The 72,089-nt window shown below is 43.3% G+C and overlaps 1 protein-coding gene across 3 annotated transcripts; it reads right to left on the minus strand.

Annotated features, from left to right (window-relative positions):
* Positions 1-25,493: 25,493 nt before the first annotated feature.
* Positions 25,494-55,726, minus strand: FOXL3 (forkhead box L3). Of its 3 annotated transcripts, none has more exons than XM_083413749.1 (4): positions 55,689-55,726; positions 38,868-38,996; positions 36,064-36,232; positions 25,494-30,122 (listed from the first exon to the last, which is right to left on the minus strand). In XM_083413749.1, the coding sequence occupies exons 2-4, from the start codon at positions 38,972-38,974 to the stop codon at positions 29,646-29,648; spliced, it is 753 nt and encodes a 250-aa protein (XP_083269875.1). In that variant the 5' UTR covers positions 38,975-38,996; positions 55,689-55,726; the 3' UTR covers positions 25,494-29,645. The 3 variants fall into 3 exon arrangements, with proteins under 3 accessions (XP_083269875.1, XP_083269876.1, XP_083269874.1); XM_083413750.1 differs by lacking the exon at positions 55,689-55,726 and adding an exon at positions 50,727-50,748; XM_083413748.1 differs by lacking the exon at positions 55,689-55,726 and adding an exon at positions 39,267-39,499.
* Between the last annotated feature and the right edge of the window lie 16,363 nt (positions 55,727-72,089).

Consider the following 72,089-nt stretch of genomic DNA (forward strand, 5'->3'; position numbering starts at 1 on the left):
TCGTACATCAATGAAATACTGTTTTGCAATGTCTCTGGGTCTCGGGGACAATCTCTAGTGTCAAAGTAGGAGCATAAATGAGATGGTGAGTTTACTGCCCCCTCTGGGTTGCTCAATGTGTTTCGATTGCCATGAACTGACACTTGAAGCCACTTCTCCCTTCCTTAACCAAACACACAAACAAATAAATACTGGATGTACCGACAGGAATTTTACCTGCCCCTTGAAAATGCTTATGCCTTTACGTGAAGTTCATCTCACAGTTTAGGAGAATATGGCTCTGCACTTTCAGAGAGTGGCTTCTGATGTGGTATCTGAAGAGAATAGGTCTTACTCTCTCCCCCCCCACTCCTTTCTTTAGTTTGGGCAACATAAAATTTGGAATGCATTCATTGCCAGGCTCAACAATATTGTGTGGTTCCCACCCATCCAATTTGGTGAGCTGTGTCCCTCTACAAAGAAGTTGAACATGGCTGTCCCAAATCTCCCTGAGAGATAGAGACAGAGAGAAACAGCTTGTAATGCTTGTTGAGCAGTCACTGGGATCTTTTCCCTGTCATTTCTAAGCTTCCAGAAAAATCGTTCCCCCTAAACCTTTAATTCTACTGCCACCTCGTGGGAAAAATAGGGCCTCCCTGTTGGCTTTTTTTAACTTCATCACCTGGATAATGTTCGTGTCTGTCAGGTTGAACTGGGTTTTTTTTTAAACTCTAAATTGTTCATGTCTGTTTTGGGGGCTCTGTAGTCTAACAGCTTTAGGGTAGAAATGGTAGGAAAAAAGTGTTCTGTACAGTAGTTCCATAATGGTTAAGATGAAGCGAGTCTATATTAAGGTTACGCAAACAAATGACTTCTTTTTTTTAATAGCCTGGGAAAGGGGAACCCTTTTGCATTCCTGAGGAAGTTTCCAGCCTCTTAGTCAATGTCTCAAGCTGTTGGTAATCCCAGTGAAATGAGATACGCCATGGGGCAGAGTTTTCCGCTAAGTTGGGGTGATGTGTGGCGGAATTCCCCTCAGCCGATCCGCCAGGAAATCCAGATGGACACACAAGTCCACTTTGTCTCTCAACCCACAACACTCCTTCTGTGTAATTTCAACGTATTTGCTTTCACTAGAGACACAGCAGCTCAGCAAAACTTTGGATGACGTTGCCGAATCTGTCTGCTCCCATCTCGTCCAATGGATACAGAGCCAGCCCAAGACATTTGGGCACCTGAGGAGAATGACAAAATGGCGCCCCCTCCCCACCAGGGAAGAAGGGGTTAGGTGAATATCTACCTCAGGGACAATTTGGGGAGAGGGGATAAAGATCTGCATCGGAACCTGCTGCCCCTGTCGATCCTGCCACCTGAGGCAATTGCCTCACCTTGTCTCATGAGTGTGCCAGCTCTGCATGGATCCATTTTGGATCAAACTCTAGACCATTTGAAATCAGGGCCTAGCCCCCCAAAACAAATCTAGATCAGGCTTTTAGAGGTCTGCAGATTTTGGCAATGATGTGGTTAGGTAATTGTAGGCTCTGGCCTGAATAATATTTCAACCTCCCTGCTCCTATTTAGATGGCACTGTGTATCACCTTTCTTGCTTCCCAGTGCAGCAAGCCAGTTCTGCTGTGTTGGAGTCCCCTTTTGCTGAGAGGAGCCCTGTGTTTCCACCCCCAAAGTCCTACCCTGACAGCTTAACTGTGTCCTGAAGGATAAAAAGCAGTGGGTGGAAGGCAGAGAGGCCAGCAGTAGGTGGCGCCAGAGCCAACGGCAGGCAGACTCAGAGCTGATGAGAGGCAAGGTCTTTTATTAGACAGCTTGATGGTGTTCAATAAAAAAATTAAATGCCTTTGAATGTGCTAATGAAATATGGAACCCAGTAGCTTGCTTTTGTCACTTGGTTAAGACCCATTTGAATGACCAGGTCCCGTAAAGAGGGTACTATTCTGCCTATTGCATGCCTATTTTATCTGAAAGAAAGGTGCCTTTTATGTGGAGTGGAATATCAGAAGCTGCCTTACACAGAATCAGACCAGTGGTCCTACCAGCTCAGTATTGTCTACACTGACTGACAGGGTCTCTCCAGAATTTCAGACAAGGCACCTTTCTCACCTCTACCTGGAGATAAACTGGGGCCTCCTGCATGCAGAATTGATGCTCTGCCACTGAACTACATCCCTTCCCAAACATATACATTCTAACTTTTATAAAGGGCTATCTAAGGTATCCAAGGGACGCGGGTGACGCTGTGGGTTAAACCACAGAGCCTAGGACTTGCTGATCAGAAGGTTGGCGGTTCGAATCCCCGCCACAGGGTGAGCTCCCATTGCTTGATCCCTGCTCCTGCCAACCTAGCAATTTGAAAGCACATCAAAAGTGCAAGTAGATAAATAGGTACCACTCTGGCGGGAAGGTAAACGGTGTTTCTGTGCGCTGCTCTGGTTTGCCAGAAGTGGCTTAGTCCTGCTGGCCACATGACCCGGAAGCTGTCTGCGGACAAATGCCGGCTCCTTCGGCCAATAAAGCGAGATGAGCGCCACAACCCCAGAGTCGGTCACGACTGGACCTAATGGTCAGGGGTCCCTTTACCTAAGGTATCTAACTGTTGGAGATGCAATAGGGATAATGCTTCTCTAAATCATGTTTTTTCATTATCCTATATTGAAAGATTTTTGGCAGAAGGTAACTGAAACTATCAACAGAACTGCACGGAACAACCTTACATTTACAGAGCAAGATATCCTCTTGAATTCTATACCCAGCACATGGAACCTTACAAAAGGACAATATGAGTGGACTCGCTGTGCACTTACTGCAGCAAAAAGACTTGATACTGATGAATTGGAAAAATAAAAATGCAGCTCCCTCCTACAAACTCGCAACATATGAACAACTTGCATATAAACGCAGACTTGATATTGGCAAATTCAATGATATTTGGAATCCATTGTTACAAATACTGTAATAGGTGAAGTACAATAACAACCTTGTAAAGTTAAAAAAGAAAAGGATTGCTTCACAAAGCAACCATTTCCCCCTTTTGAATGAAGGAAATGTTGGTGCCCAATAAAATAATAATAACAATAACAACAACAACAACAACAACAACAACAACAACTTTAGCATTTTTAAATACCTGTATCAAACAAAATTATATATGTGTGTGTGTGTATGTCTGTATCCAAATCTATCTCTATCTATCTACCATCTATCTATCATCTATCTAATCTGCCTGTTTACTGAGGTTCTTGCGGCAGCCTTCAATGTATTGAAATGCAATAAAAATAAGCTTGATTCTAGAGTCCCTTTAGGAGTTCAACTCATCTGGCATGCTGCTGCTATCTGGTTTGTTTGTTTGTTTGTTCCTGCCATCTAGTGGCATATGAAAGTTGGGATGTGAGGGAGAGGCGAAGAGGATTTTGTTAAATTCTTTTCAAAAGCTGTTTGAGGACTGAAATAGATGTGCTGTGGTATAAAGCCCTGTACAATTTGGGACAAGGATTTATAAAAATCTGAATTTTGCAGAAGCTGAATCTGTGTCTGGCAGAATCACATCATGTGGCTTCTTAGTGGATTGTACCACTTCAGATTGCAGACGGTGGTATCACATGTACAGTTTCTCACACAAACTAACCACGAATTAAGTTCTTAACCCGAGGTACCACTGTACAATATAGGAATCAGGCCTTTAGTGTTGTGGCACTTAGCTTTTGGAATCCCCTCACATTTGTTAGGAGAGCTTGCATCTTGGGGGAATTAGATGGAAACAATCACTTACAGTTTCTGGAGTTCAAAGGTTTTATTCATGCAGGAATGGATATTCAGTGGTACTTCGGGTTACAAACTTAATTTGTTCCGGAGGTCCATTCTTAACCCGAAACTGTTTTTAACCTGAGGCGCGCTTTCACTAATGGGGCTTCCTGCTGCCGCTGTGCCACCAGCATGCGATTTCCGTCTCATCCTGGGGCACAGTTCTCAATCCGAGGTACTACTTCCAGGTTAGTCGAGTTTGTAACCCGAGGTACCACTGTATATCTTGGTAAGAACTATTTACAGGATGAATAGAAATGAAGGAGAGAAATAGCAGACATCTTGTCTCAATAAGTACAAAGAGTAAGCGCGAGAAATGGCACAGTTTTTAGGGTTGGGGTTAATGCTATTCTAGGTTGCATCAACAGAAGTATAGTGTCAGGATCAATGGAAGTAATAGTCTTACTCTATTCTGCCTTGGTCAGATTACACCTGGAGTACTGTGTCCAGTTCTGGGCACCACAATTGAAGAAGGATATTGACAAGCTGGAATATGTGCAGAAGAGGGAAATTGATGATCAAAGGTCTGGGAAACAAGCCTTATGAGGAACAGTTGAGGGAGTTTGGGTATGTTTGGCCTAGATGAGAGGAGGTATGATAACTATCTTCAAATGTCTCAAGGGCTGTCTCATGGAAGATGGAGCAAGCTTGTTTTCTCTTGCTCCGGAGGCTAGGACTTGAACCAATTGTTTCAAGTTACAAGAAAGGAGTTTCCAACTAAACATGGCCACCTATCATGGATGTTTTAGTTGAGTTTACTGCCTTGCAAGGGGGGGGGGTCCCTTCCAACTCTACAATTCTTTGACCCATGTGCCTAATCCACAGTGGGCCTCTCAGGCCTGCATGATATATTTAACCCATTGTTCTGATTTACAGTTGCATGAGTGACATTAACTCTGTTTTGTCTCTTGTCTAGTGATTATCAGCACCCCTGTCTTGTGGCTGTGAATTATGTAAGTTAAATAGGCTTCATTGAAAGAAGCTCTTTATCTTGTCTGTCCTACAAAAGTGGGTGCCCCCTGAGACTGATCAGTATGAAAGAGAAATAAATATTTTCTTGCATGGAAACAGGTTGCTGGTGTGACCTGAACCCTTTACTAACATCATTCTGCCTAAAACAGGATGGTCCATTAAAGGGAGGGAGGTAAACATAGAGATTAGACAATGTTGTCATCTGCTGCCCCCTTGCTTCCAAAGGTGGCTACTATATCTAGTTTGTGTTGGATTCTTTCCCTAGGCATTGATTTTTAAGGTTGTTGGAACTGCTAGAACTGCTTTTACATAGTGGTTGCTGAACTGATATGCAAGAGCCACACCCCCTTTCTTGAATCTCTTCCTAGGTACCACAGTTTCCATGCTAGTGCTGAACGTTCCAAAGAACAGCTGACACTGACATGAAATTCCTATGTAGGGTTTGTATTCTCAATTTACAAGCTGTCTGCGGCCACCAAGTGGAACCATTGCCACGTGAAAGTATTCTCTAGAGTGCTTCCTGACTGAAACTGACATGGCTGTATTTGGACCAGGAAAATTGCACCATAAAGGAGAAGGAAGGCATTTTGGGGCAGTAAAATCTCACAAGTACCTCTTCCTATCACTGGAAGTAGACTAGAGCAGAAGATGGCTCTGCTGGATCAGGCCAAGGGCCCATTTAGTCCAGCATCCTGTTCTCACAGTGGACAACTGAATGCCTGTGGTGCATGCTCTAGTTATCTCCCGCTTGGACCACTGCAATGTGCTCTGTGTGGGGCAACCTTTGAAGGTGACCCGGAAACTGCAATTAATCCAGAATGCGGCAGCTAGACTGGTGACTGGGAGTGGCCACCGAGCCCACATAACACCGGTCCTGAGAGATCTGCATTGGCTCCCAGTACGTTTCCGAGCACAATTCAAAGTGTTGGTGCTGACCTTTAAAGCCCTAAGTGGCCTCGGCCCAGTATACCCGAAGGAGCATCTCCACCCCCATCATTCAGCCTGGACACTGAGATCCAGCGCTGAGGGCCTTCTGGTGGTTCCCTCATTGCGAGAAGTGAGGTTACAGGGAACCAGACAGAGGATCTTCTCGGTAGTTGCACCCACCCTGTGGAACGCCCCCCCCCCCATCAGATGGCAAGGAAATAAGCAGCTACCCTAATTTTAAAAGACATCTGAAGGCAGCTTTTAATATTTAATGCTGTATTGTTTTTAACACTCAATTGGGAGCCACTCAGATTGGCTGTGGAAACTCAGCCAGATGGGCGGGGTATAAATAATAAATTATTATTATTATTATTATTATTATTATTATTATTATTATTAACCAGCAAGCACAAGAGCACCCTTTCCTCCCATGGTTTCCAGCAGAAGCAGACATGCAGAAGCATTGCTGCCTCTGGCCCTTGAGGAAGAGCCCATTGGTGGCCTTCTCCTCCATGAATTTGTCCAATCCTCTTTTAAAGCTGTCCAAGTTGATGGTCATCACTGCCTCCTGTGGGAAAGAGTTCTGTAGTTTAACTATGCCCTGTGTGAAGAAGTACTTTATTTCATCTGTCCCGAATATTCCAAGATCCAGTTTCTTTGCATCTCTATAGAATTGTAGAGTTGGAAGGGACCCTGAGGATCATCTAGTCCAACTCCCTGCAATGCAGGAATACGCAGCTGTCCCATATGGGGATCAAACCTGCTACCTTGGTGTTATCAGCACAATGCTCTAACCAGGGTTATAATAGAATGAGAAAAACTTTTCTCTGTTGACTTTCTCTATGTCGTGCAGAATTTTATAAACTTCTATCACATCATTTCTTATTCACCTTTTCTCTGAGCTAAAAAGTCCATTGATATTATTGTATTAACACTCAGTGAAGATAATGGTAATGATAACAACAACAACAATTTATTATTTATATCCTGCACATATGGCTGGGCAGCTTCCAACACCTATAATAATAATAATAATAATAAGAAGAAGAAGAAGAAGAAGAAGAAGAAGAAGAAGAAGAAGAAGAGACATCAAAAATTAATAGTAACAGTCTGATCCAATATAAAAAGTCACAATAACTTTAAAATAAACAACTTATATCAAATAAAGCAATATTCAACAATCCATTAGAATCCAATAGTAAACAATAGAATTAAACATCAGCAAATAATAAACAGTTTATACTTATCAATTACAATAAAGAATTACCAATCTATAATCAATTAAGATAACAGCAAATCTCAATCCATAAAATACCACAAAACATATAAAACCACGTAAAAGGATCAAATTGAGAACCAAGGACACACAACTTGTAATTTTTTTAAAAAAAAAAATCCCTGAACTTCAAGGTGCCACCCCTGCCCCCATGCCAACTTCCTGTTCCCCCTCAAGGCTTGTCTCAGCCTGGCAAGACCCTGGGACTCATGGCAGCCTTTGCCCCTAATATAATGCATTTCTGCATGTTATTTTCACAAATATATGCATTTCTATCCACACTTTACCCGAATGTATGCATTATTGTATTGTGCATTACCCAGCAGGATATTGCAAAATTCGGAAAAATGCAAACTTTGAAGGGTGGTTGTGTTTTGCTTCTTGCATTGTTCCAGAAAGTGTAAAATGGTAAAGGTAAAGGACCCCTGACAGTTAAGTCCAGTCGCGAACGACTCTGGGGTTGCGTGCTCATCTCTCTCTATAGGCCGAGGCAGCCGGCGTTTGTCCGCAGACAGTTTTTCTGGGTCATGTGGCCAGTATGACTAAGCCGCTTCTGGTGAAATCAGAGCAGTGCACAGAAACACCATTTACCTTCCTGCCGGAGTGGTACCTATTTATCTACTTGCACTTTGACGTGCTTTTGAACTTCTAGGTTGGCAGGAGCAGGGACCGAGTAACGGGAGCTCACCCTGTCACAGGGATTCAAACTGCCGACCTTCTGATCGGCAAGCCCTAGGCTCTGTGGTTTAACCCACAGCGCCACCCGTGTCCCAGATGGACGGGGTATAAATAATAAATTATTATTACTATTATTATTATTATCTTCCCTGTTCAGTCAGCAGGCTCAATGGTGAGGAATGACAAGAGCTGTAGTTCAAAATATCTGGAGAGTATCTGGTCATATACACATTGGAGCACAGATATTCTGTGTGTGTTTGTGTGCAATGCTTTTGCTATATCATCCCAAGGGTCTGCTCTGCCCTAAGATCCCCTTCTGAATTCTGGATCAATGCAGATAATTTTTTAAAAAAATAATAATAATTAATTCTGGCTATGCAGCTTGTTGCAGCTGATTTGCATCTTTCTCCCCTCTATGGTACGAACCTGCATTGAGAACACATTGTTATAAAAGGAGGAATGGACACATCTGTCAATTTTGGTGCTCCAAGGTTCTCATTTTTCCAATCTTAAACTGCTAGGTTGGCAGGAGCTGGGACTGAGCAACGGGAGCTCAACCCATCACGGTGATTCGAACCGCCGACCTTCCGATCGGCAAGCCCAAGAGGCTCTGTGGTTTAGACCACAGCACCACCCGCGTCCCCTCCAGAAAGTGTAGGTAGGTTCAAATCTAAATGTAACTCTAATCTAAATGTAAATGTACACTTTCTGGTTCAAATCTAAATGTAAAGTCATCGCCCCCCCCCCCCCCGGTCCCATCTATGCCATTTTCTGGAACTGCAGCAGTACCTTCTGTTATGCCTGACCCTGCCATCAGGCAGAGTGAAGGGTTTCCAGTTAGAAGAAGAAGAAAATTGGAGACGAGGCAAGCTAGGCTGAACAAGCATAAGGGGACAATCAAGGCCAGTCCTACCATTAGACATCAGGTGGCTGATGGTGGGTGTTGTGAAAGGGCAGTACATAATAAAGGCCCTGGGAGCCTTTATAGGAGAGCTGCTCTGCTCCAGAGGAAGAACTGAGGGGAGAGAGGCTTTCTGCTGGTCATCAGGCAATGGCTTTCCCACCTGCCTTGTCCCACCTTCCAGCTCTGGGAGCCTTCCCCAGACCTTGACTTTGAGAACAGCAGAAGCAGCTGGGAATACCTTCAAACTGGCTTGGCGGCTGATAAGCAGCCAGTGCAGATCTCTTAGCCATAGTATCATATATGTCTGGTAAGAAGGACCATTCGCCACCTGGGCTGTAGTATTCTGCAGAAACTTCAGGTGTAAGGACAGCCTCATAGAGAGAATATTACGGGAGTCTATCTGTGAGATATAGCCAGGCTCTTTCTGTACACACTCTCCCGCTCAGTTTTTTTTATAAAAAAAGTCTACAATATTATAACATTTAAAATAGAAAATAAGCATGCATTTGACGAAATGATATTTAAAGTAAATTAATGGAAACTCAACGCAATGCGGCATTCCATGTCTGCCAGCCATCAGGAGCTGAACAGACAGCTGTAAATATTCATTTCTTTTTAAATGCGCAATCCATGGAAAGCAAAATGGAACAAGGTGATCAATCTTGATGTGGTTATATAAACAAAACAAATGACTTAATTTGTTTCAGGTTACAAAGACCTGGGCTCCTAAACAGGAGAGGATTTGCGAATTTATATAACAAACACATTGCGACCGACACCAAATTACATCTCAATCAATGTTAAAAGGCAACTGACATTTTCCTTTTGATTTATGGATTAACCTTTACATCTAATACAGTCTTAACATTTATTTTCTTTTCATCAGTTTCGCAGCAACCCAAGAGTTTATTGTAAGGAACTGACTAAATTAATAGCTTTCCCCCGCCATGGTAAAACGGCTAATGAAAAGTCTGTTTTGTGCAGTTGATGGATGCTCATATTTACACAAATAAACGGAGCCATTATATGACAAATATCACGGAGATCCTGGGGTCTTTCTCTGGGAAGTTAGCATTCTGCACACGGATGGCGATAATCCTTCTGAATGCAAATGGGACATTCATCTGTGCAAAAGTTACATCGATAGCCTTTTGGAGGAGGATTTAGAGCACTCGGGTCTAACATCTTGAGAACTCTGTTGAACCAGGAACATAGGGAGCTGCCTTATTACTGAGTCAGAGAATTGGTCCATCTATTTTTTATTTTTTATAATCTTTTTATTTGATTTTCAAAAATATAAACATACAACATAAAACAGTACAAAATCCAAATATCGAAAGCACTCAATCTCCTGACCTCACCCCATTCCTTCCATGTGTCGTTTTGATTCTATTTTCAACTGCATATCAATACTTCTCCAATTTTTCATCTTCCTAAGTTATCTATATGTTCTGTTACATTACAAGTGTAACTAGAATCCTGCTAATGTTTTGACCTGTTTACAATGATTTCGTATATACATTATAAACATTTCCCATTCTTTTTTAAATTTATTCCAGAGCTTCCAAGTTAGTTTTGCCATTTTGGCATAGTCCATCAACTTGATTTGCCATTTTTCTCTGGCCGGGGCTGTCTCTTCCTTCCATCTCTGGGCTAGTAACATCCAGGCGGCCATTGTAGCATACATGAACAGTTTCCTCTGGTCCTTTGGGATCTCGGTACCTATAATTCCTAACAAAAACGCTTCTGTTTTTTTAAAAACAAAAGTTATTTTGAAATTCTTTTTCATTTCATTATATATCATTTCCCAGAATTTTTTTAGTTATATTACAGGTCCACCACATATGATAGAAGGTACCTTCTTTTTCTTTACATTTCCAGCATATATTGGTACTTGTTCTATACATTTTTTGCTAGTTTTACCGGGGTCAAATACCACCGGCACATCATTTTCATATAACTTTCTTTCAATAAAGAACATGCCCGTAAATTTCAGATCTATTTTCCATAGCCTCTCCAAGTCTGTCATTTGTATACTTCTTTCGCCCATTGTATCTTCACAGATTTTACCTGTTCATGTTTGTTATCCCATTCCAGGAGCAAATTATACATTTTTGACAGGTAATTGGTCCATCTAGTTCAGTATAGTCCACCCTGACTGGCAGCAGGTTGGAAGTCTCTTCCAACCTTACCTGGAGGATTGAACCTGGTACCCTCTGTATGCAAAGCAGATGCTCTACCACTAGCTACAGCCCTTACTCAAAGGAACATGGGCATGATCTATGGGTCAGGATCTATGGGTCATCCTGAAAGGATGCGAAAGGTCACTTGGTCACCTAAAGGCTTGCCAATTTTTCAGGGAAACCTTTTCCTACTGTTTCTTCCAGGCATCCCTGCATGAAGGACACTTGCTTTGGCACAGTTCAAGAAGCACGTGGGAAGCTGGTGGTCCTTCAGATGTTCTGAAGAAGAAGAGTTTAGATTTGATATCCTGCTTTATCACTACCCTAAGGAGTCTCAAAGTGGCTAATAATCTCTTTTCCCTTTCTCCCCCACCAACAAACACTCTGTGAGGTGAGTGGGGCTGAGAGACTTCAGAGAAGTGTGACTAGCCCAAGGTCACCCAGCAGCTGCATGTGGAGGAGCAGGGATGCGAACCCAGTTCACCACATTACGAGACTACCGCTCTTAACCACTACACCACACTGGCTCTCATCTCATCTCATCTCTCATTACACTGGGAATTGGAGTCCAACAACTTAAGGGGGCTATGGGTTACCCCTTATTTGTATGCCACCCTTAATTCGTAGATCTCAGGGCGGTTCACAACATAAAAGGACAAGATAAAAACACGTCTACCATGTATTTAGGCAAGACTTTTCTGCATACAAGGTGTCAGAATTTTACCTGCCCCCTGAAAGTTGCCAAAAACACCAAAATCATCAATTGGAAGTGGATTCAGATTATTTTCTGGCATAATTTGACTCTGAAGTCCTATTATTATTGTCAGGTATACCCAGAGGCACAAACTGTGCTCACATTCTTCTTCTTCTTTTTAAGCCACTGTATGAAAGTAAACAAGTTTGTTCCATTTTCAGAAATATGTTTAATTTCTCAAATACATCTACTATAGAGAAAACAGAATGTTTACATACCACTTTTGTTCAAACTTCCTTTCTTTGTCATGCCGGGGATTAAAATAATTTCACGTGCAATTTTGCCAAGTTCCTAGCTAATGTAAACACACCAGAAAGGCTGGAATAATTTCTAACTCGTTTGGCTGCCGGTGGGAGAAAATCGCCAACCAAACAGGCTGTTCCTAGCCTGAATCAAAACGGATGTAAAGTCTAGGCAGAGAAAATAAGTTATTCAAAGTATGTCATTCAGTAAATTTATATAATTGTACACATTCATTCCCCCCTCCACTTGATTGGCAAGCTCTGTTCGGTATTCCTGTATGAACTTGTGTGTCTCTTAAGATTATCAATGGAAACTTTTCATTGAGCTTCCCTGACTGGGTGAGTTGCAGCTGTGGCTGCACCCTGGTTATGAAATATTTCCCACAAAGGCATTTAACTTGGTCCCAAACTTACAGTGTTTCAGCCACCAGGTTAAAAAGTTTTGCATAGAAAGTATGGGGTATAAATACTGAAAACCAATCAAATAATGATTTTAGGATACAGAGTATCAGTCCACATGTAGCCAAATGCAAATGGTGGTGGTATCAGCAGACCTGGGGGGAAATCCAAGTTTTATAGTAGCACAGTGAACCTTCTGGGGAAAACCCAGCATTCCACAGATATAGGCTTTGACTCGTGCAGCAGGGCTTCTTCATCATTGCCTCCCCTTCTGGAGTAGATTTTTGGGACACATAAGGGGCTACGGAGTAGGCAAGAGGAAAGGAAGGAGCCATTCTGCAAGAGGAGATTGGATCTGCTCCAGCACAAATATGACTCTCAGGGGCAGGGGAGGAAAAGCAGGTCAGTGAGGACTGAGCATGTTCAGTGGTAATGGAATGCTGGCTAGCTATGATGGGGGCAGGGGCAGAAAACTGCGTGGAAGGTGGAATGGAATGGAGTATCCTGGAAAGAGGCAGGGCTGTGCAGAAAGACCCCACCTTGCAATATTTTGTTGTAGAAGACAGTGGTACCTCGGGTTACAGACGCTTCAGGCTACAGACTCTGCTAACCCAGAAATAGTACCTCAGGTTAAGAACTTTGCTTCAGGATGAGAACAGAAATTGTGCGGCGGTGGCACGGTGGCAGCGGGAGGCCCCATTAGCTAAAGTGGTACCTCAGGTTAAGAACAGTTTCAGGTTAAGTACGGACCTCCGGAACGAATTAAGTTCTTAACCCGAGGTACCACTGTAATAAGGGACATGGGTGGCGCTGTGGGTTAAACCACAGAGCCTATGACTTGCCGATCAGAAGGTCGGCGGTTCGAATCCCCGCGACGGGGTGAGCTCCCGTTGCTCAGTTCCTGCTCCTGCCAACCTAGCAGTTCGGAAGCACATCTAAGTGCAAGTAGATAAATAGATACCACTCTGACGGAAAGGTAAACGGCGTTTTCATGCACTGCTCTGGTTCGCCAGAAGCAGCTTGGTCATGCTGGCCACATGACCCGGAAGCCGTACACCAGCTCCCTCGGCCAATAAAGCGAGATGAGCGCCGCAACCCCAGAATCGGCCATGACTGGACCTAATGGTCAGGGGTCCCTTTACCTTTACCTTTTGAGGAAAAGTAGGGCATTACAGGATCAAATCAGAAATTGGGACAGCTTCTGTAAATCCGGGACTTTTTACCACTGTAATACAAATAGTAATAGGAATAAATAGAAAAAATAGAATTAGTAGTAGAAGTAATAATAAGTATAGGAGGAGGAGTAGTAAAGTAGTAATTTCATAAAGTAATAGTAGCAGTAGCAGTAGCAGTAATGATAAAAATAATTACAGCAATAATAGTAATGATAGTAATAACATGGTAGGAACAATAATACTAATAGTGGTTGAAGTTCTAATAATGAAAATAAGTTTATTTTTAATGCCATGAATGAATTTGACTGCTGTGAGATATTTATGGCAATATTGATGTTGTTTCCTGCTGCTGTGTGTGTGTTTGTGTGTTCATATGACCTTGCTGAATGTCCTTCCTTCTCTGAGCTCTTAATACACCCCCCCCCACCTCTGAACACCGCTATTTGAGCTGTTGAACAAAGGTGAGAAAATGTAACATTTGATGCTTTTTCAAACACGCTTATATAATTCCCACTGGTGTTCTCATCATGTTCTGGCTAAAATGAATACAATACTGATTCTTCTTCTTTAATAGCCTCTAGCTGCAGCTCTGTGTTTGCCGGATTTCAATTTCCTTACAGGGTCCATCAGTATAACTAGCTCACAGCCCAGGAGACCGGCAGCCTGATTATCAATCTTAACAGCTTGTCCATTCATTTTGTATTGTGGGCAGCCAAAGAACCGACCATTTTTGAAGCGCTGCCCATTCATTGCAATCAAAATTAAAAATCTGTGAAAATAATTAGAAGCAAGCTTTTCAGAGTTCCAGCTAAGTTTAGACATTTTGCACAAGGGAAATGGGCAACGGCAAATGTTGCAGACCTAGCAGCTGTGAATTTAAGTTATTTTAGACTCTGGACTCTGTGGTCTTACTGGATGGGTGACCCTCTCTAGATGGTAATGTGCATTACTCTGCTTACTTACATTAGGAGTTTGGGGGGCATGGTAGGGACCACTGGAGGCTGGACAGGGAGGAAATGGACAGACCCTCTCTCCTAACACTAGAACTCATGAACATCCATAAAAGCTGAATGTTGGAAGACTCAGAACTGATGAAAGAAAGTGCTTCTTCACACACAGTCAAACTATGGAACCAGCTTCCCCCAGGAAGTAGTGATAGCCACCAACTTGGATGGTTTTAAACTTGGACAAATTCTTTTATATATATAATTTTTATTAATTTCAACATACCAGTTATTATACATTCCACAGAAGTTCACATCTTATACAATATTTTTGGACTTCCATCAACACCTCTGATGATCCACCATTTTTATAATTTCTTCTGCATTTCTTAAATTCCTATTGCCTTTAATTATCTTAACTCACAATCCACTTCTTTAGAAGAAGAAGAAGAACAAGAGTTTGGATTTTATATCCCGCCTTTCACTCCCTTTTTAAGGAGTCTCAAAGCGGCTAACATTCTCCTTTCCCTTCCTCCCCCACAACAAACACTCTGGGGGTGAGTGGGGCTGAGAGACTTCAAAGAAGTGTGACTGGCCCAAGGTCACCCAGCAGCTGCATGTGGAGGAGCAGAGACACGAACCCGGTTCCCCAGATTAGGAGTCTACCGCTCTTAACCACTACACCACACTGGCTTTAACCATTTTTGCAATAATTCAAATAATTTACCTCGCAAAACTTCTTGCAAACCTACAAACGTAATCTGGTCATCACAATTACTTTTCAAATAGTCCGTAAATTTACACCAGTCTTCTGTGAATCTCTGGTCCCGCAGGTTTCGAATTCTTCCGGTTAGTTTATCCAATTCTGCATAGTCCATCAATTTCATCCTCCATTCTTCTTTTGTCGGTTATTCTAAACTTGGACAAATTCATAGGGGGACAGGGCTGTCAATGACTACAAGCCATGATGGCTTTGATCTCCCCCTACAACTGAAGGCAGAAATGCTTCCAAATACTGGAAATGCTGGAAACCATGGGAGCTAGAAAAATGCAACCTGTGCTGCTGATAGAAGCTGATAGAAGTAGTATGACTCATGCAACACGTTAATGGATGTTAATGAAGTTGTAGACACGCTTTGCACCTGTTTCGCCCTGGCAGTCCAAGTAATCAAGAGGCCTCTGTTCGCCCCCAATGGGGCCCTTTTACTGGGGCTTGCAGGTAGCACACTCCCAAGGTAGTTTTCCGGGCTTCTTCAGTGATCTAATCTCAAAGCCTTGATACGTATATTGATATTCAATTTCACAGAGAATACTATTTCTTGGCTTAAGTTTAAGAGCTTAAGAGACTGATTTGCTTACCTTGGGAGTGTGCCTGTCTACAACTTCGTTAACATCCATCTACAACTTCACTAGCATCTCTCGGTATTGTGAACAACACCGAACTTACCTTTTCTTGGTATCTTCATGAACTTACCTAAAAAGATAAAGAAAAACAAGAGTTAAGCATTTGAAAAATCTATTGAAATCAGACATTATAAGTTCATCTTAGACTGGGTAGTTTGCAAGTTTCTGTGGCTTTGCACAAGGTTTTGGTATTTTTCTCAGAAGATTGATAAAGAATGTATAATTATTTTGGAAACCATGGGAGGGCAGAGGGCTTGTGTGGTCATGTTCTGCTCCCTGGTTTCCTACGGTCATCTGGTTGGCCACTGTGAGGACAGGATGCTGGACCAGAGGGGCCATTAGCCTGACCCAGCAGGTTCATCAAATGTATGTAACCCCTGTCTGCCCTCAGCTGGTCCCCACCTCCCTGTCTTCTTGTTCACAGCTAGTTCAGAGGATTGTCCTGGCTGTTAGCGTCCTCTTCCTTTGTTGTCTTTGTAGACAATGAAGCTCTAGCTCTGGCTCCACCTACTGTTGGTCTTCCTGCCTCACGGAGCTACAATTCCCAGAATTCCCTGGAAGAGGGATTAACTCTTGGAATTGTAAGTCTGTGGAGGGAATGGGGTTCTCCTAAGAATCCTCAGCACCCTTAACATACTACAGTCCTCAGAATTATTTGGGGGAAGCCATTACTGTTTAAAGTGGTAGGACAGAATGGCCCATGTTCCACAAACCCAGTTGCTTAGCTACAAACGACACCATTTCTATCTGGCAATGGGCTCTGTTAGCCCAGATTAGTCATATAACATGGGGCATTAATTAAAAACTCAATCTTGATCTTAGATATTTCTAGAGGAACAAAAGTAGGCCTTTGGTCAACGAAAAAAATTGTTTCTTTTGCTGGGGTGCGTGTGGGAGCCCTCTAATTTTTTCTTTTCATGGCACAGTAACCTGACCTACCTTTGTTTACTATTAGTCTCATGCCACAAGTTTCAGTTCAGCGACTTCACAGTTTACTTTAATTTTCATTTTATTTATTTATTTTCTGCTCTCCCGAAGTTAGCCTAAAGCTTACGGAGGAGGTAATTGCATGAGGAAGAAGGGGCAGGGGGGCAGCGTATGAGAACCGCTAATTTATAAGCCACAGTATCGCTGCACAACAGGCATTTCATTTGGTTCAAAGGAAATAGTTACTTAGAACAACAAAGCCACTGATGTTTCCGTAATTTACATGAAACGCATCGGGCGTTTGTAGGGATGTAAAAATATGTCATTTTGCAAATATTTGCCTTCATTTAATTTCATCTGTAGCAAAACACAGCTGTAGGTAATACACCATGGCTTCTTTCTTTAAAGAACAACAACAACAACCCACACTTACTCTAACAAACCACCCCTGCCTTGTGTCTTTTTAAATAGATTGTTCAATTTAATGCTTGGAATGAAATAAAGATGATGAACAGAAACCTAAAACTGTTTCTGGTGTAAACTTCTGAAGAGTTCATCCATGTGAAAAGTTGAGGTAACTATGAATAAAACAGGATGTTGCCCTATTCCTATTCTTGCAACACTTTTATTGCATTGCATTACATTGTATTGTATTAGATTACTTCCCTTCCCTTTCTCACTGAGTCCCAAGGCAATAAACGAATAAAAACAAAAATAATAATAATACAAATATAAAGCAAGAAATGGGAAAAACCCTATCAACTGAAAATAGTTCCATACATAAAATAATTAAAAACTATTCCCTGTATCAATACAATACAAACATTTTGAAACACTTCCATGTATAAAAAGTATTGGAAATTGTTTCAATACAGATGCAAACTGGGTTAATAAAGATCTCCACTTTGAAGACTGGTTGAAAGAGGAAGATCTTCAGTGGGCACCAAAAAGACAATGGAGATGACAGCTGTTTAATATTCAATGGAAGGGAATTCCAAAGGGTATTTGCCACCACACTAAAGGTCAAATTCCTGTCTTGTATGGAATGGACCTTCTGATGAAATGGACTCTGCAAAATGGCCTGTCTTGCAGAGTGAAGTGATCCACTGGTTATTCTTTTAGGTATTGCAGTCCAAGCTGTATAGGCTAAACATACCCAACTCCCTCAACTGTTCCTCATAAGGGTTGTTTTCCAGACCTTGGTTGCCCTCTTGGTTGCCCTCTTCTGCACACCTTCCAGCTTGTCAATAAATTGTGGCACCAAGAACTGGACACAGGACTCCAGGTATGGTCCGACCAAGGCTGAATAGAGTGGTACCATTACTTCCAGTAAACTGGACACTATACAGCAGTACCTCGGGTTAAGAACTTAATTTGTTCTGGAGGTCCGTTCTTAACCTGAAACTGTTCTTAACCTGAGGGACCACATTAGCTAATGGGGCCTCCCGCTGCCACCGCACAATTTCTGTTCTCATCCTGAAGCAAAGTTCTTAACCCAAAGTACTATTTCTGGGTTAGCAGAGTCTGTAACCTGAAGCGTCTGTAACCTGAGATACCACTGTACTTCCATTGATGCAGCCTAGACTCATGTTAAGCATGTGGTCTACTAAGACCCCTAGATCCTTTTCACATGTACTGCTAGTAAGCCAGGTGTCCCCCATCCTATATTTGTGCATCTGGTTCTTCCTGTCTAAGAGCAGAACCTGACATCTGCCCCTATTGAAAATCATTTTGTTTGTTTGCGCCCAGTTCTCCAATCTGTTAAGGTCATTTTGAATCCTGATTCTGTCTTCTATGGAATTAGCTACCTCTCCGAGTTTGGTATCATCAGCCAATTTTATTAGCATTCCCTCAATTCCTTCATCCAAGTCATTTATACAGATGTTGAGCAACAACAGGCCCAGGACAGAACCCTGCAGCACATCACTTGTCCCCTTCTTCCAGGATGACGAGGAACCATTAATGAATACTCTTTGGATTCAGCCAGTCAACAAATCCACCTAACAGTTACCTCGTTCAGTCCACATTTTACCACCTTCCTTGCAAGAATATCATGGGGGACTTTGTCAAAAGCCTCACTGAAGTCAAGATACACTATGTCCACAGCACTCCCCTGATCCACCAAGCTTGTAACTCCATAAAAAAAGATATTTGTCCATTGAGATGCATCAAGTTGTCCCTTATTTTGTCATTGTCAGTGTCTGGTTTTTTTTAATTTGCATGTGTATTATCTGGCTTTGTTGCTCAGAAATATACTTTTAAAAAAGAAACAGAAGCAGAAGAGATGTTCTCCTATTCCAGGCAAAGCCTGGAAGTTTCCTCTCCTTCCCCATTTCTCATGAAGAGGTAATTTACGTAAATTTACCCAGGACTGGTGTGTGGTAGTACCTTGCAACTTTGTTAATGGAAACCTGATGATCCGTAAACACTTGAGCGGGGAGGCATTTGCTCAGGGGCAATGCCATATTAATGTTAATATCAGTGATTGATCAAAAGGATTTGCAAGAAAGGCATAAAGTATTTAATTATAATTATGTTGGGAATGGCTTTGTAATGGCAACGACATTTGAATAAGGTCACATCTAGCCCTAACCTCTCTTATGTTGTCCTATATTAAATGCCATTCATTTTAAGGGCTGGAAACCTTTTGGAAGTCGTCAGACTACAATACACCAGGTAAATTGAAAAAATGTCCCTGGGTTTTTAGGAAGATGATTGATATCCCTGGCAAACCAAACACCAGGAGAACAGCAGTACACAAATGCCTTTGATTAAGCATCAGGGACACTGAGAGCTTTATCCTGCTGCTGGAATCTAATGTGGACCAAGATAATAGGTCTATATCAGCGTGTATTACATTAATTTTCCTTGCTGTCGATTGATGTCAGCGTCCCATGCTAACCTTTACAGGCAAATGGAACAGTTTGTATTCGTTTTGTTGACCTGCTTTACCAAAAGTCGGGGACGAATCTGACTTGGCAAGCTCTTGAGGACCACAGTTGGTGATTTAGGACCTGCAGTGTTGGGAATGGTCACATGATTCCAGAATCTTCAACTTTTGAAGAGAGTCAGAAGTCCCAGATATTTGGGGTTATCCCAAACTAGAATCCCCTGTTCTGGATACACGTGATCAAGCAAGACAACAACATTGCTGTATTCATTTGATAGAGATGCAAAGTTATAGCTGTTTGGTATCCCAGTTCTTCACACACACAAAAATTTATGAAGGTTTTTCATAATACAATACATTTAAAAATAAACTATTCTAAATGAAAACAGAAAAAGAATGAAAAATGCAGAGTCCTCTCTCAAATGCAGCTCTTAACACTTATCTCACACAGGGAGGGGTGGAGCCTCCCAGCTCTCATCTGGAGCTTTCTTTTCTTCTCCCAGTCACTGACCCTGGGAGATCTTCCCTGCCTTGCCTCTCACCCAGGGTCCTTCACCAACCACCCATCACTTTCATGGTTTTTGGTGCTTTGGGGCAAACAACAGGTAGGGTTATAGCTTATTCCTGTAGGTTGTGCAGAGATGTCCTATAAAGTCTCAGACATCTGTGGAATGAGTGTACAGTGGTCTACTGACAGCTCAGACTCTGGAGCATCATTACTCCTCATGACCTACCTTAAAACAGTCCCCCCCCCCCCAGGTATAACTGTTTCAGACTCCATACTCAACATCAGACCTGGAGTACACGATCTCCTCCCATGGTTGTCTGCAATCAGTTGAAGGTATCTGAAACGCAACAGGCAGGCAGTAGTGCTCTCTTGACCAGACAAGGTCAGGCCTCTACTTCTGATACCAGGTCTGGCCAAGTCGGATGCTTAACTCTACCTGTCAGCTGCAGTGGCCGATGTGGCGCTCCTCTGTTCCCTTCTGAGTCTGAAGAGGTTGCTGTGGGCTGAACACCAAATGTCCCACATCACAAGGCTGGGGCTCCTGACCATGCATTTGCATTTGGCATGCCTCTAAAAGCACAACAACAACAACAACAACAACAACAACAATTTATTATTTATAACCCGCCCATCTGGCTAGGTTTCCCCAGCCACTCTGGGCAGCTTCCAACAGAATACTAAAATACAATAATCTATTAAACAATAAAAGCTTCCCTAAACAGGGCTGCCTTCAGATGTCTTCTAAAAGTCTGGTAGTTGGTTTTCTCTTTGACATCCAGTGGGAGGGTGTTCCACAGGGCGGGTGCCACTACCGAGAACGCCCTCTGCCTGGTTCCCCGCATGACAAGTGCATTTAGATTTACATGAAGACATCTGCATTGTGTTCAGTGTCACTCTTTTTGCACTGCATTGCAATCAGTACCATTCCTCTGCGCTGTATTGTGTTCAGTGCCATCCTTTGGCACTGTGCTGATTTCAATGTCAGGTGCATATTTCAATGTCTGCCCAGCGCACAGGAGCTTCAGTCTTATTGTCTCAGCAATGGAGGCATGTTCCCTCTACTTCACCCTGGTTCCTGGTGGGACCAGCTGCATTTTACAGGAAATGGCACAACTTTACAGGATATTTGTTGCGATGGTGCATCACTGGGGAGGCAGAGGGTGAGCACACAGCTGACAGTAATATATATTACTCCATGCATAGTGTGGTAATTTACGAGAAGGGCCATAACTCTGCGGCAGAGCATCTGCTTTGCATGCAGAAGGTTCCAGGTTCAATCCTTGGCATCTCCAGATACCAATGGAAGAGACCCCCGTCTGAAGAGCTGCTATCAGTCAAGGTATACAATACAGATGCGGGTGGTGCTGTGGTCTAAACCACTAAGCCTCTTGGGCTTGCCATTCAGAAGGTCGGCGGTTCGAATCCCCATGACTGGGTGAGCTCCCGTTGCTCTATCCCAGCTCCTGCCAACCTAGCAGTTTGAAAGCACACCAGTGCAAGTAGATAAATAGGTACCCCTGTGGTGGGAAGGTAAACGGGGTTTCCGTGCGCTCTGGTTTCCATCACGGTGTTCCACTGTGCCAGAAGCAGCTTAGTCATGCTGGCCACATGACCTGGAAAGCTGTCTGTGGACAAACACTGGCTCCCTCTACCTGAAGCGAGATGAGCGCTGCAACCCCATAGTTGCCTTTGTCTGGACTTAACCATCCAGGGGTCCTTTACCTTTTTACCTTTTACAATACTGAAGTAGATGGGCCAATGGTCTGACTCGGGCAGCTTCCTGTGTGCCTACTTTTTAAATGCTTGCCCATATTTACTGCAACTTTACTATTGATGAAAATTCAGAAAGGCAATGAAAAGATCCTGATGCATAAATACCTACTCAGATTCCCCCCCCCTTTAATATTACACTTCGTTAATAACCCAATTACCTTTAAGCAGAGTTGTACTCCGGGCAGACTTGATCTCATTTTCTTTGGTAAAGGCCAGCAACCCAGTAAGTGTAAACACAATGTTGCCAGAGGGTATGTTTATCAGCAGAACACACACAGAGAGAGTGTAGAGTTACCATGCATTAAACAGAATAGCCGCTCTCCTGATAACTCTGAATAGACCAGGGTTGCATCTAAGAAAATAAGAGAAGAGTTCAAGTCTAGATGTTCACACATACAGGTCCAGGTGCATGAATTTGCAACTGCATCAAATGGTTTAGATTGGATTCTGGTAGTTGCTGCACATGAAACCTTAAAAAGAAGAAGAATGGGTTGCTTGAAGATGGAGATGCATGTTAAAGAGAAAATCTGCAGAGTGCCAAGTTCTTTGCTTCTGCTGTAATGCATAACTCGACTTCTGCTGATAGCATTACGAGGGCCAGATCCACACCATACATTCAAAGCACTCTCAGACCACTTTGACTGCCCTGCATCCCCCAAAGAACCTGGGAACTGTAGGCTGTTAAGGGCGCTGACCTCACAGAATGACAATTCTCAGCACCCTTAGCAAACTACCATTTCTCGGGGATTCTCCGTGACCATTGAAGTGGTATAAGATTTAAATGCATGGTGTGGATGTAACCACCGATTATTGCCCTGGCCCATCCCCAGCCAAGGCTGAGGAAAAGCTTAGCATAACCACATGGCATAAATTGACATTGCAAAGGTGGCAATTCAACACAGGCCCCTCTTATATTAGTTTTTTATGTGTACACTTTTGTAAAAAAAATTAAATCAATCAGTAGGTGCATGCCTAGAGCAAGTTGTAGCCAACACCACACCCTCCAGATAATAATAGTAGTAGTAGTAGTAGTAGTAGAAGAAGAAGAAGAAGAAGAAGAAGAAGAAGAAGAGTTTGGATTTGATATCCCGCCTTTCACTCCCTTTAAGGAGTCTCGAAGCGGCTAAAAATCTCCTTTTCCCTTCCTCCCCCACAACTAAACATTAGGAAGAACTTCCTGACAGTAAGAGCTGTTCGACAGTGGAATTTGCTGCCAAGGAGTGTGGTGGAGTCTCCTTCTTTGGAGGTCTTTAAGCAGAGGCTTGACAACCATATCTCAGGAGTGCTCTGATGGTGTTTCCTGCTTGGCAGGGGGTTGGACTCGATGGCCCTTGTGGTCTCTTCCAACTCTATGATTCTATGATTCTATGAAACACTCTGTGAGGTGAGTGAGGCTGAGAGACTTCAGAGAAGTGTGACTGGCCCAAGGTCACCCAGCAGCTGCATGTGGAGGAGCGGAGACGCGAACCCGGTTCCCCAGATTACGTGACTACCGCTCTTAACCACTACACCATACTGGCTCTCAGTAATAGTAGCAGTATTTATACCCTTCCCATCTGGGCAGCTTACATCATATCTAAAAACATAATAAAAACATCATTAAAAACCTCCTTCAGATGCCTTCAGATAACTTCTAAAAGTGGTATAATTCTTTATCTCCTTGACATCTGAAAGGAGAGTGTTCTATAGGGAGGACGCCACTACCAAGAAGGCCCTCTGCTGCTGGACTCCCATTAGTCCCAGCTGGCATGGCCAATGGTGACAGATGGCAGGTGCTATAGATGGGCACCCTGTTGGTTACCAGTACTCCAGGTCAGGGGTAGAGAATCTCAGGCTGGGGGCAGGGAGCGGCCCTCCAGATTTCTCTCTGGCTTTCAGAACTCCCTGAAGGCTACATTCCTTCCTAGATCACCCCCCCCCCTCACCTTATGCCTTTGCCTGGCTGGGATCTTGCCTTGAATAAGATGCTACCTCTTGCTTGCCCAGATGGAGGATGGAGAGAGAGGTGTGTGTCTGTGTGTGTGTGTGTAAGACTGGAATATAGCCTACCGTCAAAGAGCAGGTCACATCCTTTGCTCTGCCCACTTTTGCCTGCTCGTATAATGAAGCTTTCATGTCGAAGAGTGTCTCCTACACCTGTTCAAGGTAACCTTCAATACCGTTTCAAATGCCTTCATTGGTCTTGAGCTGATGCTACAAAGAGGTGTTTTCTTTTAATAGAATTGTAGAGTTGGACGGGACCCTGAGGATCATCTAGTCCAGCCCCCTGCAATGCAGGAATATGCAGCTGTCCCATTTGGGGATCGAACCTGCAACCTTGGCATTATCAGTACCACGCTCTAACCAACTGAGCTCTCCACTGTTAAAGTAAAAATCTGGAGCTAATATTAAATCCCTTGAGAATGTCCTTTTTCAGGCGCTTCCCACAAACTGACAGAATTTCACTCCCCCAGAAGGGTATTTGACGATATGCCCCCAATTTCTCCACTCACAAAAAGCTTGGAAAACATTCGGGTACAACTGTGAATCCGCCCTGGTATACTTTCATATCGCTGAAGGAAGCAATGTGCTTGGCTTTCACAATTCCCAGTCCCCCTCTCTTTTGTCGGAGCTTTCCTTCACCCAACACTATGAATCTGCACTATAGTTTTATTCAGCATCAATTGAAGCAAAATTTATCAGAAGAGGAATTTCTTTTTCGCCCCTCCAAACTGTTGGAGAATATTGTCACTCGTTAAATCTTCCCCTCCATATAATCACCCACAAACAGGGTGAAGATCCCCCCCCCTCCTGCTCAGCTATAGAAAAAAATATGTTATCCAGCTACCATGTCCCAGAAGTGCAAGGATTTCTGCTTGTGCAATAGGACTTTCTCCCCTCTCCTCCTTCCATGTCTGCCCTGCACTCTTTCCAAATCTGTTCTAGAGGCTTGTGGGAACCTCTAGAACAGATTTAGGGATGGGGGGGTAGGGTGAAGATGGGGAACAATCCATTGCGCAATGAGAAATGCTTGTGGTGACAAAATGAGAGACTTAGTGCTATGCTGGAATCCGCCCAAATGATTTCAACCTATTAATAACAAGAACGGATTAATACAGTGGTACCTTGGGTTACATACGCTTCAGGTTACAAACGCTTCAGGTTACAGACTCCACTAATCCAGAAATAGTACCTCGGGTTAAGAACTTTGCTTCAGGATGAGAACAGAAATCGTGCTCCAGCGGCGCGGCAGCAGCAGGAGGCCCCATTAGCTAAAGTGGTGCTTCAGGTTAAGTGCAGTTTCAAGTTAAGAACGGACCTCCAGAACGTATTAAGTACTTAACCCGAGGTACCACTGTATAGGGGACTGCTAAAGAGAAAACAATATGATTGTTAGCATGTGAAGAGCTGGTAGACGAATACAGTGGTACCTTGGTTTACAACCATAATCCGTTCTGGAGGTCCGGTTGTAAACCAAAACAGGTTGTAACCCAAGGTGAGCTTTCGCCAATGGGGCCTCACCCCTCCCAAATTGGTTGTAATCCAAAAAAAAATGGGTTGTAATGCAAAAAAAGGGAAACACACTTCTGGGTTTGATGTGGTTGTAATCCGAAACAGTTGTAATCCAAAGCGGTTGCAAACCACTGTAATGGTTTTCAGGCCAGAGGTCGTGACATTAAATGTTTGCCATCACAACTGAAGAACTATCTCTACAATCATGGTGACTAGACAATTGCTTTTTATTTGAAATGAAAATGCAGGATACTTGAGATTCCATTAAGAGCCAGCAGACCAGAAGCAAATGACATCTTGGTGATCTTTGTGTATGGATAGGGACATTAGGAGATGAAAAGGACAAGCGCTCAAAAACATTGTCTATATTTATGCTGTAAATTCTATGGAAAGATGCAAAGCTGCACTCAAAGAAATATATACATTAACAAGTCTCTGTTTGGCTAATGTAAATAAACTTACTACAGATTGGCTTGATATTATTGTTGCCTGTCACTCTGAATTTTTTTTCGTTTTGAAAGGAAAAACAGGCTTTACATTGACGGCTGCCAGAGTGAGTGTATTACAAAATTATGAGGAATTCACACTGATGCTACCATTCAGAAACACAAGCTACCAATATTGCAAATGTGTCCTTTTGAAGGAACTATTGCATATTGATCATATATATCATTTATGTTTATAAATATATTTAGGTGCTATACAGTTTTCGGCATGCTTCATTACATCCCTGTAAAGAAAGATAGTATTGTTCCCATTTTATAGATGTTGAAACTGAGGCTGAAGGGAGTTTGCCAGAGGTTCCTCCAGCGAGTCCTTATTCAAAGTGGGGAAATAGACATCAAGGTTCCTCCTTCTATCTCAGTGAAACTTAATGGATTATTAGTGCACTGGCTAAAACAAAAATGAGGAGATATACATATGTGTGTTGCTCGTGATACTGAGGTTAAGGTAAGAACATTAGGGATCTCACTAGTTTTGTTGGAAATTGCATCAATTCACTTTCCGGATTATTGGAAGGAAAGGTGGAAATAAATCTATTTGTTTTGCATATATAATCTGCATATATATGCACGCACATATATATTATACATATGAATATAAAAAGGGACTTCTTTTATATTCAGCAGGTAAAGTTTCAAGTTTTGTCCATACTTATCAATTACAGGCAAAGAGGCACTCATAACTTCCTGAAAAACTTTCTCACAAGCCATCAAAATTGAGGTTAAAGCACCTTTTTTTTGTAGACTTTGTCTAACCTTTGACAGACAGAAATAAAACAAAGTCAACAACATGGGCATATATCTTGGACACCTCCTCTATGCTCTTTGAATCAGTTCAGTTCACTTTTGAGACATGAAGGGAAATGACAGCATCATGTTAGTGAATAACTGTTTTCTCCATAGATACAAATCCACAGTTCAGCTGGACGTTGATGTACAATGAAGCAACAGAAATCACCATGCAGACTGCAGCAATTGCTGCAAAGTGTGTGTCATTATGCTGGTGGTTGCAAATGGTCAACAGGTCTATTGGAGCTGGGTAAAAACATGTTCCCTAACCGAATGTCAGCTCTTTATGAATGCTTCCTGTCTTGTCCCCAATTGGCTTTTACCATATGAACCAGATACAACGTTCCCTCTAGGACAGGGATGCAGAACCTGTGGTCCCCCAGATGTTGCAGGACTACAACTTCCACATCCTGGACCACTGACCATGCTGGCTGGGGCTGATGGGAGTTGGAGTTCAACAAAATCTGAAGGTTCCCTCTCCCTGCTCTAGAACAGGAGTGGTGTCACAGGCTGTCCTGATGTGAACGGCCGCTGCAAGGTGATCTTGCATTTACTCCACACTTTCAGTGAAGAAGGTTACTCCTGTGAACCAAGTCCTGGGCCCAATGGATTGAAAGAACATTGAATTTGGAGACTGACTTCCACATAACAGCCTTTGTCCATATGTCCTGAGTCATACCTTGCCTGCTTCCTCCAGCTGCTGCTGTAACTCTGAGCACAGTGGAGGGAAAGTAAAACAACATAAACTTCATGATCCTGGGGAAATCTGAGAAATGGGTCAAGCATATAGTGGAGTGACCACCCCCAGCCTGGTACCTTTCAGATGTTTTGGACAATGCCCATCATCCCTGACCATTGGCAGTACTGGCCAACAAAATCTGAGAGGCATGAGGTTGTAGAAAGCTGCCATAGATACTGCCAAATGGAGGTGGGTGAATTATTAGATATGAGCATTCCAGGTAGAATCCTACATTCTTAGGGCATAAGACACAGGTAGAGAGAGAATAGCACTTCCTATAGACTGTGCTTTGTCTGCGGTTTAGGAATAACTTGTGGTCCGCTACTGGATCCTAACCAGGATGTTGGAGATTCAGCACTAGAGGGAGGATCCAGGCTATGGATGTTTGAGGACACACACAATTAAGCAGGTATTTGGGAAGGAAGTACACATTTGCAGAGCAACTGGTGATAATAAGAACCAATGACAGATGGACCGCCTTTACCAGCACCAGCAGGGCAAAGGTTGGGGAGACAGTTCTGTTATACAGTTTCTGGGTCCATTTTTTTTGGTCATCAAAACCATCTCCCTCCCATTGAAACTGGAAGAGGGTGAGCTCCAAGGCTGGCAATACCTCTCTACACACATTTTATGGGAAAGAGGGAAGAGGAACTGAGAAGCAGTACAGGATGGTCCATTAGGGCAGATACGCCACTGACCCTAGCCTCAATGCTGCTCTTGTAGGACTCAGCAGGGAGGAGAGTAAGAATGGGGACAAATCTAGAATTGGTTGGTTCTACCTGCCTTTGGCTCTGGCTCGGTTTGTTTTTGTTTTGCTTATGTATTTTGTGTTTTTATCCCGTATTTTTATGCTGTGAACCACCCTGAGACCTATTATTATTATTTATTGAATTATACCCAGAGGTCTCAGGGCGGTTCACAGATCTATGGGTGAAGGGTGGTATACAAATTTAATAACCAATAATGTACAAATGGTTTCTCTAAATTATCAGCACTATTTGTTGACAGAGAAATGCTGGGGTGTGTGTGTGGTCAAACCACTAAATTTATCCAGGGGTTTTTAGAAATTCTGTAATATTTTCTCAGAGGATAGCACTAGAGCTTTTTTATTCTTTTTGCATAGATTGTTGATGTTGTTTCTACGGCAACTGTGTTGGCGGCCTACCCACCAAATTGCACCATCCACAATACCCCAGACTTAGTGTCGTTCCAGAGCATTGTAGGGGTGGGAAGCGGCGGCTGCCACAGAAACAAATTGTAAAGAATATTCAGAGAACATTTGGCAAAGTAAGTTTTATTTTCTAGGGAGCCATATCAGAAATTCTCCTCAGAAAAATGTTTTCTGAGAAATCTTGGCTCACTTCTGGTATGTGTGTGCTTTCTTCTTGAGCTGATTCTGTGTGATCGCTGCAAGTACAAATACACCTGTATCCATAGTGCTATTTTTCTAGAAAAAGAGGTGCTGGGACTCACCATGAACACCTTCCTAGTGCTCTTAGAATGGCAATGGCGCCCAGCTGAGAGGTGCCAGAGTTTTGGCTGAAAAAACCCATGCTTCTCTCTCTCTCTCTCTCTCTCTCTCTCTCTCTCTCTCTCTCTCTCTCTGTGTGTGTGTGTGTGTGGACAGCAACCATAGAACAAAACTGGCCATAGTAATTCCAACATCCTGAAAGAACAGAAATGTGGTGAAGTGTAATCAGATGACCGTGGAAAAGAAAACCTTTATTTTATACCGCCGATTAAGGCTGGCTTCACACTTGGAATCCTTGTGGGGTGAACCCTATCAACCTGACAGCCCCCAAGAACTGATTCTTGCCCTGAACCCTTCCTTTAAATATTTCCCCTCAGACCAGAGCTCCAAGCAGTCGGGTCTAGCAATCATTTTAGGGCAGGGCCGCAAAACCTTTGGTCCTCCAGTCAGCGCTGGACTCCAGCTCCCACCAGTGCCCAACCAAGGATGGGCCAATGATCACGGATGATGGGAGTTGTAGTTTAGCAACCTCTGGAGGGCCAGAGGTGCTCCCAGCTCATTTCAGGGGCATTGTGGGAAATGAAAATGGCAGCTTGACCCAGCTACTTGGTGCTGTGTGGTGTGCTCAGAATAAGCCCAGCTGGGCCCGATAAGGGAGGAAAGGGGCCACCAGATACACTTGATTCAAGCAGGAACCGGCAAGTGCCACAGACCCATAAGCAAGTTCACAAGCAGTAGGATGGTTTAGTGGTAAGTTTCCAACCTCAGAGAAATTCATTTTTGAGATACTGAACAGCCCAATGAAGCATCTAGTCTCCTGTTCCTGAGGACGACTGCAGTGACTGTTGGACAGAAAAAAAGTCCCTTGTTCCTTCTCAGTTTGCCCCCCAGTATGCAAGCTCACATTGTCCAAAACTGAAGGTTCACCAGCTGCTGAGAATCCAAGAGGTGGTATTTATTATCTTCCGTGTGATACGGAGACCTCAGGACAGGCAGAGGGTCTGGGGAGGAGAGAATGTAATCAATGCTAAATTTAATTTCGGAGTCAGATTTTCCTATGGAGGAGCTGTTTAGACTCTCTCGGCTGGCGGCGGCATTTGGAAAAAGCTCGCAAGTCTCCAAAGCTTTGGGCTGGGATTGCACTCTCTGACCGGAACAGGAGTTGATTCTGGGGAATCCTGAATCCACCGGGGACAGAGCTTGCAAGCAGTCGCTCCCGCCATTTGGCCGTTTGTCTCTGGGTTCCCTTTTGACGTTCTTCCTCCTCCTCCTCCTCCTGTAGTTCCCGTTTTCAAACAGGTCTAACATAGATTCACATCCCGATGCAAAGCTCCAGTAATTCCCCTTCCCTTTGTCATTGCCTTCTGTCCGGGGAACCTGCAATTCATTGTTTTTAAAATAATAATAATAGAAGAGAGAGAGAAAGCATCCATTCTGTCAGTTACTGCCTTAAGAGAAATATAAAACCATCTAGCAAGGCTATCTGGAAACTGCAACCTTTCCCTCATCTCAGACCTTTATCCCCTAATCCAAGAGTGGAAGAGAGTGGGGGACTGCACTCTGCACATGCACAGGAACTCTCTCGGTTTTCTTATTGCTATTCATTGCCAAGGTCTAAGGTTGATGCACAGCATTCAGAACAGATTGCGGAGCTGAAGCCTGGGCGAAAGCAAAACCCGAATTCGGCATTTGTGTGCGTGTGTGCTACAAGCACAGCCGCTTCAACATCTGTGTCCGTTTAGATGCAAGTCTCGTATAAACATATATGACAAACTGTTGAAGACCAGGCTCTCTAATTATAGAAGTTGTAGGCAAATAGCCCCTTTCATTTGCTATGTACTAGCATACATCAGAAGAAAACAATATCTGCATTTTCTATCCTTCCATCCAGAAGCAGCTAAGAGGGCGAAAGGATATTTTCAATGATCTTCTGAGCTTCTCTTTCTCCCTACCAACCTTGGACAGTGGCTTTCAAACTGTGTTCCACAGACAGCCTTGCGGTTCCTCCAAAGCTTATCAGGAGTTATGTGAGGAAAATATCCATCATGGTGTATAAGCTTTCCGCAAAGGCGGCTTGCCCTCTGTTACTGATCTTGTTGGTGCTGACCTTTGAAGCCCTAAACGGCCTCGGTCCTATATACCTGTATACCTGAAGGAGTGTCTCCACCCCCATCGTTCAGCTGGGGCACTGAGATCCAGCACCGAGGGCCTTCTGGCGGTTCCCTCATTGTGAGAAGTGAGGTGACAGGGAACCAGACAGAGGGCCTTCCCAGTAGTAGTGCCTGCCTTGTGGAATGCCGTCCCATCAAATGCCAAGGAAATGAATAAACAACTATCTGACTTTTAGAAGACATCTGAAGGCAGCCCTCTTTAGGGAAGTTTTTAATATTTAATGCTGTATTGTTTTTAACGCTCAATTGAGAGCCACCCAGAGTGGCTGGGGAAACTCAGCCAGATGGGCAGGGTAAAGGTAAAGGGACCCCTGACCATTAGGTCCAGTTGTGACCGACTCTGGGGTTGCGGCACTCATCTTGCTTTATTGGCCGAGGAAGCCGGCGTACAGCTTCCGGGTCATGTGGCCAGCATGACTAAGCCACCTCTGGTGAACCAGAGCAGCGCACGGAAATGCTGTTCACCTTCCCGCCGGAGCGGTACCTATTTATCTACTTGCACTTTGACGTGCTTTTGAACTTCTAGGTTGGCAGGAGCAGGGACCGAGCAACGGGAGCTCACCCTGTCACAGGGATTCGAACTGCCGACCTTCTGATCGGCAAGCCCTAGGCGCTGTGGTTTAACCCACAGCGCCACCCGCGTCCCAGATGGATGGGGTATAAATAATAAATTATTATTATTATTATTATTATTATTATTATTATTATTATTATTATCTTCCCTGTTCAGCCAGCAGGCTCAATGGTGAGGAATGACAAGAGCTGTAGTTCAAAATATCTGGAGAGTATCTGGTCATATACACATTGGAGCACAGATATTCTGTGTGTGTTTGTGTGCAATGCTTTTGCTATATCATCCCAAAGGTCTGCTCTGCCCTAAGATCCTCCCCTTCTGAATTCTGGATCAATGCAGATAATTTTATTTTAAAAAAATAATAATTCTGGCTATGCAGCTTGTTGCAGCTGATTTGCATCTTTCTCCCCTCTATGGTACGAACCTGCATTGAGAACACATTGTTATACAAGGAGGAATGGACAAATCTGTCAATTTTGGTGCTCCAAGGTTCTCATTTTTCCAATCTTAAATTCAGTTTTCCCTATTTCCACGGGTATTTGTTGCTGCTGATCCTCCTGAAAATTCCTCAGCAACTTAATGCAGATTCTCCTAATAAATACATTCGGTTTTGACTAATATACACATCTTTGCAAGTAACTCTCCCCTCATGTAATGCAATTCTGCACGTTGCATTCATTTATATGCACACTTTGCATTAGTATACACATTTTTGTACAAATAACTTGGCTGAAGAACTGCAGCCCAAAATATGGAGAAGTGTGAATTTCAAAGGATGGCTGTGTTTTAGGTTGCATTTTGGTGCGAATTAGGTATGTTTGTCTTAAATGTGAACTGAGCCAATTTTCTCCCACATCTCTAGATAGCAGCAATCTCCATATGATTGTAGGAACAGTTATACTATTTAGATATTTTTTCCCCTTACAAGACCACACGAGGACATCAGTAAAATGCCATGCAAAAAGAACCACACCATTGCATGACGTTCCCTTTTTGTGTTTGTAATGATGCCTGCTCAGACTGTTTATGTAGCTAGTATTGCCTGCACTGGATGGCAGCATCTCCCCAAGGCACAGATCTTGCTCATCACTTGCTACCTGATCCTTTTCACTGGTGATACAACTGACTAAACCTGGGACCTTCTGTATTCAAAGTATGTGCTCCACCATTGAGCTCAGGTCCCACTGTGTAACATTTGCCTGTTCTCCAGATTAACTTCATGTTCCTGGGTCGCACAGCCATTTAGCATCTCACTCAGCACACCTTCCACCTGCGCATGAGCTCATAAATGTACAGTAGCACTCCTATGCATTATCATCAGAGAGCAGTGGCTGCAACTGAGGACATGCTGAAATCATGAGTTAAATGTGTAAACCGCTTAGAGGTTACAGATGATTTAGCGGTATAGAAATCCTGTGAAATATGGGATCTGCAACAAAATGTTGCAGCATGGAAGGAATCTTGTACAGGAAACTCCATTCCATTCCCCTTCCCACTTGGCTTTCAATCATCGCACCCAAGAGTCAGCCAGCATTCTATGTCCACTGAGCATGTTCAGTCCTCACTCAGTTGTTGGGGGTTCCAGCTTAAGTTTTCCCCTCCAATACCCTCTGTGTGTGGGGTGGTGGTGGTGGCATTTTAGCTCCATAAGCAACAGCCCATGGATGTTTCTCCACTAAGGATATTGCCCCACTAACCTCCATCTATTCTCAGTCAGCTCTCACCAGCCTGCATTTCTGCTTACAACAAGTCCAGGAATTGACACTGCCTGTCCACTTCCTCTTCCTCATAGTCTTTGTTGCCCTTTGCAGAACCCAGCAGGGAGGAGGATGGGGCAAACTGAGAATTAATGGGCAATTCCTGATATTGGCTCTGGCGCCACCTACTGTTGGGCTCCCTGCCTTCCACCCAACCAGTCACCATAGTTGCCAACCATCACCAGCCACAGCACTCGCAACCTGGACTTCAGAAATAGAGGGGATATTTTTGCCCATGCAGCTGCACCTCGAGAATGCTTGGACCATGGCTCTATAGTAGAGAGCACACCTTGCATATGGAAGATTCCAGGTCAGATCTTTGGCATCTGCATTCAAAAGGACCAGCTAAACCTAAGCCCCCTGTCTGTGACCCTGGAGAGCTGCTCTCATCTAGAGAAGACAATTCAGGCCTCGATGGACAAACAGCTTCACCCATCATAATAGAACAGCCTTTCTCAACCTGTGGGTCCCCAGATGTTATTGGACTACAACTCCCATCATCCCTAGCTAGCAAGGCCAGAGCTCAGGGATGATGGGAGTTGTAGTCCAACAACATCTTGGGACCCACTGGTTGAGAACCGCTGTAATAGAGCTTTCTTCGTTTCCTATAGTGCTATACTGAAAACCTGTTCCTGTCCTTGTCTCCCTGTTCCTTGCTGGTCATTCTCCATAAATAAGTTGCTTTTTAAAAAATTATCCAAAAGGAGAGCACATTCTGGTGAGACTTCCCTGGGTCAGATGTGCATGTGCTTCTTCTGCTTTCAAGACGACCCAGGGCGTTTCTGAGTTTCGTTTCCTTCATTCTACAAATCGCCTGCAAACTACAGGTCTCCTGGGTGCCCATGCTTCAATGAAAGTTCAAAGGAAGACGTCAGATCAGGAAGCACAGTCAGCCAAGGAGATTGCAAAGAGTTCGAGTTATGTTTCTTGGAAAGAACACCCTCAGCCACCTCACAATGCCAAAGGAAGCTCAAAACTCCACACCCGCCAAAACCCTAAAGCATGGGTAGGCAAACTAAGGCCAGATCCGGCCCAATTGGCTTCTAAATCTGGCCGGCAGACAGTCCAGAATCAACGTGTTTTTACATGAGTAGAATGTGTCCTTTTATTTAAAATGCATCTCTGGGTTATTTGTGGGGCACAGAAATTCGTTCATTATTTTTTTTCCAAAATATAATCTGCCCTCCCTGCCAAGGTCTGAGGGACAGTGAACCAGCCCCCTGCTGAAAAAGTTTGCTGACCCCTGCCCTAAAGCATCTCTCAAGGGTCCAGAGATGGAGACATGCAAATGGAGTATAAACCAAGCCTTATGAAGAATGGTTGAGGGATCTGGGCATGTTCAGCCTGGAGAAGAGAGAGGAATATGATAGCCGTCTTCAGATACCTGAAGGGCTGTCACATAGAAGGTGGAACAAGCTTGTTTTCTAATCACTCAAGAAGGTAGAACCCGAACAAATGAATTCCAATTGCAAGTAAGGAGATTTTGGCTAAACATTAGGGAGAACTTCCTGACGGAAAGGGCTGTTTGACAGTGGAGTGGACTACCTCAGAAGGAGGTAGACTTTCCCCCCATTTTTCAGCAGAGGTTGGATAACCATCAGTCAGATGTACTTTAACTGTAATTCGTACATTGGACTAGATGACCCTTGAGGTACCTTCCAACTCTAAAATCCTATGAATCTGTGATTATAATAACATAAGGAAATTCTTGCTGAATCAGGCTAATGGCTCTAGTCCTGTTCTAGTATACCTGAAGGAGCGTCTCCACCGCATCGTTCTGTCTGGACACTGAGATCCAGCTTCTGGCGGTTCCCTTGTGAGGTTACAGGGGACCAGGCAAAGGGCCTTCTCGGTAGTTGCACCTGCACTATGGAACGCCCTCCCATCAGATGTCAAGGAAATAAATAACTATCTGACTTTCAGAAGACATCTGAAGGCAGCCCTGTTTAGGGATGGTTATATGTTTGATGTTTTATCTTGTTTTTAATACTCTGTTGGGAGTTGCCCAGAGTGGCTGGGGAAACCCAGCCAGATGGGCAGGGTTATAAATAATAAATTATTATTATTATTATTATTATTATTATTATTATTATTCTCACAGTGGCCCTTTTAAAAGTGTTATGGATGGAGGGATTATTGGGTTGTCTTTATTCTTATTTTATTGTGTATTTTGTGTTGTTTATATTGTACAGTCATACCTCGGGTTACAGACCTTCAGGTTGTGTGTTTTCGGGTTGCATACCACGCTGAACCCGATAGTACCAGAATGGGCTACTTCCAGGTCTCGGCGCTAGCGCATGCACGGAAGCACTAAATTGTGCTTTGCGCATGCACAGAAATGCCGAATCGCAACCCGTGTGTGCGCAGATGTGCCGCTGTGGGTTGCGAATGCTGTGGGTTGTGAATGTGCCTCCCGCATGGATCACATTCACAACCTGAGGTTCCACTATTAATTTATGTTGTGAACTGCCCTGAGATCTATGAGTATAGGGAAGTATACAAATTTAATATAATGACGACGACGACGATTTGTGCATGAGAAGCCTGAAAGCAGGATGTGAGCGCAACAGAGCTCTTCCAGTTTGTGATTTGCAGCAACTGGCGCTGAGAGGCTTAATGAATGCCTCCTTTCACAGGGGAGAAATCAAGGGCCAGTTTTCAGCACAGCGCTGGTTCCCTATGGCCACAGCTGAGCTGATTCTACAGCCAGATGTGCACAGCATCCTCTTGCAAATAGGGCTCCCCACTGAGCAGCTTGCAGAACCCAAGACTGCCTTTCCAGGTTGTGGACTGCTGCTGTGGTTTGTTGGTCCTACCTTGACAAAGCAGCTGTTGAGGGAGAGGTTGTGGCGGATGGAGTTCTGCCAGGCTCGCTGGTTTGTCCTGTAGTAAGGGAATTTCTTCATGATGAAGTCGTAAATGCCAGAAAGAGTCACTTTGTTGGAGGGGCTCTGCTGAATGGCCATTGCAATTAAAGCGATGTAGCTGCAACATGAAACAAAAGAAAACGAATCGCAATACCATCCTGTATAGAAAGGTGTCAATGCTACGGGCATAGAGACACTGGAAGCAACATCACATAAGATTCAATCTAACTCCAAGGCTGCGATCCTAAACAATAAGCCCCGCTGAATATGGCAAGGACTTTGTTCCAAATCGACATGCATAGGATTGTTAGTTGCAGTGACTTCCCACTGACATCAACGGGACTTCAATTAAGTCAGGACTAACTATGCAGAGAGGTCCCATTGAAAGCAAAATAACAACAATGGGACCTACGTAACAATGAGACCCAACACCCAACAACTAATACGCTTCCTCAGAAGTAAGTGCCTTTGTTTTCAGTAGGACGACAGCTTTAGCCTTAGTCAGGATCCAGCCCTAGATATCTTTAATGCTTAATGCTGTTCTAAGTTCTCAAATCATTGCTGCAGTAATGTATGATGATGATGACGATGATGACCTGTATTATTTCTTTCTTTCTCATCTTTCCTTCAGGGAACCTAGGTGAACATTCATAATTCTCTACCCCACCACTTTTCGCAGCACAACAACCCTATGAGGTAGGATAGGATCAGGGACAGAGAGGCAGAGTGTGTTTCTTGCCCAAGGTCACCTAGTGATCTCTATGACTCAGTGGGGTCCAGCGCTCAAATTGCTACACCACACTGTCTCCCATATTACCAGTGGAGACTGAGAGATAGAAGCTTGAGTTTGGTAACTGAAATGGAAGCTTTCCCGCTCATCGCTCAGGCTCTTAACATTTGCACTGCACAGCTCCATCCATTGGACAGCGCTGCTCTTGAGATGCCCACTTTCTTTGGATAGTCTCTTGAGAGTTGTTTGAAGCACTGGGCTCCATGAGTGGGATCAGTGGGTATTAGGTTGTATTCAACACTAGCTCTACACATAGTAGACCCATTGAAGTTAACCACCTTTTGTCATAAGGTCCCAGGGTGAGTTGCAACAAGAAGAGGGTAAGTTGGAAAAACTTCCATGTCATCGACAAACAAAGTCCACATGCTGGAATTTGAGTCCAAATCTCACATTAGCTCTCAAATCAAGTCACATCCTCCCACTGAGAACACCTGGATGTTTATGACTCAGGAAAGTTGATTGCGGAAAGCACAAAATGTTTCTTTAAAAAGAGATCCTGAAAGTAGGATTTGCGCCTAGTAGAGATGTCCTGGATTCTCCTTCAGCCCTCGTCTACAGCAATGACTGGCCCGTTATTGCATGAGAAGTAGCAGGACTGCTGCTGACTGCCCATTTCAAGTATAAGGAAAATGCTTAAGGATTCTTTGAGTTGCACAGTGAGAAATGCAATCTCTCTGTTTTGGCAACTGTTTTTCCATTCCACTCAAGTGAAAGAGCTTTGATTTAAAACACACAAACACACAGCACCACCAAAAAGCATGCCCAGGCACGTTTTGCAACTTTTTTGAAAAACCAACAACAACAGAAGTTTCTCAGCACTGAAATTCCTGTGAATTGTGGCAGGCAGTTGCACTTCATATCAAAGGATCACTTTGCAATTCGGTTCTGTCCAGGTTGACTTGGATGTGGCATGAGTTCTAGGGGGCTCAGGTGACAATTCTACACATGTTTACCTGGGAGTAAGCCCCACAGAACTTAATGGGGCTTGCCTATGAGTAGACATGCATTGGATGCCCAGTTATTCCCATACAACTGTGCATAGTGGAACAGGAAGTATTTCTCTTTGTGATCTTTGGGAAGTGCAACTTAATGTAAATAGTGGATTAATCAACGCATGCTTTGGTTGATTAATCTTTAGCAGTGAATCTGAGAGTTAAGGACATACTCTATTTTTTAAGGTGTGGTGTTAATGCAATAGAGAATAAAGAAGAAATGGTTAAAGACAATCTTCTCTTTTAATAATGAGTGCTAAGTTTTTGCTCAGTAACGATAAGCGTCCTTCAATCTCTCAAAAAAGAACCTAGATTTTTTTTGGTAATATGCACATTTGATTAGCTACTTAGTAAGTCAAAATCCAGCCGTTTTGAAAGATTTAGAAGTGACTAATCAGACTTGCTTGAGAGACTCAGATCCTGAGTATCTCACGTATATCCTTGCCTAAAGTGGTTAATTTAGCACCTTATGCATTTAAGACATATTCATTAGATTGTTGCAGAGAATGGGGAGTGGGGTTGGAGATTGATCCGAGGACAGCAATCCCTATCAGTTACATCAATTCTAAAACTTAAATAAGGCTACATTTTGGGGGGGGGGAATACTTATGACACTGTACACATTTTATCTGCCAAACAACCCTCTGCAGTAGGCAAGTCTGATCAGATTGAGGCCACCCAAGCAAACCGTTTTTGGCCACTTCAGTCTGGAGTCCCCCTGGCTGAAATCCCAAGCTCAAACTGGCTCCTGTTTTTAAAATAATGCGAGCAGTTGAAATGCATTAAAACCAGTCATTTAAAAAAATTCAAAAATCATTGCAACCCCATATCCATTTTATTTTGTTTTTCTTTGCCCACACCTGGAAGATGCTTATGGATGAGTGTTGCAAAGAATCACTGAGGAATTCCCCAGCAACTGACAATATGGAGAGAGAGAGAGAAAGAAAGAGAGTTGGAAAAGTTAAGCTTACCTGTATGCTGGTCTAGTGAACCTTTTCTCTTCATCAGAGCTGCAGGTTGGGTAATCATCCCCATCGTAATTAAAGCAGTTATAGGGGTACTGGGTGTTATCAAACATATTCCTTGTCCTCTTTTGGCTTCTGTGAAGTAGGAGAGAAAGAGAGAGGGAGAGAGAGAGGTGGAAGAATGATGCTTCTCTTGTTTCTTCTCTCCTCCCTCTTTTCCTTTGCTTCCACCCTCCCTCTCTCTCTCTCTCTCTCTCTCTCCCCCCCCTTTTTAATCCACACAGTGGCAATTTTTGTTGTTGCAGCCTTGGAGTCCCCAAACAACCCTTTCTGAATATCCTCGGTGGGCTCGTTCTCCCTTCCCCCTGCTCTCGCTGGAGGAAAACGAAAAAGGCAGCGACTAACCGATTCAAGTGTGGTAAAGGTCTCTCCTGAACCTTTGAACTTGGGTGTATGCAACAGCCAGTAGCTATACAATCCTGGCTTCCTGGGTGGTCCCCCGCTGGCAAGATGGGCACCAGCCTCCCGCTTGCCAACGACATACACAATGTGGCCAAATTAAATAGCCCAACTGGCTTCATAACTCTTTCTTGTAAACAAGGCTCCAGAGTTCCTTCTCTTCCTTGGTGTTCAAGACAAATAAAGGAGACGTAGGACAGTCCCAATCACTCTGGGTTGTTGTTTTTTTCTTTCCCAAAATCCATCCCTCATTGAGTCATAAATAAAACCCCCTTGAGAGGACATGGCAAACTGCCCATCCTGGTGTTTTGCTCTGTTTTGTTTTTTAAACGCCCCCCCCACACACAACGGGCGTAAATTCTGTTTCCACAACTGGGGAGGGGGGTGGGTGGGAATACACACAAATGTGTGTGTCTCTGTGTGTGTCAAAGAGGACAGAACAGAAGGACTGGGGGGGGGACTACTGTCAAGTAGGAAAGTAAAAGGAAAATAGCTGTAGGCAGGATAGCTGCCTGTGTGGGCTTTGATCTGTAGGATGAATTAGACTAATAACTCTCTGTGTTGGCATCCAATCCTGTAACAATTTGATAGTCTCTCTCTCTCTCTCTCTCTCTCTCTCTCTCTCTCTCTCTCTCTCTCTCCTCCTTCTCTTGCTTTGGAGTGGTTTCCAACATGTGTTGTAAAACTAAAGGCAAATCATTCAACGGTTTCATTATGGGAAAGGAGGGGGTTCCCTGAAAGGTGTGCATGCTACATGATAATTAAATTATTTGAAGACAGCCACTTCCCCCAGGAAGCCAGTTACTCTGAGGAGAAGAGGAGCCAATGCAAATCGGTGGCTTGCTTTGGAAGAGGGTTGGCTGGATTGGAAAACGGTGGGAAAGGAGGGAACAAAAGAAGTTGGATCACTGGTCCAACCGATGAAATATTCTCTACATCAGGGTAGGGAATCTCAGGCCCAGGGGTCAAATGTGGCCCTTGGTACTTTTCCAACCAGCCCTTAGGATGTTTCCCTGGCCAAGAACGGCATTGCAATTGTACAACTTGGAGGTTATCAGAACATGGGTAGCTCCGTGTGTGGCGCTGATAACGCCAAGGTTGCAAGTTAGGTCCCCATATGGAACATATTCCTGCATTGCACGGGGTTGGACTAGATCAGTGATGGCCAAACTTGGCCCTCCAGCTGTTTGGGGACTACAATTCCCATCATCCCTGACCACTGGTCCTGTTAGCTAGGGATGATGGGAGTTGTAGTCCCAAAACAGCTGGAGGGCCAGGTTTGGCCATGCCTGGACTAGATGATCCTCTGGGGCCCTCCCAATGCTACGATTCTACGATTTTATGGACAACTATGTTCAGACTATCCTGGTGGAACAGAAATGTTTGCAGCAGACATTTCAAGGTTGAAATAGAAAGTACCTGCTTCATTTCTACGTGTGCACATTTTTGCAAGCAGTTTCCCCTAATAGAATGGATTTCTGAATGTTATCTTCACCCACATATTCATTTTTATGCATGCTTTCTCCTAATAAACTCATTTTTGTAAAGACTGTTTCGTTGGTGACCTGCATTGCAAAATTCAGATGAGTGCAAATTTCAAAGGCTAGCTAAGCTTCGGTTCACATGTTGGTTTAGGATGTGCAAATTTGGTAGATTTGGCTTTATATGAGACCTGAATTGAATTTCACCTCAATTCCTAATTTCCCCAAAACCCACCCCACCCTCTCACTATGTATAAGGGTCTGGTGACTTCTGTTTCAGTGTATCTGAAGAAGTGTGCATGCACACAAAAGCTTATACCCAGAACAAACTTAGTTGGTCTCTAATGTGCTACTGGACAATTTTTTAATTTTTAATTTATTTTGACTGTGTCAGACCAACACGGTGACCTACCCGAATCTAGACTCCTAGTTAATCTTAGCTGTGGCTTACCGTGATGTGCATGAACCAAGCCTCTTTCTTTTTTTTTTTTTTAATATAATTTTTATTCAGTTTACAAGAAAGACAAATTAATACAATTCAAACAATTTATAAAACCATTCTCTCATTTTTTGACTTCCCTCAACTTGACTGATACTCCTTCCCTTCTCAATTTTCCACACATTTCTTAGTTCTTATCTACTTCTTAAATTAAATCTGCTTTCAATCCATAATTTTAACTTTCTTTTTTACAAAGCTTCGCTAAACGTTACAAGCGTTATTTGTTTTTCACCTAAATTATGCATATATTCTGAAAATTTTTCCCATTCTTCAATAAATCTCTGATCTCGTCGATTCCTAATTCTTCCTGTCATTCTATCCAGTTCTGCAAAGTCCATCATTTTCATTCTCCATTCTTCCAGTGTTGGTAGTTCTTCTTGTTTCCATTTCTGGGCTAACAATATTCTCGCTGCTGTTACTGCGTACAAAAATAATTTCCTGTCTTTCTTGTTTATCTCATTTCTCACAATACCTAGCAGGAATGCTTCTGGCTTCTTAACAAATGTATACTTAAACATTTTCTTCAATTCATTATATATCATTTCCCAATAATTTTTAATTTTCTTACATTCCCACCACATATGATAAAATGTACCTTCTTTATCTTTACATTTCCAACATTTGTTACATCCCTTGTACATCTTAGCTAGTTTCACTGGTGTTAAGTACCACCGATACATCATTTTCATCACATTTTCTTTTATAGTTGTACAAGCAGTAAATCTTAATCCTTCTCTCCACAATTTCTCCCAATCCTCCATATATATGTTATATCCAAAGTCTTTCGCCCAGTCAATCATAACTGATTTTATCTCTTCATCTTTTGTGTGCCATTCTAACAATATGTTGTACATTTTAGCCAGAATTTTATAGTCACTGTTTATTATTTCTTTCTGGAATTTCGACTCTTTCTCCGCAAAACCATTTAACTTAAGCTCTTTTCTAAACATTTCATTAATTTGGTAATAGTGCAGCCAGTCATTCACATATCTTTTCACTTCTTCATATGGCTTCAACGTCCATTTACCGTCTATTTTCCTTATTAGTTCTCGGTATGTTACCCATTCCCCACTCATATTCGTCTTTTTCACACATAATACCTCCAATGGTGACAACCACCATGGTGTTTTTGTCTCCAACAGATTTTTATATCTTTCCCAGACTTCTATCAATGAGCCTCTTATGGTGTGGTTTCCAAACCCTCTATGTACTCGCTTTTTATCATACCATAGATACGCATGCCACCCAAATCTATTGTCAAATCCTTCCAAATCCAACAAATCAGTATTTTCCAATTTTATCCATTCCTTTAACCAGCAGAGGCAGGATGCTTCATAGTATAATTTCAGGTCCGGCAGGGCGAAGCCTCCTCTTTCCTTCGCATCAGTCAATATCTTAAACTTTATTCTCGGCTTCTTACCCTGCCATATGAACCTTGAAATTTCTCTTTGCCAATTTTTAAAAATCGCTGCCCCCCTGATTACTGGGATGGTTTGAAACAGAAATAACATCTTTGGTAGCACATTCATTTTAATTATTGCGATTCTACCCCAAAATGAAAATTTCATTCTTCCCCACACCTCTAAGTCTTTTTTAATCTTACTCCATGTTGGAATATAGTTATTTTGGTATAAATCTATACCTCTTGGGGTTAACCAAACTCCCAGGTATTTAACTTTCTTAACCACTTCTATTTCTAACTGTTGCTGCACTTCCTCAATGACTTTTAAGTCCATGTTTCTGCACATCATTTTTGTCTTTTTTTTTGTTTAGGCGGAAACCCGCCAATTGTCCAAATTGCTCTATTTCCTTCCAAACTTCCCTTGTAGTGTCCGTCGAATTTTCCAGGGTTAAAACCAGGTCATCGGCAAATGCTTTAGTCTTATACTGCTTGCTTCCTAACGTTATCCCTTTTATCTGTTGGTTATTTCTTATCGCTCTTAACAAAACTTCCAGGACCGTGATGAATAACAGTGGTGAAAGCGGACATCCTTGTCTTGTACCCTTCGTTATTTTTATACTTTCTGTCACCACGTTGTTAACTATTAATTTTGCTCTTTGGTCTTTATATATTGACCCTATCCCATTCAATAGGTTTTGTCCAATGTCCATCATTTCAAAGTTTTTTAACATAAATTCCCAAGAAATATTATCGAAGGCTTTTTCCGCATCTACAAATATTAACATTGCTTGCTTATCAATCCTGTCATTCAAATATTCCAAAATATTAATTATGTTCCTAATATTGTCTTTCATTTGTCTGCCAGAAAGAAAGCCTGCTTGGTCTTCATGTATCAACTCCATTAACAATTTTTTCATTCTATTTGCCAATATATTAGCAAATAATTTATAATCATTATTTAAAAGCGAAATCGGCCTATAATTCTTAACCTGGGTTAAATCTGAATCCTGTTTGGGAATTAAAATAATATATGCCTCTTTCCAAGTTTCTGGTATCTCATTTCTCAATAGTATATCATTCATTACTTGTTTCAGTGGTGAAATTATGATGTCTTTCATTTCTTTATAAAATCTTGCACTGAATCCATCCGGGCCTGGAGTTTTCCCACTTTTTAACTCTTTAATTGCTTTTTCAATTTCCTCTTGTTCAATCATCTCATTTAGTTTGCTTTTCTCTTTTGTCGGAATTTTCTGCACCCCTTTCTCGTTCAAATATTCCTCTATTTTCTTAAGGTTGTATTTCTCCTTTTTATATAATTGTCTATAAAAGTCTACAAATCCTTTCCTTATTCCCTTCGGATCATCTATTTCTTTGTCATCAACCACAATCTTATGTACCATGTTCTGTTCTTTCCTTTTCTTAATTTGCCATGCCAACAGTTTCCCTGACTTATTTGCGTGTTCAAAATTCCTTTGTCTCATCATTTTGATGTTCCATTCCACTTCCTTATTTATTATCATAGAGAATTGCGTTTGTAAAGTTTTTATATTCATTTTCAACTTTTTATCATTTGGTTTGTCTATTAATTTTTTCTCAATCTCCATAATTTGCATTAAAATTTCTTTCTTCCCTTTCTCTCTCTGTTTATTTTTGATTGCATTTTGTTGTATAAAGAAACCTCTCATAACTGCTTTTCCAGCGTCCCACACTATATTGTTTTTGGTTCCCTTATTCATGTTGTTAATAAAATAGTCGCTCATCTGCTTTTTCGCATTCTCTACTATTTTTTGGTCATCAAAAAGACTTTCATTTATTCTCCAACGAAAGGATTTTTCTTCAAATCCTTTTAGAGTACATTTTATTGGGTTATGATCCGAAAGGACTTTGGGTTGGATTTCAATCTTTAAAATTCTTGATATTAAATCATTTGTTATCCAGTTTTGATCTATTCTTGACATTGATTGATTTGCTTCTGAATGATATGTGAACTGTTTTTCCAATGGGTGTTTTAGTCTCCAGATATCAATTAAATTACAGTTCTCTACCATTGAAAAAAAAGTCTTTGGTAATTTCCCTTCCTTTACTTTCCCTGATACTCTCATTCTGTCCATTTCCATCGAAACCACTGCTCCCCATTCTCTGCAACAATCTAATGAATATGTCTTAAATGCATAAGGTGCTAAATTAACCACTTTAGGCAAGGATATAAGTGAGATACTCAGGATCTGAGTCTCTCAAGCAAGTCTGATTAGTCACTTCTAAATCTTTCAAAACGGCTGGATTTTGACTTACTAAGTAGCTAATCAAATGTGCATATTACCAAAAAAAATCTAGGTTCTTTTTTGAGAGATTGAAGGACGCTTATCGTTACAGGTCAAATGGCAAGGTGAGAAAATAATAATTGTCGGAGTGTATGCACCCAATGAAAACAAAATAGACTTCTTTAGGAATCTAGAGGAGAAACTATTTGAATACATGGATCAAAAAATTATAATAATGGGAGATATGAATGCAGTGGGGCCCTCCCAATGCTACGATTCTACGATTTTATGGACAACTATGTTCAGACTATCCTGGTGGAACAGAAATGTTTGCAGCAGACATTTCAAGGTTGAAATAGAAAGTACCTGCTTCATTTCTACGTGTGCACATTTTTGCAAGCAGTTTCCCCTAATAGAATGGATTTCTGAATGTTATCTTCACCCACATATTCATTTTTATGCATGCTTTCTCCTAATAAACTCATTTTTGTAAAGACTGTTTCGTTGGTGACCTGCATTGCAAAATTCAGATGAGTGCAAATTTCAAAGGCTAGCTAAGCTTCGGTTCACATGTTGGTTTAGGATGTGCAAATTTGGTAGATTTGGCTTTATATGAGACCTGAATTGAATTTCACCTCAATTCCTAATTTCCCCAAAACCCACCCCACCCTCTCACTATATATAAGGGTCTGGTGACTTCTGTTTCAGTGTATCTGAAGAAGTGTGCATGCACACAAAAGCTTATACCCAGAACAAACTTAGTTGGTCTCTAAGGTGCTACTGGACAATTTTTTAATTTTTAATTTATTTTGACTGTGTCAGACCAACACGGTGACCTACCCGAATCTAGACTCCTAGTTAATCTTAGCTGTGGCTTACCGTGATGTGCATGAACCAAGCCTCTTTCTGTGTGGAAATCACGGCTAAACAACATATTGCCATCCAGGTGTTGATGGACTGCAACTGTCACCATCCCTGACCATTGGCTATGCTGACTGGGAATAATGGGAGTTGACAAGTGTTGGTGCTGACCTTTAAAGCCCTGAATGGCCTCGGTCCAGTATACCTGAAGGAGCGCCTCCACCCCCATCGTCCAGCCCAGACAATGAGGTCCAGTGCCAAGGGCCTTCTGGTGGTTCCCTCACTGCGAGAAGCCTAGTTACAGGGAACCAGGCTGAGGGCCTTCTCGGTAGTGGCGCCCGCCCTGTGGAACGCCCTCCTACCAGATGTTAAAGAGAAAAATAACTACCAAACTTTTAGAAGACATCTAAAGGCAGCCCTGTTTAGGGAAGCTTTTAATGTTTAATAGGTTATTGTATTTTAGTGTTTTGTTGGAAGCCACCCAGAGTGGCTGGGGAAACCCAGCCAGATGGGCAGGGTATAAATAATAAATTATTATTATTATTATTATTATCCAACAATTCCTGGAGGGCCACAAGTTCCCCACCCCTCCTATGTAGCACTCTTTCTTAACAGTGTTTCTTAACATTGTTCTTCTTCCATACACTCTGGAGGCAGACAACAGGGTGGTTAAAGATGATGAGGAATTTAAATCAGTTTGCATTCAAAGGCAAATCTACCGTTTGCACACTTTTACGAGCAGAAGCTCAGCAATCATTCAAAATTTGCACTTCTCCAAATTTTGCGATGCAGTTCTCCAGCCAAGCCCGATGCCTATGTTACGGTGAAAAGTGTCTATAAAAATGCATCTATATTAGGAAGGGGGAAAAGAAGCAAACACCAAAGCATGATATTAAAGGAGAATGTTTTGGGGAAAATATGCTTATTAGATGGGACGCGGGTGGAGCTGTGGGTAAAACCTCAGCACCTAGGACTTGCCGATCGCATGGTTGGCGGTTCGAATCCCCACGGCGGGGTGCGCTCCCGTCATTCAGTCCCAGTGCCTGCCAACCTAGCAGTTCGAAAGCACCCCCGGGTGCAAGTAGATAAATAGGGACCGCTTACCAGCGGGAAGGTAAACAGTGTTCCGTGTGCTGCGCTGGCTCTCTAGATGCAGCTTCGTCACGCTGGCCACGTGACCCGGAAGTGTCTGCGGACAGCACTGGCTCCCGGCCTCTAGAGTGAGATGAGCGCACAACCCTAGAGTCTGGCAAGACTCTCCCATAGGGAAGATGGGTCGATCGGAAGCAATTTGCCCTAAAATCCAGATGAATTCTCACAAGGACTTTTTTAAAGAAAAGAAAAAGGAAGAAAAATCATGAAACTGAATGGAAATGTGGGGAACTGAACTTTAGGCTGGAAAAATGAGAAACGGGGAGAAACTGAAGCAGACAGATTCTCTCATCCCTGGTTTCCAAGCATAGAAAGCCGTGTTCCCATTGCTTCCATTTCAGAAGTTCAGGGGTGGAGTGCAGAACCTTACATCGCCAAAACAGCACCATCCACGTGCAAGATGAAGGTATTGCGTGTTGAGTTCCACAATGCCACCCCCCAAAAAATTCACACTTCACACATCAATTTTTGTTTAAGGTTTTTGGCATAATTTTGGCCACAACTTTATTCAAAATACAAAAAATGTGAGTGGTTGCTTAGGCATTGGTTATGACTATCTGTCCTTGTCCTCAGGGACAGAGCTGGCCTTCCGGACACCAACGGAAGCCAGCGTGGGAAACAAGTATTGGGTGAGAAAATGAAGCTGGGCATCAGTCCCTCACTTCTCACTCTCATGTTCCTGTGGGGCTTGCACGGCCCAAGTCCGATGCCAGGGGCAAGGGCGAAAAGAATGGCAAGCCCCTGGATTCCTTTAACAGAATTCCCTTTCCGCACCATTTGGAGGGGTAGGCACTTACCTCTCCAAGAACCAATTTTAACCAATGCCTAACCGCCAACCTTACAAGTTGTGACGATTTGCTACGCAGTAGGCAAAAACCAAATGGCACCAGCCAATCAGCCAGATGGCAAAATTTCTACCAGGCCCCCGCTCCAAGGCAGATGACCCCATGACAGGCATAGCAAGGTCAAGCGATCAAGAACCCCCCCCCCCCATTAAAGGGAGGGCGGGCGGGTGATCCGATGCAAAATGGCCAAGAGGACGCCCAACATTGGGCTTCCTGTATTTAAAGACTCTGACCCCTCCTCCAAATTGGCAACAATCAAAACTCCCCAGCAACCCAATTTAACCACTTAAAGGCTTGGGTTCCTCCCAAAATCTGCCCAGTAACAGCAGGGTGGCTTGTTCCCCCAACCGCAACACGTGCTCTCTGTTATGGAGAACACGCTTTATCAGAATCAAGAGAACCCCAAGGCTTTCAGATGTGCTAAAAATCTTTGAAACTAGAACCTTAAGGAGTGTGTGCTTGGAGGGGAAGAGACTCAGCAGCCGCAGAATGCTAATTGACTACTGGGGAAGGGAAGGGAACAGTGCCAGATTTAAGTACAGTGGTACCTTGGGTTAATAACTTAATTCATTCTGGAGGTCTGTTCTTAACCTGAAACTGTTCTTAACCTGAAGCACCACTTTAGCTAATGGGGCCTCCCATGGCTGCCGCACCTCCGGAGCACAATTTCTGTTCTTATCCTGAAGCAAAGTTCTTAACCTGAGGTACTATTTCTGGGTTAGGGGAGTCTGTAACCTGAAGTGTTACAGCGTATGTAACCCGAGTTAGCACTGTATAAGCTAAACAAGCTATAGCTTAGGGCCCCACTCTTTTGGCCCCCCCAAAAAAAATTTAAAGGAAAAAAACACCTGGATGTACATTTCCAAAATATAAGATAAAAAAAATAAATAGAATAAAACCTACATACATCAACAGTGTTTTGTGTTGTGTAGGCTCCCATTTGTTATGTGCAAACGGCTTTAGATACCTATTAGCATATATAGCATATATTCAACACAAAAAAACAGTGACAATTTGTTGTTGGCAAAGGACAGCTGGACATATAAATGGCCCCATTACCTTCAGTAGCTTAGGGCCTCATCAAACCTAAATCCGGCCCTGGAAGGAAAGGGAGAAGTCGGGGGGGGATGGAATGGAATATTTTAGAGGAGAGCGTGGCTGGCTGGGACCAACAATGTAGAAAACTGTCTTATACTGAGTCAGGCCATCTTTTCATGTAGCTCAACATTGTCTATGCTAACTAGAAGTGACTCTTGGGGATTCCTGGTGAGGAGCCTCTCCTAGCCATGCCTGGAGGTGCTGGGGATACAATCTGGGAACTTTTGAGTGTGCGACCAGTGAGCCACAAGGGTGCTCCATAATGCCACATTTTGCCCCACACCCCTTCTGTATGAACTAACTGCAAATCCCACACTGAGCCTGCATAAATGAATTTTTCCTAAAATGAAATGGGATATGAATGTAAAACTTTCTCGCACAACCTACCTGTAGGGGTTTCAGGAAGCTGAAAGCATTTCGGTAATATTAGCAACGTTTCTGTTTTGCGAGTTGCTCTAACGTGCTAAATTTAACTTATCCTGTTTTGTCTGCCTTGCATTGTTTGGGCGTGTTGTGGTTGTTCTAAAAACGAATGTCAAGCATGGGCCATTGGGTGCATCTTCTTGCAGATTAGGAAAACAACAACAACTAGACAACTGCCCTAGATTACTTAAAGTCAACAAACCAAGTAGGAATTTGGATTCCTAAAGTGAGCAAATAGACACAACAACCGAATTCTGCCAATGTGCTTTTGAAATCCAAATGGCAGTGTATCTTTTGTTTTAAGGCCTTCTGTGCTGCATTTCATCCCTGGCTGACTATTTATGGCCAGTTGATAAATCTCCCCAAAAGAATGTTTACAAAAGAAATATAGGAGGACCTTTAACTGCAATGGCAACATTAGCAGGTGTCCCAATTATTATAGAGGAGTAAAGCTGAGCAATGGTTTTGCCTTAGCATCTGTTTGGCTGCGGTGATTTTACTGGGGAAACTGTAACTCATACCCGGCGTTATCATAAAACCATAATTTTACTGGGCACTTTTTTCAACCCTTCTGGTGTATATTTCCAGAATGTAAAGCTGTAAACTATTTGATTTGGGAGATTAAGCGGATGATTAAAATGCCATGTAAGATTTGCTTTCTGTGAAAAGAGAAAAAGCCAGAGCAAAATAAAACTTTCATATTAAAACCCAGCTGAAATATTATATCATTATGACAATGATTAAAAGAACGCGACACATGCAGTTGGATCTTTTTATAATTCCAGGGGGGTTATTCCGCCCCCCATCCCATAATTGTTAATAAAAGGGAGCAATAATTGTTTACTTTTCTATCCAATCCAAAGTCTAGGCATGGGTGCAATGGACAATGCATGCGGACAGGGAATAGGGGAAAGGATATTTTAAAAATTGGAATACCAAGCAAATATTAGAAACATAGAAAATGACAATTCTTAATATAAAGGTGATTAATGCAGCAAGGAATTTTAGCAACTTTATCAAGTGTTTTGATTTTAAAACCTCACTGGCAGCAGAACATCTACCTTGCCTGTAAAAGGTCCAGGTGCAATCTCTAAGATCTCCAGGTATGGCAGGTAGCACTGCCAGCTCTGGAGAACAGCTGCCAGCCAGTGTTGACAATACTGAACTAAATGGACCCATAGTTTTGACTTTGTGGGAGACAGCTTATTATATGCCATCTTAAAATAGGCATTCCTTCATATATGAGATGGAAAGGGGATTCCTTTCTGCAGTTTTTTGTGCCTGCAATAAAATTAATTAACATTATTTTTTTTTAAGACAAAGTCTCACCCAGTGAATCAGGGATAACTTTCCAATTGATTACAAAGGGATTTAGTGTACAGACCTGTGGATCTTCTTCTCCAGAAATAAGTCCAAGTAAGTCTCATTGAACTCAATGAGTTTTACTTCTGTGATTGCACTGTAAATCAATTAAAGTAACAGATTAATTGATCAGCACCTGCAGCCTTCCACTTAAAAATTCAGAGCAAAGGGCTGCAGATGTTTCTCAGTTGACCTCAAATTCTAATCAATTATATTTAGCTTAGTCAAATCATCACCTCTTCTTAGGACAGAAACACTACACCAGGCTTCCTCAACCTTGGCCCTCCAGATGTTCTTGGCTTACAACTCCCATGATCCCTAGCTAGCATAACCAGTGGTCAGGGATGATGGGAATTGTAGTCTCAAAACATCTGGAGGGCCGAGGTTGAGGAAGCCTGCTCTACATCATTGAGGGCTGCATAAAAGTCAAAAACAGGTAAGGCTTGTCCTGGAATCGAGATAGAGAAAGTGGGGGTTTATGTGTGTGTAGGAGGTCCTAGGTTTGAATCGTCTCTTGGCTATGAAGCTCACTGGGTGATCTTGGGCCTTTCCTACCACACAGGGTTGTTGTGAAGATAAAATGTGAGTGTGTGTATGAACTATAGGTGCTACCCTGAGCTCTTTGGAGAAAATACAGATTACGAATGAAGTGAAGCTAAATTGCCAACAGAAGGAAACAATATGAGTCGTCAAGATACAACTTTTTTTTTATAAATATTTTTTTATTGATTTACAACAAAACAAAACAAAACAAAACATACATTATTTTCACATTCAAATTATTTCCAAGTCTTTCTTTTTGGACTTCCTTCAGCTTTTCCGTAAATCTTTCGTAGTCATTATTAATTTACGCATTTCCTTTTCTTTATATTGTCATTATTTAAGTCTTTTTTCCTCCATTTCCTTTTAACAATATCTCTCGCGTTTTCACAGTGCTCTTTTAAAACCTTCTAGCCTTATTTGACCTTCACTTATACTTTCCAGATAATCAACAAATTTTCCCCAGTCTTCTGTAAACTTTTGGTCTCTTAAGTATCTAATCTTTCCAGTCATCTTATCCAATTCAGCATAGTCTAACAACTTTGATCTCCAGTCTTCTATTGTCAGTATTTCCTGTTGTTTCCATTTTTGTGCCAGTAACACCCCGTCAAGATACAACTTGCACAGTCCAGGACTCCATCTGCAATGTGCATTTAAAGCAGTATCATACTACGTTGAGCAAGACATGACTTTCCCAGCACTTGGGAAGAGTGCTGAGAGTGCCGCCTTACCCTGACAGAGCTACAATTCCCATAAATCACTGAGAAGAGAAATGGATTGTTAAACCACATGTTTATTAATAATATCTGTATGAGCTGCATAGAAATATTTTTATAAATAAATAAATAACTATGAACTTGAGCCCGAGTTTTGCTTATTTTCTCCTCCCATCCCAATCCATTTTCCTTTTGTGTTGTGCCTTGTTTAGATTGTAAGCCTGAAGGCAGGGACTGCTGCTGCTTCTTTTTTTTTTAATGACTTGTAAGTCACTCTGAGTACATTTTGGGGGGGCTAAAGAACATGATAAAGTGATACACCTAAATAAAACTGGGGTGCTCCTTATCCCTCTCCCACAATTGCATATTTCAGGAGATGCTGACCTGAACTATTCCACTGGTCTTCACAGCACCGCCTAGCCAATTAAAGGTTTGTTTGGACGAATGCAAGTGTTTACATTCTGACTTAAACACTAACTGTGGACGAGGAACTTGTTCCAGATGTTCACCGCCTTCATTGGTGCCCAAAATGGCATCAGACAGTTACCAATTTTAATTAAACTGCTTTTGCCGAGAGAACAGATTCAGAAAGAAAATGAGCGGCAGCTGTGGAAAGTAGCTGGCTGCTGTATGCAACAAAACTCCCTGCTGCTTGCAAGGGGATAGAGGTGCGAGCGAATCCGTCTAAGGCAGCCTTTCTCATGCTTGGGTCCCCAGATGTTGTTGGACTACAACTCCCATCATCCCTGACCACTGGTCCTGCTAGTTAGGGATGATGGGAGTTGTTGTCCAACATTATCTGTGGCCCTAAGCTTGAGAATATTTGGGCATCATACATTTGAAAGCACTATGATACTGCTTTAAGCAGTCATGGCTACCCCCAAAGAATTCTGGGAGCTGGAGTTCGTTAAGCGTACTGAAAGTTGTTAGGAGGGTTGTTAGGAGAGTTGTTATTCCCCCTTAAAGGTAAAGGGACCCCTGAACATTAGGTCCAGTCGTGACCGACTTTGGGGTTGCGGCGCTCATCTCGCTTTATTGGCTGAGGGAGCCGGCGTCATGTGGCCAGCATGACTAAGCCGCTTCTGGCGAACCAGAGCAGTGCACGGAAGCGCCGTTTACCTTCCCGCTGGAGCAGTGCCTATTTATCTACTTGCACTTTGAGGTGCTTTCGAACTGCTAGGTTGGCAGGAGCAGGGACCGAGCAACGGGAGCTCACCCCGTTGTGGAGATTCGAACCGCCGACCTTCTGATCAGCAACGCTCTGTGGTTTAACCCACAGCGCCACCCTTACATGGCTACAAATTCCCCCTTACATGTCTACAATTTCCAGAACTCCCTGTGAAGCAGGATTGACTGATAAACCATTCTAAGATGTGCAGCTCCCTTTGGGGCAGTTTTCTGAGGACCACATGCAAGTTGTGGGCGGGGCCAGTAGCAAAAGTAGGCGGAGCAATGAATGCAAACTTTGCTTTTTTGCAGAAGAATGGGTTCAACACACACACACTTCTCTGCCCTTCATCCAGGCAAATATGAAACATGGAGTTCAAAGACACATTCCAGCCAGGCCAAAATAATCCACATGTGTGCAAACCCTCCAACATTCCTCAGGTAAAGATTGGGACATTTCTCACTCCCCGCTCCCCAACTGACCCTCCTTGACCCTCCATGTTTTGTCCCGTCCCCCCACCTATTAGAAAAAGGTCATTATTAGAAACCCCTTAATTCTGATTTTATTTTGTTTTATTCTTCGGCAGATTTACAAAAAGCAAAACACCAACCTATAAATAAATTTTAGAAAGGGGCAAGATTAGACACAGACACACAAATTATATATTAATCAAGACTCACAATATTTTTTTTGGGGGGGGGGGTTTCTACAAATTCCCAGGCAGTACCAGATACACCCCACTAGAGCTCAGTAAAAACTGAAAACCATCTAATTTACATGTAAGCTTTGTGCAAGGAAATAAGGACCAGGACTCAATAAATGGGTCGTCTGGAGGAACCTTTAAAGACAGGAGAGAACTCTTGGGATCAGATGATTCTCCTTGGCAACATCCCCCCTCCAATGTTGCTCACCAAAAAGTTTGTAAATGCCTAGCCAATCCTGACTTTAGCTGAGGACAGTCTGTACTGACCCAAATCACCCTTCCTTGATTTTACTCTAAAAAGCATGAGAAAAGTTCTTTTTAACAAGCCTCATCGTTGATTCTGGGAAGATTGCCTGCTGGTGAAAGTGACAGTTGTGAGGCAAATTTTGCTGCCAGAGTGAAGCCTTGATAGAGCTTATGTCAGGGATTCTATGTAACATTTCACCAAAGGCAGACAGTCTCTCTCTTTCGCACACCAAGCTCCCCACCTCCTAAATTAGAATCACCACTAGGACTTGCACATCTATCATCCTTCACGTCTCCAACCATCTATCACGTTAAAGGGACAGATAACCCTACTGTGAAGACTGGAGCAGATAAGTCTTCTGTTAACACAGTATTTTGGAGCTGGTGTCAATAATTCCTTGAAGGGAAAAATTGCAGCTTCCTCCTCCCATTCATTCATTCATCTCTCTCTCTCTCTCTCTCTAACACACACACACACACACACACACACACCCCACACACCTTTTGTTTTATTGTGTGTTCTTCATAAAAAATCCTAGAAACAATGGTTTGTATCCAAACACTAGAAACAATGGTTTGGATCACACCAACAGTTGGTATCCAAACACTAGAAACAATGATTTGTATCAAAATAACAGTTTGTCTCCAAATGCTGGAAGGAATGGATTGTATCCAATGTTAAGTCCCATTCCTAGTAGTAAGTGCTAAGTTAGGTCACATCTGTATTATACATTTTAAGCACTCTGATACCACTATAACAATCATGTCCCGCCCCCCCCAAGGAATCCTGGGAAGTGTAGTTTGTTTATTTTTTGTTTGTTTAAGTAAAATGCAAAATCAATCATAAAACAAAACAATGACAGAAAACAGGTATGAAATATTGAAGGAGATACAAAAAGGGCCTCAGAGACCTCATTAGTACATTCCAGACTTTTGGGATAATAGAAATTGTATCAGGTCTATAAAAATGAAAACACTATTAACACAGATATCCCTTATTTCCTGGGAGGATGAGTTGCATTTCTAGCAAACCTTAGTTTGCAAAGCTCTGCACATTTTCTATTTTATTGTATTATCCACATCCATTTATAGCCTAGGGGTTGAGGATTGGTTATGTAGTTTGTTATTTGTTTGTTTGTTTAATAAGATTTATATATTGCTTGCTTGCAGAAAAAACCTCAAAGTGGTATACAAAAAAGATAGAACAAAAAAATTATCACTAAAAAAATTCACAACTGTAATATAAAACATATAGAAGGTTAAAACTGCAATCAAATAGACTTAAAGAAATTAAAACTTTCTGAACATCTGGTTAGGCTTGTCTAAATAATGTCTTCAGCAGGCGACAAAAGGGCACTGAGAGCTGTTAGGTAAACAAACGCATGTGTATTCATCACTCAAATGCTGATGAATTTTTACAAGGACTTTTTTCTGCCTGCAAACCTCACTACCAGAATACACCAAAGGTCTTTCTGTTCTAGCAAGTAGCTTCCAGCAGTGGCTAACAGGATGCCTCTATCTCACTAGCTGTGCCCATGAAGGTAGACCATAATACACAGGCAGCTTTCCTATCACATGTCTCAGAACTTTTGTCTGTCGACAGTTACGTACCTCCCGGTTAGCTACAGAAAGAGCCAAGGAAATGCCCGGTTAATCAGGAAATGAAGCATATCTCCTCCTTGAACGCCATGGAATTCAAAGGAGGCGAGGGAGGAAAAAGGGTCTCTGCACTTTGCCTTATCGATACAAAATCTCCATGCTACGAAGGAGCTGCTTTGATTAAAGACATGCCCTTCTGTTTGAAGGCAGGTGTGTCTTGTGATCTAACATGAGTTCTGCAAGATGAAATTACACTCTGCAAGCCTGAAGCTCAACATATGAAGCTAAATGGAGGTGGGGGGAAATAATCAATCCACATCTGAATTTTCCAGATGCTCTGGGCAGGATTTGGCCCACACAGGCCTTCTTCCCTCCTAGGGTCTCAACTCGGCATTTTCAGCCATTCCTGGTGTGCTGATGGTTTGCAGTTTAGTCAATCCCTTCTCAGGAATTGGTAATTTTTGAACATCTCCTAAACCAGTGGTCCTCCAGATGTTGGTAGACCATGATTTGCATCATCCCCAATAGTTGGACATGCTGGCAGGGGGTGATGGGAGTTGGAGTCCAACAACGTCTGAAGGGCCAGAGTTTCCCTAGCTCTGCCACTAGGGTTTTAGGGAGAAAGGAAGGTCTTCCACAGGAAATCTTGACTGCAGATTGATATAAGAGTATACCCATTCCTCTTGAAATCACCCTTGTTTATTGCTCAAATCGTTACATGGAATTGGATGGAGAGCTTCCAGGAATACCCATTCTGTAACAACTTTTCACCCGGGACCCGGGTGGCGCTGTGGGTAAAAAGCCTCAGCGCCTAGGACTTGCCGATCGAAAGGTCGGCGGTTCGAATCCCCGTGGCGGGGTGCGCTCCCGTTGTTCGGTCCCAGCACCTGCCAACCTAGCAGTTCGAAAGCACTCCCGGGTGCAAGTAGATAAATAGGGACCGCTTACTAGCGTGAAGGTAAACGGCGTTTCCGTGTGCGGCTCTGGCTCGCCAGAGCAGCGATGTCACGCTGGCCACGTGACCCGGAAGTGTCTTCGGACAGCGCTGGCCCCCGGCCTCTAGAGTGAGATGAGCGCACAACCCTAGAGTCTGTCAAGACTGGCCCGTACGGGCAGGGGTACCTTTACCTTTACCTTAACAACTTTTCAAAAAAGAGCATTGGCCCGTGTCAAGGTTTTCCCACTTAAAAATAAAATGAGCAGATGTTTTGTGCTGGGGTATACTCTAAGATTAACTTATATGCAGAATTCATCATACGAAAGCCTGGACTGGGTGAATCCCAAGCCGGAATTAAGATTGCCAGAAGAAATATCAACAAGCTCAGATATGCAGATGACACAACCTTGATAGCAGAAAGTGAGGAGGAATTAAAGAACCTTTTAATGAGGGTGAAAGAGGAGAGCGCAAAATATGGTCTGAAGCTCAACATCAAAAAAACTAAGATCATGGCCACTGGTCCTATCACCTCCTGGCAAATAGAAGGGAAAGAAATGGAGGCAGTGAGAGATTTTACTTTCTTGGGCTCCATGATCACTGCAGATGGTGACAGCAGTCACAAAATTAAAAGACACCTGCTTCTTGGGACAAAACCTAGACAGCATCTTAAAAAGCAGAGACATCACCTTGCCGACAAAGGCCCGTATAGTTAAAGCTATGGTTTTCCCAGTAGTGATGTATGGAAGTGAGAGCTGGACCATAAAGAAGGCTGATCGCCGAAGAATTGATGCTTTTGAATTATGGTGCTGGAGGAGACTCTTGAGAGTCCCATGGACTGCAAGAAGACCAAACCTCTCCATTCTGAAGGAAATCAGCCCTGAGTGCTCACTGGAAAGACAGATCCTGAAGCTGAGGCTCCAATACTTTGGCCACCTCATGAGAAGAGAAGACTCCCTGGAAAAGACCCTGATGTTGGGAAAGATGGAGGGCACAAGGAGAAGGGGACGACAGAGGACTAGATGGCTGGATATTGTTCTTGAAGCTACGAGCATGAGTTTGACCAAACTGCGGGAGGCCGTGGAAGACAGGAGTGCTTAGCATGCTCTGATCCATGGGGTCATGAAGAGTCGGACACGACTAAACAACTAAACAACAACAACAATACTTTAAGGTTACCAGATTTTTTTCAATGAATCTGGGGGCACTTTTCAACTTCCTACTAAATACATGGATTTTGTCAGGGGACTGATTTGTAAATTCGGGGACTGTCCATGGGAAATGGGGAGGACATGTGTCCTACATTAAGCAGGACAATTCTCTGGTTTAAAGGCCTGTCAGATCACAGTGCTCTGTTTCAAACGCTGTCTGGGTTAAAGGTGCTAAGTTGTAATTAATGAACATGAAGGTCCATTAATTGTAATAGGACTACTCTGAGAAGCCGAAGAGAAGACAGCAGGAATGACGTTGAAGATTTTAACACCTGAATATTATCCTGAGCAGGCCTACCTCAGGGCCCGTTAGCAATGGGAGCAGTGTTTTTTCGGGGGGGGGGGGTTCAGGGGTATACATACCCCTAAACATATTGTGAATCTTTGTACTGTTGTCCATTTACCATATTTATTTTTCCTGATTTGAACTATAAAACTCATTTATTGAGTCAAAATGAGAGTATCCCTAAACATTTTCCCCCCCGAAAAAAAAGCACTGGATGGGAGAGAAATTAGATTTAGTTCATATTTGAATGTGAACCTACGAAATTCACTTTAATTCACCCCAATTCACCCTTTCCATACAATGCACAAGCCAAAACACATTCTTCACATTTTTTAAGCTGCAAACTGCCCTGTTATCTCCGGATGAAGGGCGGTATATAAATTTAATAATAAATAAGTAACTCGCCTATAAGGAAAGATTACAATATTAGTCTATATAATGGGGAATGCCAGAATCGGGAGAGACTTTCAGAAGCATTTGTGTGTTGGTGATTTCTGATGTCTGTAAGCTGGGCCTATGGCTGCATCTTTGATGTTCACACTGCCAGGTAGACCTGAGCGAATATATTTGGTGGGCTTTTTGATGCAGATTTACTGCAGTTCTTTTAAAATTCAAACCAAGTTTTCACATCTACCTCTAAATCAGCAGGGAGGCCGTTCATCGTTCGGCAATGTGACATCTGAGGAATCAAATTATTAATCACTCTATCATCAAGGCATTAACACGCACTGTTTCATTATTAATAAATATATTCTTCAGACACGCTCGAGTGATTTGCAGCGGAACCGGTGACCCGTGAAAAAGATCCTACAAAGTGGAGATCACCTGTGAATCAAGAAACACTCCAACCCTTAACGCAAGTCTTGGCAGCGATTGATTCTATCTCTAAGTTGACACCTAAAACTGTGTGTGGGAGAGATGATTTTATAGCCCAGCAGGCGACAAAGGTTTGAGATGGAAGAAGTGGTGGATACAGCTGAAAATGAACACAATACATGTTTGCTGAGAAATCACCCTTGGTTGAACTAACTCAGTGTTCTTCAACCTTGGTTCCCCAGAAGTTGTGGGACTACAATGTCCATTATCCTGGACCATTGGGAAAGCTGACTGGGTATGTTGGGAGTTGTAGTCTAGCAACATCAGGGGAAATCAAGATTGAAGAACGATGGTCACTGATGCTTCCTCGTCATTCAGCAGTGCAGTAGTCCAATTCTCCAGTTTCTCCCCATCGACCAATAATTCAGAGAACATACTGACAGCCTTGTTGGATTTGGGCAGTGGTTCATCCAGCCCAACATCTTCTCACAGTGGCCAAGCAGATGACTGTGGGAGGCCCACAACAAAGTAGGGCTCTCTCCATTTGTTGTCTGGGCAGCCCCAGACTTGCATCCCAAAGAGGTCACGTTGGTGCTGCTAACACAATGGTTTGACTTCACTCCCAGGGGTGCACTCCATTGTCTCCTGAGACAGACAGATACCAACAAGAGACATTACAGTGGTGCCCTGGTTCTCAAACGTCTTGGTACTCAAACAGCTTGGAATCCAAACCCTGCAAACCTGGAAGTAAGTGTTCTGGCTTGCAATCTTTTTTCGGAAGCCGAACGTGCTCCAGTTTGAGTGCCACACTTCCAATTTGAGTATTAATGAGCTCCATTTTGAGTGCCACACTTCCAATTTGAGTGTTAATGAGCTTCCGATTTGAATGCCGCACTTCCGTTTCGTGTGTTACGCTGAGGTCTGTCTGTTTTTGCTATTTATTTTGCGTTTTTGTTTTTGCAGCTTTTTTGTTTTGGTTTTTGTGACTGCGTGGAACCCAGTTCAGCTACTGATTGTTGATTGTGTGACTGCAGCACATTGTTTATTGCTTTCATTTTATGGATCAATGGTCTCGTTAGATAGTAAAATTCATGTTAAATCGCTATTTTAGGGGTTGTTGGGTTTTTTTTAAAAAAGGTCTGGAACGGATTCATCCATTTTGCATTACTTTCTTTGGGAAAGCGCGCCTTGGTTTTGGAATGCTTTGGTTTTGGAATGGACGTCTGGAGCGGATTGCGTTTGAGAGTGAAGGTACCACTGTGTTATTAATTTATTTATTGCCTTGCGTTCATCATCAGGTCATACCCTCTAAGTGTCCCAATTTTCCAGGGAGAGTCCCAGAGTTACAGAAGCCACCTCAGTTTCCCATTTGATTCTAAATGTCCCAGTTTTTCTTTTTCCTCTCCTTCATGTCTCAGAGAACAATTAAAATGGTTTCCTGTCCTTCTTGGAAACAGGAGCCTTTGCTCTCTCTCTCTCTCTCTCTCTCTCTCTCTCTCTCTCTCTCTCTGTGTGTGTGTAGGTGCAAAAATGGAGTCCTGTTTATACTGAAAATAAAATACCTGCACCAAATGAAGGAAATGGTGAAGCTGGCATATGAATCATAGAATAGAATCATAGAATCATAGAGTTGGAAGAGACCACAAGGGCCATCGAGTCCAACCCCCTGCCAAGCAGGAAACACCATCAGAGCACTCCTGACATATGGTTGTCAAGCCTCTGCTTAAAGACCTCCAAAGAAGGAGACTCCACCACACTCCTTGGCAGCAAATTCCACTGTCGAACAGCTCTTACTGTCAGGAAGTTCTTCCTAATGTTTAGGTGGAATCTTCTTTCTTGTAGTTTGGATCCATTGCTCCGTGTCCGCTTCTCTGGAGCAGCAGAAAACAACCTTTCTCCCTCCTCTATGTGACATCCTTTTATATATTTGAACATGGCTATCATATCACCCCTTAACCTCCTCTTCTCCAGGCTAAACATGCCCAGCTCCCTTAGCCGTTCTTCATAAGGCATCATTTCCTTCCTATAATTTTGAAGAAAAATGTCACCAATCCATTTAAAATTCCATAATGGCAATGCTTCAGCAGACAGCAATTTTTAAGGAAATGTGTGGAGCGTTCATTCCTTTTTGTAAATGGAGCCTTAACATCACAAGACTTTACATGTCTGCTCAGAAGTAAGTCAATGCAGCTTACTCCCAGGTAACTGGGAAAAGACTGCAGTCTCACATTGCAAAAATTCTTGCCACAGTTGTTGCGTAAAAGAACAATTTTTTATCTTGTCTCGGTATCTTTCTACCCACTATACCCAATAAAAAAGCTTCTGGTTTTTTAACAAAAGTGTTTTTAAAAGTTTTCTTTGGCTCATTATATATCATTTCCCAGAAAGCTTTTACCTCTTTACATGTCCACCACATATGGTAAAAAGTAGCTTCCTTTTCCTTACAAGACTTTACATGTCTGCTCAGAAGTAAGTCAATGCAGCTTACTCCCAGGTAACTGGGTAAAGACTGTGCAGTCTTACATTGCAATGCTAAGCATTTTTACTCAGAACCAAGTCCCACTGATGTCAATAGGATTTGTGTTCCTGATCATTCTCACAGTTTTGCTAATGATGATTATTAGTACTTGCCAACAAAGGTCCGCATAGTTAAAGCTATGGTTTTCCCAGTAGTGATGTATGGAAGTGAGAGCTGGACCATAAAGAAGGCTGATCGCCGAAGAATTGATGCTTTTGAATTCTGGTGCTGGAGGAGACTCTTGAGAGTCCCATGGACTGCAAGAAGATCAAACCTCTCCATTCTGAAGGAAATCAGCCCTGAGTGCTCACTGGAAGGACAGATCCTGAAGCTGAGACTCCAATACTTTGGCCACCTCATGAGAAGAGAAGACTCCCTGGAAAAGACCCTGATGTTGGGAAAGATGGAGGGCACAAGGAGAAGGGGACGACAGAGGACCAGATGGTTGGACAGTGTTCTCGAAGCTACCATCATGAGTTTGACTAAACTGCGGGAGGCAGTGGAAGACAGGAGTGCCTGGTGTGCTCTGGTCCATGGGGTCACAAAGAGTCGGACACGACTAAACGGCTAAACAACAACAACTATTAGTATTAGTAGTAATATATCCCGCCTTTTTCCTTGGCAGGGACTCAAGGCAGCTTACAGTAAAACGATATTTCATTCCATTTATCTGCTGAGGTTGTTGTACGCGATCCCTTCCCTTGAACACGTTTTCTTTACAACAATCCTGTGAGGTAGGTTAGGTGGAGGGGCTGTAACTGGTTCAAGCTGACAGATGCATATATGCATATAAAGCCCATGTGTGCAGCAAGATCTAACATGGGAGAAGCTTCCTGATGTAGAATAGAAGGTCCCTATTTCCATCTGGGAAAAGTTGGAGGGTCTGTAAGGTCCCGGGGTGGGTTACAACATTTTAAAATGTTAAAGGCCTTTAAAACTATTTCTGCAATGCATGGGACAATCTCCTGACTGAAACCTTGGACAGCTGCCTCCAGTCTGTTTAGACAATACCAAGCTGATTGCCTCAATTGGTCTCATTCAGTCAAAGGCAGTTTCCTGTGTGCCTGTGAGGACTAAGAGGAGAATGAATCTGGATAAGAGCTGAGTCAATCCAGGGACCCACTCAACATCTCAGCCACCGAGGTCCACCAGCTCTGAGTTCATGATCAGCCTTTTCCCCCTGAAACTCTGACTTATCAGTCATTCAGTGAGATGCGATAATGTTCACCTGTTCTCCTCTAGATGGTGCAATCTGATAACAATATATTTTGCAACACATTAATAGTAAATATTTTCTCTCTCTCCAGTCCTTGTGAAAATCTGCCAGCATTTTAGGGCACCTTTCTCTTAATAGACACATTTTTGCATTTAGTTTTGCCTAACATCCACAACTTTGCAGGCCACTTTATCCCAAACTGGGAGGGGTGGCTAACACCGCAGAGGACAGGATCACACTTCAAAACGACCTTGACAGATTAGAGAACTGGGCCAAAACAAACAAGATGAATTTTAACAGGGAGAAATGTAAAGTATTGAACTTGGGCAAAAAAAAAAATGAGAGGCACAAATACAAGATGGATGACACCTGGCTTGAGAGCAGTACATGTGAAAAGGATCTAGGAGTCTTGGTTGACCACAAACTTGACATGAGCCAACAGTGTGACGCGGCAGCTGAAAAAGCCAATACAATTCTGGGCTGCATCAATAGGAGTATAGCATCTAGATCAAGGGAAGTAATAGTGCCACTGTATTCTGCTCTGGTCAGACCTCACCTGGAGTACTGTGTCCAGTTCTGGGCACCACAGTTCAAGAAGGACTCTGACAAACTGGAACGTGTCCAGAGGAGGGCAACCAAAATGGTCAAAGGCCTGGAAACGATGCCTAATGAGGAACGGCTAAGGGAGCTGGGCATGTTTAGCCTGGAGAAGAGGAGGTTAAGGGGTGATATGATAGCCATGCTCAAATATATAAAAGGATGTCACATAGAGGAGGGAGAAAGGTTGTTTTCTGCTGCTCCAGAGAAGCGGACACGGAGCAATGGATCCAAACTACAAGAAAGAAGATTCCACCTAAACATTAGGAAGAACTTCCTGACAGTAAGAGCTGTTCGACAGTGGAATTTGCTGCCAAGGAGTGTGGTGGAGTCTCCTTCTTTGGAGGTCTTTAAGCAGAGGCTTGACAACCATATGTCAGGAGTGCTCTGATGGTGTTTCCTGCTTGGCAGGGGGTTGGACTCGATGGCCCTTGTGGTCTCTTCCAACTCTATGATTCTATGATTCTATCTAACAGAACACATTTGCGTTTGCCGTTTTCACTAATGCATGGGTTTTTAGATGCCCTTCCTTGCAATTTACACATTCTTGCAGACATCCTTTGGTTAGAGGGGTGCACTGCAATATGATCCCAGTCACTGAAAAGTGCATGGATTCCCCCCCCCAAAGAATCCCAATAACTGTACTTTGCCTTGTGCAGATCTACAGTTCCCAGCACCCTTAACAAACTACAGTTCCCATGACTCTTTGGGAGGTGCCACACGCTTTTAAATGTGCTTTAATGTATGGCGTGGACTCTAGATGTGAGCGCTGTTGCTTCTTCGTGCAGCTCTCCAGCAACTGCACCATGCTGGTATGATGCAGTGAGATGGAATCCGGATTTATTTGGCGGACAGGTGTTGTTATTTTTGACTTTTAAGGGAAAAACAAACATTAAGGCCATTGGGGGAGTAGAGAAAGGATACCTGTGCCCACCAAAGTGTATGGAATTGTCAGCTGATGTTCCTTCTTTAAAAGGGTTGACCACTAGAGGGCAATAAAGCACAACTTAAGTTGGCTTGAAATGTTCCATTGAGCAGAAGAGACACAGGTAGGGATGAAATGAAAGAATATTGTGACGTTTTAGGACCTTCTAACACTCCCTTCTCTAGCCAACATATTTTCATTTCATTTCATTTATGACTTGCTTCCCATGAGGCATCCCAGAAGTAATGTACAATATAATAACCAAGATAAAACAGTTACATATATAAAAACAGTTAAAAACTATTTCTACACACACACACAGATACACAGACACACAGAGAGAGAGAGAGAGTGTAGCAACAACAGCACATACATAAATTAAGAGACGCCTGCTTCTTGGGAGGAAAGCAATGACAAACCTAGACAGCATTTTAAAAAGTAGAGACATCACCTTGCCAACAAAGGTCCGTATAGTAAAAGCTATGGTTTTCCCAGTAGTGTTGTATGGAAGTGAGAGCTGGACCATAAAGAAGGCTGATCGCCGAAGAATTGACGCTTTTGAATTATGGTGCTGGAGGAGACTCTTGAGAGTCCCATGGACTGCAAGAAGATCAAACGCATTCATTCTTAAGGAAATCAGCCCTGAGTGCTCACTGGAAGGACAGATCCTGAAGCTGAGGCTCCAATACTTTGGCCATCTCATGAGAAGAGAAGACTCCCTGGAAAAGACCCTGATGTTAGGAAAGATGGAGGGCACAAGGAGAAGGGGACGACAGAGGATGAGATGGTTAGACAGTGTTCTCGAAGCTACAAACATGAACCTGACCAAACTGCGGGTGGCAGTGGAAGACAGGAGTGCCTGGCGTGCCCTGGTCCATGGGGTCATGAAGAGTCGGACACGACTGAATGACTAAACAACAACAGCCCTGCATCCCATTCCCACAGTGGCTAAGCAGATACGAGCAGAACATAGGCACATGAGCACTCCTGATAGTTTCTGTGCGGTGAGGACAAGTTGCAGTGAAAATGTGGGATGTGATCCATGAGAGGCAGTCAAGTACAACATTCCTTGAAATGCTAGAGAAGACATGCAAGGGAATGTTTGGTCCAACTTCCTGTTCCTCCTGGCTGGAGCATCCTTCCTTTTGCATGTGATAGAAGTGTCAGCATGCAGAGGGCCAGGAGGCCAGCTGGGTAGCCACGGCTGGGCCGTCCCCTTCCAGCGGCCTGGTGCAAAGACCATCACCTCTGCTCTGATGTAAATCAGCGACCAGGCTTACTCAGCCAGGGCACACTATCAGCAGAACTGCGCACACAGAATAGGCGGGAGGCTTGTGGAAGCATACTAAAACTACAGATTTATTAATCATAAATCAGGAGAAAGAAACATGTCGTCTCTCTCTCTCATGTCATCTCAGAGAGAACAGCTAAAAGCAAAAGCTATACACACAATGGAAGTTCCCGGCATACTGTGACATGTGACACACAACAATTCCACACATCTGCCCTTAAGGTGGAATGGAAATGTCAATAAGAAGGTGGGCGTGACCTAACCTGTCCAGGTAACCAAAGGACGAGTCACACAGCACCCTTCCTTCTTTTTGACTTCCTTCTTTGTTTGACCAGCTTTTAGCTAGGACTGCTCTGCTAGCTCTCAGATAGCAGAAGCACTGGGATTATTCCCCCATATGGGGTAGATCCACATGTACATATTTGTAACTAAGTCCGCCTTCAGGGATCCAACTGTGAACTGATGTAAGTAAACATCTTTTGTTGACTTTGAATAAGATTGTGGCATCTTTATTCTTTTAAGAGGGATTCAAGGGAACTTACCAGGAACACACAATTCAATCTGAGACAGACAGAATTGTATAAGAGTGAGAAGCTCACACGAGCCTGCAACCAGCTATCTGCTGTGCATGTAAAAGGGGAATGTAAACTCTGCTAAGTAAAGGAACTTGCTAGCACAAGTTAGGAAGGATATGAATAAACAATATACAGTGATACCTCGGGTTAAGTACTTAATTCGTTCCAGAGGTCTGTTCTTAACCTGAAACTGTTCTTAACCTGACGCACCACTTTAGCTAATGGGGCCTCCTGCTGCCGCCGCGTGATTTCTGTTCTCATCCTGAAGCAAAGTTCTTAACCCGAGGTACTCTTTCTGGGTTAGCGGAGTCTGTAACCTGAAGCGTATGTAACCTGAAGCGTATGCAACCCGAGGCACCACTGTATCCTGCCACCCTGAACATTCCCACAGAAAAAAGAGAGAGTGAGCCACCAGGAAAATTAAGACAATAGTCCCTATATCTCAATGCACCCTATGAGTAGATGTGTTTCTTTACTGGAAGCTAAGATCTTTGAGTCCTGCACATTCCCTGCCTTTGTGTGCAGTGGCAGAATACGCACCCAGCCCAAAGTCCTTGTAAGCTGATCTAAGCAGTCATTTCCCCGCCCACCTCAGGCCAAATCTGCATCTTGTCTGGTCCTCGCTGTGAAAGCAGGGCGAGCTGCAAGATAAGCAGCTTTTCCAGAGCACCTGAGAGCATCCTCGGAGGATGAAGCATGGCACGGACTCAATATTTTTTTCCTGTTTGTTTGCTCGCTTGCAATAGTCTACAGACTGCAGTCCGGTGGGTTTTAGAAAGTATTATCAGAAACGAGAGGCCAGTTTTAAAAATGTATAAGCAGAGGCTTTCAGCTCCACGTGTCGTCATTCATAATTCACCAGTGCTCGTTTTGAAAGAAGAGCTGCGCTTTTTAAATCTTTTTTTTTTTTTACAAGGTAAATGCATTTTAAAGCCATTCTTTAGTTCTCCATGAATATGTGATGATCTCAAGCGAACCGAACTGAGAGAAGAACATGTGCTTTGAGAGCACAACAGAGATGGGTGGGATGCGAGGGAAGTAGCCCAGAAAGGGGGTCTGGGCTTGCTTGCTTTTTGTTTGGTACCACTAGGGATGGGTAAGGATGCTTTCAGGCACCCGCATATGAACGCTCCAGGCCTGTTTCAGCCAGGACCAAATGGATTGCTGTGTACCCTTTATGTAAATAACGCATCAAGGCATTTCATGCTTGTGTTGCTGGCAAGCCAGCTAATTAAGGGACCTGTTAGGAGTAAATAATGTTGTAAAATATCTTAAACGGAGCAGTTATTTCATTTTAGGACTGCTGTGCGGCTCCTGGCAAGACCTTTGATCTGAACTATATTGCTATATACAGTGCTTTTTCTAAAAAAAAATGTTTAGGGGTACTTTCATTTTAACTCAAGAAAACCACCATTTTATAGTTTAAATCAGGGAAAATAGATACAGCAAATGGACAAAAGTACAAAGATTCACAAAATGTTTAGGAGGATGTGCACCCCTAGGGGAAAAAGCACTGCCTATATAGCATATCTATCTCATACCCTCCAACATCTCTCTGATGAAAATAGGGGTGTCCTATTCAATGATGATGATGATGATTTTACTATTTATACCCTGCCCAAATGACTGAGTTGCCCCAGCCACTCTGGATGGCTTCCAAAATATATAAAAACAGAAGAGGAAGAGGAAGACAGTATATATTTACAACAGTGATTTGAAGGCTCACAGCTCAGAGTAAGATGAGGGGAAAAGTTAGGAAATAATGGGAGAGGAGGAGCAGGCAGAGCCAGAGCAGCAGCTGGCTGATGTTGTCACTAGAAAGCATTCCAGACCCTCCATCTCCCAGAACCCGGTGAGCCTTAAAAGTAGGAGAGCAAAGAGCTCGAAGGCAGGGGGCATGTAGCAGCACCCATAGAAGTGACAAATGAGGAAGTGGGAGAGATGGGGAGTGGCGATTCACGCGGGACAACGCCATTACCCAAGAGGCTGGGTTCTCTCTGTAGCCTCTCTCTGTAAAGTTTGAAATAAAAAACGGACTATAAGAAACTTTTCCTTGTCTTTATACTTTCCTGGGCAACCAGCCGGGAGCCACTGACAGCATCCTGACAGTCTGCTATCTCCCTCATAGAGTTGCAATTCCCAGAGTTCCCTGGCGAAAGGGACTGATTGTTGAACCACTCTAGAAATTGTAATTCTATAAGGGGGATGGTTTTCCCAGTAGTGATGTATGGAAGTGAGACCTGGACCATAAAGAAGGCTGATCGCTGAAGAATTGATGCTTTTGATTTATGGTCTGGAGGAGACTCTTGAGAGTTCCATGGACTGCAAGAAGATCAAACCTCTCCATTGTGAAGGAAATCAGCCCTGAGTGCTCACTGGAAGGACAGATCCTGAAGCTGAGACTCCAGTACTTTGGCCACCTCGTGAGAAGAGAAGACTCCCTGGAAAAGACCCTGATGTTGGGAAAGATGGAGGGCACAAGGAGAAGGGGACGACAGAGGACTAGATGGTTGGACAGTGTTCTTGAAGCTACCAGCATGAGTTTGACCAAACTGCGGGAGGCAGTGGAAGACAGAAGTGCCTGGCGTGCTCTGGTCCATGGGGTCACGAAGAGTCGGACATGACTAAATGACTAAACAACAACATGATGGGGATAGGGCCCTGCTAACAACGGTTAGCACCCTTGGCTGACCACACTTCCCATGATTCCTTGGGGGAAGGCATGACTGTTTAAGGTAGCACCATGCTGCTTTGAATGTACAGTGCACAGGGGTTGCCAAATATAATCCCCAACATCAAAGATGGGAAAGTCTCACCAGTTGAGGCCCTAAGGAGCTACTGCCAGCCTCAGCAGATGGCCCTGTGATCTGACTCTGCACAAAGGCAGTTTTATATACTCATATTAATTTGCACAAGAATTCTCAGGTTCGCTAAGTGCATGAAAATGAAGTGCCTATATATCTGGAAACGGAACAACTTCCATTATCAGAAGCTCCCCTGAGCAATCTATATGTCGACTTCTGTCTGTTCTCTGTTCAAAACAAGCTTTTATCAATTAGAGAGTGCAGGAACGTGCTCCCTGCTCCTCCTGGCTGAAGCGGGTGCCCTATCAGCCACAGCCCCACTGATACCCAGGATCACAAGCAGTAGTTATCAAGAACTTATCACCAACCTGGTGTCAAAGGGGTAAAAAAAAAGTATCTCCTTATGCTCACATAAAAGAGCTTGGAATACGGAAAAAGAAATCACAGATAAAGTACCTGAAGGGATAGGGCTAAAAATACTCATTGGGAGTACTGAGAAGCACTCAGATTAAGAAATATGCAGTGCATTTAAATTCCTTTCTTCTAAATCAGGGGTTAGGAACCTCAGGCCCTGGACCAAATGAGGCCCACTTGTCCACTCCTTCTGGTCCTCAGGACACTTCCTCAGACCACATCATTCACCAGCCCTGCTCTGAACCATCTTTAGGTGCTTTTGCTTGCCTGCATGGCTTAGGGAAGAGGGCCTACCATACCCTCCAAGTGCCCCACAAATACCAGGATCATCACAAAAAGCCCTTAAGCCATCACGACTCCTCACTTTTCCACGCAGAGTCCCGAATCTCCAAGGGGCTTCCCTTCAGCACAGTGTTTCAGTGTGTTACTGGAAATTCAGATTTGTTGTCCCTCTAAGGGACCCCTGGATGGTTAAGTCCAGTCAAAGGCGACTATGGGGTTGCAGCGCTCATCTTGCTTTCTGGCTGAGGGAGCTGGCATTTGTCCACAGACAGTTTTCCGGGTCATGTTCATGTCCTAGTCTCCAGGGCAGGAGAAAACAAGCCTGCTAAAAATCATCTGACTAAACATGAAAGTAAACATTTCTGACAATAAGAGCTGTTTGAGGGAGAAATGGTCTCCCTCAGAAGTTAGTGGATTCTTCTTCCTTGGAGGTTTTTAGGCAGAGGTTGGATGGCCATCTGTCATGGAAGCTTTAGTTGAGATTCCTGCCTTGCAGGGGGTTGGACCAGAAGACCCTCAGGGACCTGTCCAACTCTACAGTTTGATGATACAGAATCAGACCATTGGGTCCATTTGGTTCAGTACTGCCTACACTGTTGAATAGCAACTCTCCAGGATATCAGTCTCTCTCCTAGCCCAACCTGGAGATGCCAGGGATCAGAGGTGGGACCATATGAATGCAAAACAGGTGCCCTATCATTGAGCTACAGCCCTTATCACCATCCCTGCCCACTGGTCATTCTGGTCTGGCCTGAATGAAGTTGGTAGTTCGAACCATCTGAAGTGCATAAGGTTGGATGAAGGCTTGAGTAGACTCTCCTGGGTGGGCCATGTGGACAAATGGTCTGACCTGGGGTAAGGCAGCTTCCTTTGTTTCCAGTGAAGTGTGTGTGTGTGTGTGTGTGTGTGTGTGTGTGTTTGTGTGTGTTTGTGTGTAAGGTAAAGGTAAAGGGACCATTAGGTCCAGTCGTGACCGACTCTGGGGTTGCAGCGTTCATCTCGCTTTATTGGCCGAGGGAGCCGGCGTACAGCTTCCGGGTCATGTGGCCAGCATGACTAAGCCGCTTCTGGAGAACCAGAGCAGCACACGGAAATGCCGTTTACCTTCCCGCCAGAGTGGTACCTATTTATCTACTTGCACTTTGACGTGCTTTCAAACTGCTAGGTGGGCAGGAGCAGGGACCGAGCAACGGGAGCTCACCCCGTCATGGGGATTCGAACCGCTGACCTTCTGATCGGCAAGTCCTATGCTCTGTGGTTTAACCCACAGCGCCACCCATGTCCCTGTGTGTGTGTGTGTGTGTATCTGCATGCAAATGCTAGCAATGAATGGAAGACCATCAGCTCAACAGCAGATCATCCGCTTTGCATGCAGAAGGTCCCAGGTTTAATCCCCAATGACATCTCCTTGTCTGAAACCCTGGAGAGTTGCTGCCAATCAGTGTAGAGGACCCCTGGATGGTTAAGTCCAGTCAAAGTCGACTATGGGGTTGTGACGCTCATTTCACGTTCAGGCCGAGGGAGCCAGTGTTTGTCCACAGACAGCTTTCCATGTCATGTGGCCAGCAGGGCTAAACCGCTTCTGGTGCAACAGGACACTGTGATGGAAACCAAAGTGTACAGAAATGTCATTTACCTTCTCGCTGCAGTGGTACCTATTTATCTACTTGCGTTAGCGTGCTTTTGAACTGCTAGGTTGGCAGGAGCTGGGACAGAGCAACGGGAGCTCACCCCATCACAGGGAACTGTCGACCTTCTGATCAGAAAGCCCAAGAGGTTCAGTGTTTTAGACCACAGCGCCGCCGGCATCCCTTCGCCAGTCAGTGTAGACAATACTGAAGTAGACGGACCAGGGAGTCTGGCTCAGTGTTCCTATTAATGTTCCTATTAATTTGCAGCCTTTCTCTCCTTCCCGGTGCAAGCATAGCCCCCCAAAAAGCCCCAAAGAGAAACCCTGATATCAGCTTTCAAACTCATAAAACCTTTCATGCCAATTTAGCCAGCTCAGATTTCAACACTTCTTTTTCATTTTTTCCAAATGTGATTTTAGAAGCAGGGAAGGGAGAAGCGGGGAGTGGGGGTGGGGGGAGGGAGAGGAAAATTGTTTACTCTGGAAGAGAAAGCCTCATTGATTCAGGCTCCGAGGCAATTATGAAGAACACACGTCCCTCTCCCCCCCCCCGCATATCCCTGCACCTATCAAACAGAAACAGCAAGAGGCATAACCATTAATCAGACGAGCCGCTGGAGATAACAGTGAATTCAGATCAGCTCTGCTCCCTGAAGCTGCTTCCCTCTCCCTCCCCCTCCTTCACCCCCTCCTCATCTTTAAATATATAATTAGGTCTTTGTGATTAGTTGCAGAAAGTTCAGGGAGGGGTGTTCTGTGGCTGTTTCATTTTCCTCTGGGAAGCCTCAAGTCATTCTGAAGCGAGGACTGAGCATTGATTAGGGCATCGAATCAGTTGGAAGGGGTGCTAGAAGGTCATCTGGTCTCACCTCTTGGCCGGGATCCACAATGCAGAATGCAACTACATGTTCCTC

Source organism: Podarcis tiliguerta (genome assembly GCF_965153285.1).
Source record: "Podarcis tiliguerta genome assembly, chromosome: 14".
NCBI classification, from domain to species: Eukaryota; Metazoa; Chordata; class Lepidosauria; order Squamata; family Lacertidae; genus Podarcis; species Podarcis tiliguerta.

Excerpts from the sequence above, each read along its gene's own strand:
- FOXL3 (XM_083413748.1), bottom strand. The coding sequence starts at position 39,442 with ATGAAGCCAGTTGGGCTATTTAATTTGGCCACATTGTGTATGTCGTTG. Across the intron at positions 38,997-39,266 it reads CCTTTACCACACTTGAATCG|AAGCCAAAAGAGGACAAGGA; the intron begins GTTAGTCGCTGC and ends CCTACTTCACAG. Across the intron at positions 36,233-38,867 it reads TTCACTAGACCAGCATACAG|CTACATCGCTTTAATTGCAA; the intron begins GTAAGCTTAACT and ends TTCATGTTGCAG.